The sequence below is a fragment of the Carya illinoinensis genome, chromosome 1 (genome assembly GCF_018687715.1).
Source record: "Carya illinoinensis cultivar Pawnee chromosome 1, C.illinoinensisPawnee_v1, whole genome shotgun sequence".
Taxonomy (NCBI): Eukaryota; Viridiplantae; Streptophyta; class Magnoliopsida; order Fagales; family Juglandaceae; genus Carya; species Carya illinoinensis.
Genome location: NC_056752.1, coordinates 10,486,133 through 10,558,221, shown reverse-complemented (window position 1 = coordinate 10,558,221; position 72,089 = coordinate 10,486,133). Strand labels below are relative to the sequence as shown.

Below are 72,089 nucleotides of genomic sequence, written 5' to 3'. Positions count from 1 at the left end.
GTGGTAGAATACCTCAGAATCCTAAGGGAGATAACAATCAAGATGATCAGAATTTCCCGATGAATGAAGGATTAGTTGAGGTGGTAAGTTTGCTGACCAACGTGTTTAGACATCCACAACTACGGCAAGTGCACATACTCATTAGAGTATATGCTGTCACTCAGAGAGACGTAGATGCTGGCGCCCCAGGAACTGCAGGAGCTGGTATCGTCACTGGTATTTTACTAGGACATATATGTGGTTAAACATAGTTAAGGTTGATCTGATTGCAATTGATGGTAGTATTGCATTATTGTTATTTTAGAGTAGATCAAGTCATTAGGGTTGGTAAATTGTACATTGTTTGATTCAAACGAGTCATTGTTTCTATTAATTGTGGTAGTGCTTGAGAATTCAGTTTGGAAACTAAATTGTTACCCTAGTGGTAAGAGTAACAATTTTCATTAGAAATATTATTGTTCATACTAATGTAGATATAGAATACCTTTTAGTAATATGAGAAAGGATATTTAGAATTGATGAATGGTATTCCACATATTTGGAGAATTGTTTTGATTCTGAGAATACGATAGAAATTGTGTTTGGAAGAATAATTTGATTAGGAGAAGCTTTAGCCTTAATAGGATTCATTTATGATAATAATATTACCACGCCGCCAGCAAATGATTTCTGGCAAAGCACTATCTTTATGGATACATAGATCGATCTTCTTTTGAAAACTATTATATGGGGAGTAAAATCTTGGTCTTGAGGATTTATATGAACATTAGGAACAAATCATTTAGAGTTAGAATAATTGATAACTCATGATGGATAGAAGAGTTATGACAATCATAAGAGAGAAAGTCTCAAGTTTAAGTTATTAACTGGTCAGTTTTCGAAGTACCACCTAGGAAGAGAACTCATTGTTACGATTATAAAGGAGTAAGTTAGTCCTAGACCAGTAGAACTCCTTGAGGTTTTTATTAATTTGAAGATTAACGAGAGTTTGGATATGCATGATTAAATGCATATTTATATGAGTCATTGGATCATGTCATATATATGAAGATCCCTGAAAGAAATAAAATGAAGCACATAAAATATCTACCAGAAGATAGAAACACAAATATGAAATATTTGTGAAGTATTATTTTATTATCACAAGGCAAAATTACAGAAATTTGAGGCTCTTTACCTCAATCTTTAAACGCTCTTGCTCTTCAATTGTTCTTCGAAAATCTGCATGTATTTCCTATCTAAAGGAGTAGCCACTCGAAAAGAAGAGTTAAGTAAAGATTTTAAATCTCTGTTCTCTCGCTTTAGTGCTTCTATCTTCATGTTGGATTCCATAAGAAGTCTCTGAAGGATAGAAATATTCTCGTGGAGTTTGTCAACCCCACCAGTCCTCGATTGCAGTCGCTGAGAATATGCGACAAGGGTTGATGAGTATCGGGTACCAAGACTCACAAGCTCGTAGATAATTTCATTATCTGACTTATTAGTCAGATCATTATTGGATTGCATTATAGCACTTACGGAAGAAGCAGAAACAACTAGTGAACGAGGTGCAGAATACGTCATATATTGGTAATGAGAAGATTGTTGAGCCATTGCAAAGTGAGAAAGCAGAAAGAGATTGCAGAGTAAGAATGCAGACTAATTTCAGAAAAGTGAAGAAGATGAAATGCGAAAGAAGATGAACTGAATAATTCTTTTATAGAGAAAATTATGACGAATCATCTCTCGTAAAGCATTTCTCTACAAGAGACAAGAGCAATGTAGTATCATAGCTGCAGCGCCTGATAACTACAGAAGAGCAAGTAGTGTCATAGCTATGCGGCGCCTGACAGCTACAGAAGACCTATAAAAATCATGCGGATTAGAGTTGTCTGGTCTAAAACAGGGGGCCACCGCTTTTGTTAAAGGCAAACGGCTTAATTTTTTATGAATTCTCTACTAACTATGGTATTTATAAGAACACTTAAAGAATACTGCCTATGTTTTTCTAAGGAAGAGTTTCGGAAGATTATTTACTTGAAGTTTAGGTTTGGAGAGTATGTCGATACAACTTGGCCAACCTTGTGGAAAGAATTATAATATAATTGTTGGTTAAAGTAAGATAGTTAAAAAAATGACATAATCTCAAAGGTAGATATATACAGAATAGACAACAAGTTGGTAAGCAATACCTATTCCTTAACTTGTTATTTCTTACTTACTTCGATTTCGAGGACGAAATCTTTTTTTTAGGAGGGGAGATTGTAACAGCCCGTTAGAAATTCAATTGTGAAATTTCTATTAGTTTTAGGAATCTCGTGAATACTCCATAAGTTTTCATGAATCCATTAATCGTATAGGTTTTAGTCTAACTACATAGTTAGTGTTATTATTTACTATGATATCAGAAGTGTGTTTTTGATTATTGAAGATAGTTAAAAGTGTCAAAATATATTATGGTTTGTGTCATTAGACTCGGAGGGTCATTTAAGGTCTTATGGCGCAATAACACTTTTTCATATTTTCGGACGAAACGTCGGTTCAAAATTGTGGATATTATTGGATAAAAATATCTCAAGTTAATTTTATGGATATTATTGGATAAAAATATCTTAAGCTAATTTCGTGGATATTATTGGGTAAAAAAAATATCTTGAAATGATTTTTGTAGATATTATCGGGTAAGAGAGTCATACACTTAACTCTCACTCTAAGTAAGAGAGACCTACACTTAACTCTCACACCAGGCTCATCTCTTCCATATCTCATCCATAAGTATCTCCAGTCACCCCCCACGAAATTATCTTCATTTACACTTTCCATTAAAAGAATACCAAACACTCTCTCTCAGACAGCTTTTAGGAGTTCTTTTGCACACCCATTTCGAAACTTTTATAAGTATTTTATCATAAAATATCATTCATATAAGTTGTTCCTTTTTAAGTCTAATTTACGTAGATATCTTATTTGTCTCATTTTAAGATCATTTGATCAGTCAAATATTATGTAAACTATAGAAAGGTCATTCTGGGAGATAAACTAGAGAATATGTTATAGTTTGGAGTTTTTGACCAAGCTAATGGATAGATATTGGTCCGAAATTTTTATGGAGTATTGTTAACATGTATATATAATTATTGGTTGAGGATTTTTGCATGATTAAAGATTTTGATGAAATATTTTCTTAGATTTAGAAACTTAGAAACTAGAAGAGGAAAAACAGTTTTTGTTTTGAGAAAGTTTAACTCTTTGGTGGTCTAAACCTATTCCAATGACTTTGATAATTTTATTGGAGGATCCTAAGCATCTTATATATATGTTATATTATTATTTTGAAGATATTTGATGTTAGTTTCAAAGATATGAAATTTTATGCAAAGAGATATTCAGATAAGCCAAAGTGTGGATGTTCTTGGCTAAATTTATGTTTTGGTTAATTTTTAACCATGTGATCTTGAATTAGAAGCTTATATATGTTTTAGGACATCTTTTTAAATCATGTGATGGTTTGATTTGAAGATCACATCTTTATAAGTTATAGATCAAAAGGTTAATCAAAACAAGTTAGAAACAAAAATCAATAGAAATAGCATATGAGAATTTTGGTCCTATGGAGTTTTAATAGTTGTAATTAGTTTTAAATGTTTCTAAATTGATATTTGAGTTGAGGATTAAATTTATATGAAGCATGTAAATTTTGGTGACTTTTGGAATTAGTATACAAAATCCTTAAGTTATGGGTTAAACGGTCATTTTCCTACATGCAGAGAGTAAAATGGAAATTTTACTCTTTAAGTTAGTATTTTTCCATATTTCAATTTATTAGTGATTTAGTGCTAACTTTTAGAATCACTAATTACAGTTTCTCGTGATCTCACTTAAGGTTTTATAGGAAACGCGGAGATCGAGGTAAGTTAGCTTTTAACTTACTAGCAGTCTACTGTGTATGTGTGCTAAGTAAAGGAACTACAGTGTATGTATGTGTGTTATCATATATGTCATGCCATGCCAAGTCATCACATAATTGTCTGTTATACAGAATTTATTCTATCATCAATTTTTATCTGTTACATAATATATTCTGTCATGTATTGCTGTATATTACAAGTACATCATGCTAAGTATGCCATCTATTACATGTATGTCAAGTCATGTAATATTTACTGTTGCAAGTATGTCATGTTAAATATGTTGTCTATTATATGTTATGTCATGTTACGAAATGTTTCTATCTCAAGTTGGTCATGTATTTCAAGTTATGTTCAAGTCACGTTATGTTACGTCAGGACTTCAGTCCTTTCGTATCCCAGTCACGTTTCATCTTGAGTTACATTCAGTTTCGTGGGGTCCACAACAACTGTGGCACACGAAGTATGGGGTCACAGCAATTGTAACGCATACACTACGTGAGATACAACAATTGTGACATGTAGAATACATGAGGCCACAACAACTGTGGAATATGTATTTAACTGCATTGTGGCATGTAGAATACATAGGGTTACAACAACTGTGGAGTATGTATTTACACGTAGAATACATGGGGCCACAACAACTGTGGAGTATGTATTTAACTGCATTGTGATGTGTAGAATACATGGGGCCATAACAACTGTGGAGTATGTATTTACACGTAGAATATATGGGGCCACAACAACTGTGGAGTATGTATTTTTCATGTTAAGTCAAGTTTCAGAACAAGCTTATGATAAGTCAAGTTCAGTTTATGTTTCAATTTAAGTTATGTCAATTATGCTATGTTGTACGTTAAGTTATGCTTTAATTACTTATGAATTTGATTATACATTCATACTTTTACTCTCATCCATGCATCATTAGCCTGTGTGGAAGTTGTTGTTAATTCACTGTGATAGTCCCAACTACCATTCCCCCCGAATGGTAGATCTTGTTACAGGACCTAAAGGAGAATCAGGAGCTAACCAACTAAACATAGTTGACTGAGCGACGATGCGACGTCAATATTAATATAATAGTTAACATAAATTACTACTTGTACGATGGAGTTTCATCTCCAGTACTTTTTGGATCATAAGCATTTTGGACTAGTGTTATGATCTTAATTGTTCAATGGGTCTTTATATATGAAGTATGTTTTAAGCATTTGGGATATTTTCAATTTAGTGCATAGTATTGCTAAAGAAAAATTTATCCGCTGCGAATATTGCATAATGTTATATGCATGTTAAGAACATTGCATCTTATATGTCATGAACGGGGACAGGTAACCTTGTATTGCATGTCTCGACGCTTTAAATGTCCGTCCAATCCCAAACGGAAATTTAGGGGCGTCACAGTATGTCTGTCTTTCAATATGACTTGTGCTATATCCACTGCTCCTAGCTCTCGTTGGGAGCTACCATTAGGCATAATTGGTCTTTTATTTTGTTTTTTTTTTATATGTATTCTTTAATACTTTTAAATATTTTTTAAAAATAAAAAAATCATAATATTATTAAAAAATACTTCTTAAATCACTAAATAAATAAAAATTTAAAAATGAAAATAAAAACTTCCAACGATAATACCGAGCAGTAAGAACTAGTGATGAGAGTACCATAGTGTGTTTTAGTTCGGTTTTGAAGGTTTGTTTTTTTAATGGATTTAATAGTTTTGCTTTTGCTTGAGGCATGATTTGGAGCCTATTGGTTTCTGGGCTTGTTCCGAGCTTAGTGGATTGAAATATAGTTTTATTACTAGGTGATGATTGATGCTGTTTTACAAAAATATCTTTGGTTATGATTGAAGCATATAGTTGAATCTTTCGTCCTGTCGGGTTGGGTCGGAGCACTCGATTCTTCCAAAACCATCTTTTAATCAGAATACACTAGGATTGGGTCAAGTCAAAATATGTATTTTCAAATCAAGTTGGGTGACTAGTCCTATATTTTACCACTCATTTTGCCTCTTTGACTTGATACCATAATGTGGTGCAACGTGACTTATTAAAAAAAAAATCAAAATAAAATGATACTCAAGAATATAAAAAAGAAGAAAATTAAAATTTTAGATTCCTTTCAAACCGAACCAATAGACTCTAGTCTTGTTCAATCGATCAGTTTGATTTTACGATTTTTTTTCATGCCATAGGCATGATTTCAACTCCTGATAAATCATTTAGGTGAATCTACCGATTGATGGAAAGAGTGGAATACATAAATAAGGAAAATACTCTTACTATAGAGAAATTATACAAAAATAATTTCATAAATTGACGTGACTTGATGTGATTAGTTAGATTATAAAATTTCTTTTATTATAAAGTAGATATAATGGATCAAATGAAATCATGTCAATTAATAAGATTATTTTTATATAATTCTTTTATAGACGTAAGTCTAGGGGTGATTATATGTTACACGATCTGTTAACCCAACACAAACACGACACGATAATAGCAGGTTAGGATTTAATTTTAATGGATTCGAGTCAAAACGGGTTGACCCATTAAGACACGATTGCTTAACGGATTGTTAACGGGTCAACCCGTTTTGACTTCTTATGACATGTTAAGAAAGTTAAAATTACAATTATATCATTTACCTAAAAGTAAAATTGTTAGAATTTTAATTTCGATATTTTTATTGTTTAGATTGTAATTTTGGACTTATAATTAGTTTTATAATTTTTTTAGATATTGTGATTTTAACATTTATAGAAAATTATGTTAAATTTAATCAAGTCAAACAGGTTAATTTCAACCCTATTCAATCTATTTATATAAACAGTTTGAAACTGAACATATTGTTTCGTGTCAACCTATTTAGTAATATTTATTAATAGGTCAAAATAGGTTGACACAACACGATACGATACGTTATGTTAATGAGTCGTGTTAGGGTTTGAGATTTTGACACGATAAGCTTAACGGGTTGGGTTAGGGTTTACCTATATAATATAATATATATATTTTGATACGATACGAACATGATTATACCTCTAAACATAACAATATTATATAAATAATAAATATGTTATGAAATTATTGAAAAGAGAAATGCATAACGTGTTATAAAACTTTTAAAATAAGAGAAAAGAGATAGAGCTCAGAGAGGTTATGAAAACTTATGAATTCCTTAAAGGATACGGCGATATATATAGGAGTACAAAAGAGACTATGCTTTTGACGACTAGCACTATGCATTTGACGACTAGTACTATGCATTTGACGACTAGCACTATGCACTAGCACTATGCATTAGCACTATGCATTTGACGACTAGCATTATGCATTTGACGGCTAGCTAAATGTGGTCATACAATTCAAGATAGTTTATAACACTTCCCCTTTGGATGGCCATATTTAAAGAATATGCCTCGTTAAAACCTTGCCAAGGAAAAACCCTGTGGGAAAAAACCAATGGCGAAGGAAAAAGAGTACAATATTCATGTGTATCGCCGAGTGCTTTAGGATTGCCTCATTAAAACCTTGCAAAGGAAAACCCAGTGGGATAAAACCTTAGCGAAAGAAAAAGAGTACAATCAGCACAAGTCTTCAAGACATTACTTCCCCTGAAAAGTGCATGATAACAGGTCTTCAAACCTTCGCATTCCAATGTTCTGCATAATCTTCTTAAATGTTGCAGTTGGTAATGCTTTAGTGAATAAATCTGCCAGATTTTTACTTGACCGTACGTTCTTAATATCAATTTCAACTTTCTTCTCATGAATTGCAATGATCTTCTTATGTGTATCTGAAAGATAACTCGCATCTGTACATTCAACTAACTGTGAACTTGATCCATGTTGATAAAATAATCACAACTGGATCTTTCTGCTCATCACTACTCTTCTGGAGTTGTACTCTTCTGGAGTTCTTGTAAATAACACAGTTAGTGAAAAATTCATCAACATTAAACCCTAACCTCATTTTTTAATAAAAACGGTGGCCAGCCTTTTAAGATCAGACAAGTACCGTGGATTTTCAACTCCTCTGTAGGTGTTAGGCGTGCTGTTAGGCGCCGCAGCTGTCAGGCGTGCTGTCAACTGCCGCAGAGCTATGAAGCTATATTTCGTCTCTTTTCTCTTGCTTCATGAGAGATGTTGTATCATAATTTTCTCTATAAAAGAGATATTCAGCTCATCTTCATTCGCATCTCATTTTCTTCACTTTTCTGTAATCATACTGCATTTTTACTCTGCAATCTCTTTCTGCATTCTTATCGTACAATGGCTCAGCGATCTTCTCATGGCCAATATATGAGGTACTCTGCACCTCGTTCATCAGTTGTTCCTGCTTCTACCACAGGTGCTTTCATGCAATATAATGATCTGACTCATAGGTCAGATAATGAAGCTATCTATGAGCTTGTGAATGTCGGTACCCGATACTCATCATCCATTGTTGCATTTTCTCAGCGACTGCAATCCAGAACTTGTGGAGTTGACAATCTCCACGAGAATATTGCTATACTTCAGCGACTTCTTCTGGAGTCCAACATGAAGATAGAATCAATAAAGTAAGAGAATAGGAATTTAAAATCCTTGCTTAAATCTTTTTTTCGATTGCCCACCCCTTTAGATAGGGATGCCATGCAGATTCTTGAAGAACAAGAGCGTTTGAAGAATGAGGCAAAGTGCCTCAAATTTATGTAATTCTTGCTTCACGATAATAAAATAATATTTCACAAATATTCATATTTGTGTTTCTATCTTTTGGTAGATGTTCTATGTGTTCCCTTTTATTTCTTCTTTAATAATGCACACTTCTTATCAAACCCATAATATGAATCTGAAATACTAATTGTATTAAAAGATGGTATTTCATAACTAATAACATTATCCATCTTCCCCTTGAAGCCGCAAGGGTTTCAGATTTATATTTCAAATATGTGCAGTTTTTATGAGCTCTTCTGGAACTTCAATGACATTTAAATCATATATATAAACTGCAATAATAGCTTGTTTCCATTTGCGTTTAGATTGCTTTAGATCATATAAGGATCTTTGAAACTTGATAGAATACATATTTCCAGATGTATTCATATTAGAAGTTTCAGACATTTTCTATCCTTCAGGGATTTTCATATATATATCATGATCCAATGATCCATATAAATATGCAGTTAATCATGCATATCCAAACTCTCGGTAACTTTCAAACTAATAAAAATCTCAATATGATTTCAACCACTTTAAAATCATATCAATATTGTTTTTTCGATAAACTAACTTGTGATTTCTATATCACATTTTCATATTAAAAGTTTCAGTCTTTTTATATCATGTATATAAATATCCACTGATATTTAACAAAAATCACCTCTTTAGGTGTTTGGATTTCAAGTCCATATTTATCACATTTTACTTAGTGATATCAATTCTGCAGGAATTGAGAAACTGACTCGTGATTTATATATCACATTTTTATTTCCTTTCCATAAATACCCACTGACATTCAACAAGCTTCACCTCTTTAGGTGTTTGGACTATAAGTCCCGATGCATCATATTTTACTAGTGAATCAATTCTGCAGGAATTGTTTCTTTCAAATTTGGCCAATATTTTACGTCGTATTTTTCTACGATTCTTGATTCACTTTCATCATTACTTCTGGTAATGTCAATTGCCATCTCATATGGAAATACGTTGTCGACAACGATTTTATTTCTATCCATAATTTCTCTATTATTCATGAAATGTAACGAGATCTCGTTATTTTCAGGTACCTGTCCCTCTTCAAGGGAAGACATTTTCATGAAAAACCTTTTCAGAAGGCACTCTTTAAGAGTTTATATAGGAGAATTTTATACAGAGAATTTGGATGGACTTTATTGCTTGTTTTGTGGGTATGGCCTCTTCAGGAATACCAAATTATTTGTGCCTTTCTCTTTTGAGATGCAGTACCTTTTGTATCAATAGGTCTCACATGCTTTTAGACTGCTGAATTTCTTAATTGTCCTACAGGGACTTCAATCCTCGCTTGGATTTTAGCAGCTATAATATGAGACATTTTTATCTTATTGCATCCAAAATTTAATTATCATCTGAACTTCTGGTTCACATATGATAATCAAGATAACGTCGAATAATTTCATCTTATTTGCTTCAAGCAAATTTTTCTTTCTACTTCTAGTGGTAAGACTTTATAGTAAAAGAATCTTCTGGTTCTTTTATGGACGTCCATATGAAAATGATTCGACTTATCGTAATTGATTTTGGATGATCAAGATAACCATGAAAAGATACAAATATTTTGAATCATATCACATTTTGATGCATCATAATATTTGATTCAATAATTTGTATAATATCATCTCAAAGAGAAAACTTACAGCTTTTCCAATACGAGCTTCTGGCCTGAAAAGATATTCATTATCACGTCCAATCTCTTAGTTTCTTTGAATGAAACGCATCATTCTTTTCAATTCAGGGAATAGAATGATATAAATTCATTATCATTCACTTCAGAGAATAGAATGATATAAATTCATTATCATTCACTTCAGGGAATGATATAGATCTAGTAAGACGTGACTAATGATTCTTATCAAAAGTTCATTATTTTGCTCAGTCACTGAAAGACCTGATACAAATTTAGAATACATTATGAACGTTTGTATTTCATATTGCTACTTCAGGAGCATACTCGATATTGCTACTTTAGGAGCACATTCAAGACGTTCATTCAAATATATATTCTTTCCACAATTTCAATTATGCAACTTCAGGTGCATAAATCATAATGAGCTTTTGGTACAAGTATCACTCATATGAGATACTCAATAAAATTATTGATTTAGGGCGATCATTCAGGGATGCTCCATTTCCATTTTCAGATAAATCATATCATCAATAATTTATAACAAGTATAAAAGAATAAATAAAATTTTCATTACTACAAAACATTGCAGAATATAAAAATATTTTATAATAAGATAAAGGAAATACATTAATTAAAAAGGAACACTTTCATGATCAACTCTACCACTAGAATCCTCAAAGAAATCAGAAATATCAAGGCTTGTAATATCTTCTCCATCTATAGAATCTAAAGCATATGATGGTTCAGCAAAATATGTTTCAAATTTCTTTGTTTTTTCTTTTATAGAAGATTGGTATAAGTCAACCAAGTACTTATCTGTACGACAGACACGAGCTCAATGTCCAGTCATACCACATCTATGGCATCCATCTTCATCTTTCTTTAAAAATTTGTTTTGAGAACCTTTGCCTTTCTCTGAGTTGAACCACTTCTGGTGGTACGGTGTATATCTATTATTGTCCCTTTTAGTGTGGTCACTTCTAGGACCTCCACTTCTACCACGTCCACGCCCTCGTTTTCTTTGAAAAGATGCACCATTCACTTCTGGGAATGATGTAAATCTAGTACCATTCATTTTAGGGAATGATATAGAACCAGTAGGACGTGACTAGTGATTTCTTAACAAAAATTCATTATTTTGCTCAACTAATAAAAGACAAGATATAAGTTCAGAATATTTTTTGAACTTTCGCTCTCGATACTGCTGCTGCAGGAGCACATTCGAAGCATGAAAAGTAGTATATGTCTTCTCTAACAAGTCATCATCAGTGACTTTTTCACCACATAATTTCAATAGCGAGCTAATTTTAAAGAGTGCAGAGTTATACTCACTAACACTTTTGAAGTCTTGCAACCTCATGTGCATCCAATCATGACGAGCTTTTGGGAGAATTACAGTTTTCTGGTGTTCATATCTTTCCCTTAAATCATTCCACAAAATAAGTGGATCTTTCACCGTTAGATACTCAGTTTTTAATTCTTCATGAAGATGGTGCCGAAAGAAAATCATTGCCTTAGCACGGTCCTGCAGGGACCCTTGATTTCCTTCTTTAATTGTATTTCCCAGGTTCATCGCATTCAGATAGATCTCAGCATCAAGGATCCAAGATAAATAATTTTTCCCAGAAATGTCAAGAGCAACGAATTCCAATTTTGTAAGATTTGACATTTTTTACATATATAAATCAGGAACATAAGTATAGAGTTTTCATTAAGTAATGCAACATTTCATATTCATTTTGAAATCTACAAAAATATATTGAAAAACTTACTTGAAGTAGAGGACTACTAGCTTCAAAATCGTTAGAACTTTCGTGCTGATAACGTGTTATGAAATCATTGAAAAGAGAGAGTCATAACGTGTTATAAAATTTTTAAAAGGAGAGAGAAAGAGATAGAGTTCAGAGAGGTTATGAAAACTTATGAATTCTTTAAAGGATACGGCGATATATATAGGAGTATAAAAGAGACTATACTTTTGACGACTAGCATTATGCATTTGACGACTAGTACTATGTATTTGACGGCTAGCACTATGCATTTGACGGCTAGCTAAATATGATCATACAATTTAAGATATTTTATAACAAAATATAGATATATATAGATATATATATACGTAAAATTATATTGATGGTTTATGATTGGATTTGATGTGGGACCATAAAATGGAGAGAACTCTTGTGCGGGACCGTTTAGCTTCCCACAACAAGAGTAAATAGTGCAATTACCCATGCTCTTAACTCAACCCCCTAGTTAATAATCAACCATGGTCACAAGGCCATGCCTCTATAAATAAGACTATAAGAGGATGTTGTCCCTATAATTCTTTAACAAAACCCTAGTAGAAGGCCTTCTCTTTTGTTGGTAATTTTGACAAGCATCCTGAAGGCAATAAAAACAAAAGAAACAAAATGGAACGAATAAGAAGGCATCTTGTCCACTGAATTGGAAACCCCACACCACAGCCCCAAAGGCCAAAGCTTTACAGAGAAATGTACTGGTACGTTTTTTTATCCTTTGGGTCCTCTCTTTTACTCCAATGACGATATTTTTTTAGGGATTTTGAACACGAGGGTCTATATCTGTGCAAAACTTGAATTTTAGCCCCCCCTCCCTCTCTCTCTCTCTCTGTCGCACGCATGCACGCACGAATATCTGCAATTAAGGGAAAGAAAGCGTGGGGACATGAGTTGGGTTCCGAACTAGCTCGCAGCTTTCAAAGCGCTAGCTAGTGTCGATATTTTCCCGCCAAAAACCGGGATTCCAAGCATGACCCGGGTGGATGATCGGTACTTTTTTGTCTTTCTTTCTTCATGGGTTACACGTTCTAGTCTTTAACATCGGTTCTTATTTTTATTTTTTTATTTTAATTTGATGCATATTTTTTTAGTTGGCTGTGTTATGTTTGCGTCCCTTTTACTTGCGTGATTTTATTTTTCAAGACTGCAACAGATTAAGAAGAGAGTGACTTGGGTTTTTAGGGTCTGAACTCGGAATAAATGGCAGGGTGGTGGATGCTAGCTCATGATGGGTCTGCTTTAGATTGCGCCAAATCCCCAAGAAAGAAGCTCAAGCAGAACTTCTTCTGGGTCGATCTCGAACAGGCTCTGGACGGGTCTGATAAGGCCTCGAGAACCTGTGTTGAAGGCGAACGAGAACCTGATAAGCTCCGATGCGAGCTCGAATGCTTTCTTCGAGGTATCCGCAAGGAGATCTGCGCCGAAGAACCTTTTCCGCCTCTACCTCCTCCGATGCTTGAAGATGGGCGACGCGTGAATTTGCTTAAGCTTTTCTGGGTTTTGAGAGGGTGTGCGCGATTCTGGTGGCCAAAGAGTCCAGGTTGTTGGGTTCGGATCTTTCCGCGCCGGTGAAACTAGTTTACGTCAAGTATCTGGATATTTTAGAGAGATGGTTGAAGCGGGCTGTTGAAAATAAGGGCTTCGAATGCGGTTTGAGTGAAGACGTTTTGGTGGGTATTTCATGGACTGTCTGCCTGGGCTTACAGCTATTACAGCAAAAGTTCCGGATAAGAAGAACGATGGCGAGTACCCGCATCTAGAGTCAGCGTCTGATGAGGTGGAGTCGAATGGAAGCGAAAAATGTTTTGGTGATGAGGGATTGTCAGGTTTGGATTTGGTGGGAAGGATTGATGATAGTGACAGTTTTTGCAATGAAGGAGGAGAGGTGATAGTGTTGAATGGGGACGGGAATGATGTTATAGATGAGAAAAAGACGTGTTTGGATTCGAGTGAGAGTGTTGTGAATGAACGGGGTGGTGGAAATTTGTGTTTCAATATTGAGGTAAATAGTTTGGTAGCTGAGTTGGATGCAGGGAAGGGATGCGACGTTGATGACGATGGTGTGGTGGTTTTGGACCCAGAGAGTTTTTGTGGTAAGAGGAAGCGGGAGTCTCTGTGTGGAATGCTCAACTGGGTTATGGGGGTGGCAAAGAATCCTTGTGATCCTGCCGTTGGTTCATTACCGGAACGGTCCAAGTGGAAGTCTCATGGTAAGGAAATGATGTGGAAGCAGGTTTTGTTGGCTCGGGAGGCCATCTTTCTGAAAATGCGAGTTGATTCGAATGCTGACCAATGGCAGGTACATGCTGGAGCAACTTGTGTGCTATCAATAGAAATTTTTATCGTATGCATATTCTACACTTGCAATGTGTTGATATCTTTCTATTCCTTATTCTTGTTAAAGCTTTATACTTGTGTTTCTGTTTATTTCAATGTTTGTGAGAGGTAAGTCTCTGTTTGTTTCAATGTTCCTCTAGTTCAATGTGTATATGCACATATGCGAGGCAGGTATATGTGATTTATCTTAGCATGTCATTTTTTTGGTAATTATACTGAATTTTACCCGTAAAAAAGTAATTGTACTGAATTCATGATACCTCTATTATGCATATCAGACATGGTTTGTCATTGTATTCACTAATATAGCCAGGGCTGCATCATTTACCTTATTGGATTATGTGCATCATATACGATTCCCTTGGCCTCCTAAATTTACGTCCCAAATCATTAGATGTGTTTGAATTTTCTTATTTATTCACTCTGTTGCTTTTAAACACTTGCTGCTATTTTTGTAAAGATGTGTTACACCAGTCACATCATTCCATTCTCTGTAGGAGCATGCACTGGTGGAACCATACATTTTTTTTTTTTTGGGGGGGGGGGGGGGGGGGAATTCTCACACGTGATTTTTTTTTTTTTTTTGTAAAAAAAGAGATAAATATTAAGCTTAATTCCACGGTAAATTGTAAAATGATAACTATATAAAAAAGTTACATCTTCGTAAAATCATCTTTGAACGGAACTTTCATTTCGAAGAAAAAATTTATAATTTACCATATACATGTAGAATAAAAAAACACAACTTAGCATCTTCTTTAAAGTTCATGTGATAGTATTTCATGGAATAATATTCATCCACTATCACTTTTGTTATGATATTTTTAGAAATTTTGTTCTCAATAAAAACTAACAGGTGATTTTTCAAAGGCTTATTTTTCATTATGTTACGTAAGCTAGTTTTATAAAAGTTTTACATAAAATCTGGATATTTTGTTATCACATTAAGTATATAATGCTACAATTGAGACTTCAAATAAATTCTTCTTGCTTGATGAAATCTAAATGATAAAAGTTCTCAACTATTTTTTGATACAAAATGTCAGCTTTAAATTATTCTTCTAGTGTATATTTCACTTTGGATTCCATATTAAGAAGATTAACATCGTATAATCTCGAAGGTGCCACATCATAAAAAGTACATGATATATAGAAAATTTTGGGCCACAAGGAAAAAAAATTGGAGAGGGGCATTCCAATGTATATACAGATTTTAGAAAGTTTTGGAAAGCGCATGAGGGTTGTAGTTTTTTTTTTTTTTTTTTTTTTGTTTCTTTGCCTGCCCCCCGCCGGGGGGGGGGGGGGGGGGGGATGCGGCGCCACTGGGAGCATGCCATTGTATTTGGATTATTGGTTGAATAACTATTTCTTCTTGCTAATATCTAATCATTGATAATTGCTGATTTTGTTGATTTCTATTGTTGCTTGTTTATCAAACTCTTGTACTGTTTGGTTTAGCATTTTTATTCTTGTTATGAAAGATTAGGATTTTGGCTAGCTCGAGTAGAGTAGAAAAAAAAAGAAAAGAAAAGATAAACCAATCACATAAGATATTTTACATATTTTGATACAAAGATCTGTGTCCACATACGGAGGCCATGGAGGGGAAATCCATTAGCAAAAGATGGATTACAAATATGACAACAAATACTCCAGACTTAATCCTTGATACACTGAAGTATTAGTTCCTCACAGCCCAACAAGGAGAATTTCTTTTTATTCTAATTCTCCCAGTGTGGACACTCCTTTATAGGGGAGAAAATTTGAAATATATTGATTTGACATTGGTTTGGTTAACTTAGATATGACGCCCCCAACTCCCACGTACAGACACGTGGAAATCGAGGCGTCGGGATGATAACAATACGGGTCACATATCCTATCGTCAAGTGCTAAGTGTGTGTACATGCAACAAGTGTACAATAAAATCATGCAGCGGATAATAAAAGTCTTATAACTAAGTACCAGAATTTTTGTTTAATACAAACTCGTTTAAATTACACATAATAAAATATTACAAGTCTCAAATATGGTTTCAAAATCAAATTACAAGACATAAAAACTAGTTGAGATAATTTTTAACATAAAGGACTCCAAGTCAAAACTCTGGCGAAGCCGCCTCCTCGGGCTCAACCTCCTCGTCCTCAACCTCTGCATCAAAATCTACGGTACCGTAGGTAAGTAATAAACCAAACAAACCTCAAGATAAAAATATATTCATACCACAACAATATACATGAAAATGATACCATATGCATATATCCTAAAAATCCACATTTTCCATGCACGCCAAAAATTTCATTTTGGCCTAAAACATTTCCTTTAATCATAACCTTGCCATTATCCCAGATAATAATCCAAAAACCAAACCATCAGAGTACTGTAGGCGGGAATCGCAGGCGGGCCTCTACCACCATCCCTATGCGTGCACCGTAGGTGGGAATCACAGGTGGGATTCTACCACCGTCCCTGTTTACCACCATCCCTACGCCGCGTGCACCGTAGGCGGGAATCACAGGCGGGACTCTACTACCATCCCTGCTCACCACCATCCTTACACATGCCTTTGACTCAAACCAGTCAATCCAATCATTCACATATACCAAAAAAAATATTTTTTACTTAAAAGCCCATTTTTTATTTTACAAACACATGTACATGCATGCAATTACACGAAAATCCAGTTTTTCCTTTTTAAACATGAACATGCATGCACTATGCAATGCAAACATCAAGGCACAAAATCTCCAACAAATATCAACATCAACCAAACATAATTAACTCCATCCTCAAATCCATCTGACTCCCGACTCCTCGGACTCAGTCCAGAATAACTAACCAGTCACAATTTATTGTTAAAGGAAAGATATATTTTTAATCTAAAAGAAAGTTTGGAAAATACTTACAGCGCTATAAAATAATTTTTGAAAGATCAACAAGATGTAAAAGGAGGAAGAAAAGCAACGTAACAGTGTAAAAGCACTGTAATCATGGGTTATAAAATATCCACTTTTGAATGAGGACGATCCAAGGCTTGGGATTGATATAAAATAGCTTAAAGGTGTTTATGAAGCTAGTGGAAGTGAGGGTTGGCCGTGAAAACGGCGGTGGAATGAGGACGATCCGGAATAACTAACCAGTCACAATTTATTGTTAAAGCAAAGATATATTTTTAATCTAAAAGAAAGTTTGGAAAATACTTACAGCGCTATAAAATAATTTTCGGAGGATCAACAAGCTGCAAAAGGCAGAAGAAAAGCAACGTAACAGTGCAAAAGCACTGTAGCCGTGGATTGTAAAATACCCACTTCTGAATGAGGACGATCCAAGGCTTGGGATTGATAGGGAATAGCTTAAAGGTGTTTATGAAGTTAGTGGAAGTGAGCGTTGGTCGTGGGTGGTGGCGAACACGGCTGTGGAATGCCAAAAAATCCAAAATGGAAAGTGGGTTAGTTGAGCTTCACCGATGACGGATTGGAGCTGGGGTTGGGTGGATTAGGTAGCTGGGATGCCGATGATGATGTGGTGAAGAAGTGGTGGCCAACGGTGGAGGTACGGCGGTCCGGGGAGCACAAAACCGTGCGGCTTGGGTGGTGTTCGTGGTAGTTAACGGCGGCGTTTGGGGGGGCTGAAAATGGAGGGGTGAGGTCGCCGGTGGGTGAGGAAGAAAAAGGAAGCAACGGCGATGGCAAAAGGTGGTGCACGGCGGAGTTGGAAGAAAAAGGTGCTGCGGCTTCCAGCCGTGTGTGGCTGCTAACGGCTGCACGGGTTAGCCTGAAAATTGAGGGAAGTGATCACCGGCCGGTGGGGGTGGTGCACTACACAGCGGGTTGACGGCGGTGATCTAGGCGGGACGAAAAACAGACGGAGAGGGATGGGGAGGGGGCTGGGTCGCACGAGAGAGAAACAGGAAAAAAGAAAGAAAAGGAAAAAAGAAAAAGAGAAAAGAAAAAGAAAAGAAAAAGGAAAAGGGAAAAATAAAAAGGAAAGGAAAGAAGTGAGATGCAGTCCTCACATCTAGGGTTCAGAAACTGATCTAACGAAAGCAACTTTAAAAGCTATAAATTGAATAAAATAATTTAAACATAATATCTAGCTAAAATATAATAAATAACTAGTAAATACTAATCAACAAAATTTTAAATCTAAAAGCAAATTAAAATAAATTAAACAACAATTAAAACTCAAAACGATAATTAATATTAAGAAAGTTCTACAAAATAAATTTTACAAGTAAATAAATACAATTAAAGTTCGATAATTTAAAATAAAAGAACTAATATTTTAATTAAATTAAAATACTCATTCAGTGAAAATCTACGTAAAAACGGGGTATTACATTAGATACCAAAACAGAGAACACACAATGTCAGCTAAGAAGGGTTAAAATGAAGCAAGTCTACATAAACAACTCCCAACAATGTCAGCTGCCAAAAAAAAAAAAAGACTTGTGGCAGCTTCTTCAAGTGGTGGAAATGATATCATTGAATGATTATTCTCTTATAATCCTAGTAATTAGAGTAAAGAAGACCACCTTTTTAATAAAATTCTTATTTACTGATGGAAAAAAAGGAGTAAAAAGGGCATTGAATGTGTGGGGGAGTTTGACTCAGAATATTGCATGCACATTGGAACCTGCTTGCATTGTTATAGTTCAAGTGGATTGGTAAATTTTTTAATAATTAGTTGGCTGTCTATCTGGGGACACAAGATGTACTTGTTTAATTTCTGCCCATTTTATGGGTGGTAAGAGTAATCAAGTGAATATGGATTAACAATGCTGCTAAAAGAGATCATCGTGTTTCTTGATTTAGTTCACTGCAAGAATCATTGCTGTGATGGAATAGTTTCTACGTATCCACACATCATTAGAGCCTTTTGACCATCAGAATGTAGTGGTAGTTCTTTTCATATACCATCTGAAAATTCTTCCTTTTAAGCAACTTGTGCACATTTCTTTGGTTAGCCTGGTTGTGCTTTGTTCTGTGATTTCTGTTGTCATATTTCAGCAGATCTCTCTCAATGCTGCTTATGTCTTTTTAGCTGATGTCTCCTTTTCCCCTGCAAATGAGAAACATAAAATGTAAGGTTTTCACATGTGAGTGGTGTTTAATAATCTTGCTTAATGTGTACCCAACATGCCAAGATATTTTTGCATTATGAAAAATGATGTTAGTAGCATTTCTCATGAAAGAATAAGGAAGATCATTTCCTTTGATCTTTTGAAAATGATTTAAAAGCCTTGTAATGCGTTATCTTCCTTTATCTACTTATAAAAAAAATGTATTATCTTCCTTTATTTCTCCCCTGAATGTGGTGGTAATGTGTGACTTGTCTATGTAGGTTATATCTATTATTGCAACAATGAGCTTGTAATAGAAAAGCGATATGTAATGCCCATGCCTGCATGAATTGGCTGGCATCATTGATTTCATAACTTTTTGGGATGATAGCTACCTATGTTTACTTTTGCTTTTTGCATGAGGTCAAGCTTTCTTTCTAAGCTTTATCTCGATACAGCAATACTTTCAATTTTTCAAACCAACAAAAAACTGTAACCATCTCATATTTTTATGAGTTATTTTGTTTTTGCATCTGTAGAGAACTCAGAAGATGCATCCATGCATGTATGACGATCAAATTGGCTCAAATTACAATTTTAGAGAGAGATCAAGACGTTGCAATTCTGAGAAAATGATGTTTCAGATAGAAGCTTGTTCTGAGTCACCCTCAGCCACTCAAAGTGACTTGGACAAAACTTCTTGTGCAGTAGGGGTGGAAAACGGAATCAACAATCAATTGCTTGGAACCTCTGATTTGTTTACAGAAGATTCAGGACTTGATAAATATGTCCCAAAACGCATATCTTGGAGGCCTTGTTTTAAAGCTGAAGTGCAGGAGTGGACTGGTGTGACTTCTGAAAGTGACCTTAAGTGGTTGGGCACCCGAGTTTGGCCATTAGAAAAAGTGGATCAGAGATATATCATTGAAAGGGATCCAATTGGTAAGGGAAGGCAAGATTCATGCGGCTGTGAAGTGCCTGCTTCTATTGAATGTGTCAGGTTTCATGTTGCTGAGAAAAGGCTGAGAGTGAAGCGGGAATTGGGCTCAGCTTACTATCAATGGGAATTCCAAAAAATGGGCGAGGAAGTTAAACTTTTGTGGACAGAGGAAGAACAACAGAAATTTAAGGCCATACTGGATTCGAATCATCCAACTCTTCAGAGGTGTTTCTGGGATCAAAATTTCCGGAGTTTTCCTACCAGGAGCAGGGCAGATTTGGTAAGCTACTACTTCAATGTCTTTCTTCTGGAGCGCAGAGGATACCAGAACAGATTTACCCCGAATATCATTGACAGTGATGATGAGGAATTAGAATCTGGATTGTTGACTAATGGTATTGGACATGAAGCAGAAAAGTTACAAACCTCCATCTTTTATTCCCCAAAAAAGCCACATACAAACTTTAGATAGTCTGAGAAGTAGCCAACACGAAATACTGAACAGTCCACGGCGGCCAATATGGATTGGAACCAAGTGCTTCAGTGAGAATGTATAGTCTAGCAATTTTGGATATACCGTGGAGATTATCAATGTAGACGACCTTTTTCTGGTATGCCAATGCAGAATTATCATTACCTTTGAGAAGTGAATACGAATGATTTTGAAGAGTAACATTAAGGACCATTTTTGAAGAAAAAGTTAACAAGATATAGGTGGTCGAAGTTGCTCACGGTAGAGGCCCCAGACAGGTTTTGTTCCGTTAAAAGTGCTTTTTGGTTCATCTGATTTTGTGTATGAGGTATGTTTTTTGTCTATTCACCATGATTGACGATAAAAAAAAATTGGGTATAGCACACTTCTGTCTTTTTTCACTATTGTTTTTTGACTACGGAGTTGACTTAAAAACAGAAGCCTTAGGGATATAGAGAAACGGACCAGGAAATGGTTTGCTAGAATCTGAATTGTAGACCCTCATGTATTAGAGTAAATGCACTTGCTAGTTATATGATTTTTTTCCAAAAAAAAAGGAAGACAGAAAGAAAAGAAAATGGTTTAGTAATTAGTTTTTTCTCTGCAACTTCATTTCATTCTCGTTTCTCAATGTCAAATAATCACATTCTTGTGTACTTGCATTCACTTTGTTTTTTCTTTTCATTTAGGCACTTACATATACATTCATAAATTCTAGTGTCTTAATACAAATAGATGACAATTTACCTACCTTTCTTACACTTACATGGCTTAATGCAATTTGCAGGCAATATGTCTCGCCAATTAATTACCTTCAGATTATTTCAGGAGAGGAATCCAAACCTGGGGAATGAAAATAATTTCAAATGTTTATAAAATTGAACAAATGTAGAGACATTTTTAAGTAAATAGGTCAGGAGAAATTCTGTTTGCGGTCCCCTTTATGGGAACTGCACGCGCACGCCCATTTAATGAAACGATTTTTTTCATTAAACGAAAAAAGGCAAGTAAAGCAAACTGTCTTTTTGCTCCATTCAGAATCGAAATGCTCCGGATTCCCTACCTATACTGACATGGTCACCTTGGTCTCTTATGCCTATTCATCCCTTCTTCAACCCTCTCTTGTTGCTACAATTTGAAGTTTTTGTCTACTATTGTTCAAAATCTTAAACCAAACACCCTGCTCACTGTCAAAATAGTTTCCTATTTATACACTGTTAGTTTTTTGGACACCTTCAACATTTGGGTTTCACTTCTGGTCCTCAAAATTTGAATTTTGAAGGTTTCGTGTTATGGTCTGGAAGTTGGTTTCGTATTAGCGAGATAAGGTTTGTCTCTTCATTTTTCACTTACACATTTGGTGGTCGTTTTGTTTTCTCTGTTTGGATGCTGGGAAACCATGGGAAAGGAAAGTGGATTAACCCAAGAGTGCAACAGCTGTCGAAGGGGAGAGTTGAATCCCTGGAGAGAGAAAAAATAGACTTAGGGGCATTTTTTACGTTTGATCAAAATTGTTGGTGAAATGACAGAAAGACTCATTTCGTGCACACGCAGGCCCCCAAGGGGACTGTACGTAGAACGACTCATGGATATATGACTTTTAGTGGATTGACCACATTGAGACTAAGGGTTGTCTCAATCCTTGATTGCTCCAATAGCAAAAGGCCCTTTATGTGTCCACTTCTACTTCATTTGCTGTTTGCAATGTCAAGCAAAGGCCATCACCACTTCAACTTGTTTGCTTTTTGGTTGTCTTTTGAAGGAAACTTCCACTAATAAGATCAAAGATACGAAAATACAAAAAATGGGTGAGACCTTTACATACCTTATTAAAGCAATTATAAATGTATATGAGAAAGATAGAACAAAACGACAAATGGTGCAAAAAAAGAGTCAAATAACACATTTCCATTTCGAAGGGATGTGATCATTGGCAAAAACTGGTTTATCAGTTCCATTGATTCAAATTTAAGAAAATACAATATATATATATATAGAGAGAGAGAGAGAGAGAGTGAGAGAGAGAGAGAGGCTTAGGAAAATTGAAGGGGAAAAAACAGTTTCTCAATTATCAAACTTGCCCTATTACATTAGGCCGTTCATTAAGATTGTGTTTGATTGTTGAGTTGAGTTGAGTTGAGTTCAATTCTTTAGGAATAGTAGTGAATTGAGATGGTAGTGTTAGTTCTGTTGGATATGATGTTAAGATGAGTTTAGTACTTTTTTTGAGAAGTTGAAAAATGTTGTAGGTTTCACATGTAAAGAGGTGGTGAGTTGAAAAAAGTTGTGAATCTCATCTGTAAAGAGGTTTTGAATTGAGATGAGTTTAGTAATTTGATAATTGTGTTTAATGTTAGACTTAGTTTAAAATTAGACTGAACTAAGTGCAGTCCAACAACTAGCTCAATGTTCTATTACTGGTTATAAGCAAAGATTTCATTAAAATAAGAAAGATTTCATTAAAATAAGAAAGAAAGAGGAGAAAGTAAAAGACCTTAACAAAATAGAAGATGAGGTGTAGAAAGAAAAATGAATTGGGTGAAGAATTTTCTGGTTTTTTTTTCCTTAGCCGATGTTCCTTGTCCAAACCAAGGAAGAGATTGCTAAAGAAGTGATTTTATGATTCAACTGGAAGACTTTTGGAATGTGAATTTTTGCAATATCTGAAAAAGGGTCACTGTAATCGATGGAGATTTTTCACATCTTTTTCGTCTGGACCCTCTGTAAGACAAAGTTGAAATATAAATGGATAGTCAGGATCGTAATGCTCATTAAGGTCACACTTAGAGGCCAAAATATGTTGCCAAAATTATGCACGGCTTGGGTGATACGTAAGCTTCATGCACTATTCTTTTGGTGGCAATCCCCACATGGATTTCAAAGATAAAAGGAGCTGTTTAGGGAGAATGACTCCTGGTTATTAGGAACCTTCATTTCTGTTCAATTATTACTGGTTCATTGGGTCCCCCTGTTCTCATATTTGTTTGCATATGGCCGCTTGCCGTCTAGATGCATGCCATGAGAACCATCTATCACAAACAGATAAAGGTTATGCTTCAAACTCCATTGTCTAGGCTTCAAAGCTTGAGTGGTAACATAACATGTTGCCCCCCACATCAGAAACTGCCATTAGAAATTGGTCCTAGCAATAATTTACACACTTATTCAACATGTAGCTTTCTTCTTTTGCCAATTGGCCCCACAATAAGGACATGTTCCGTTTGATTATTAGTATATCTGCATCATCCTACCCATCTTATTTTATTTACCTTTAATGCCCAATAATTAATGTTGGATAAAACGTAATTGAAGCGAGGGAGGGGTAGGATTCGTAAGAGAAGGGTGATCGGAAGAGGATGAAGATGGAAACTGATCGGACACATGATTAGACCCGACGTGAAGAGTGTAATAAATGACAAGGAAATGAATTTTTTACAATTTATCGACTATAAATATCCCGTGGAAGGCGTAAAACTTTATACTTACTTTCAAAAAGTAAAAATAAAATTTTATAAACTCTTTGAAGAATACATTTTTATAACAGTACTGATTTAAAGATTGGAAGCATCCTCCACTAGAATTGTCATTTTCCTTATATATATAGGCGGAGGATGTGGCGGTTTTGACTTGTTGAAAATTGTCTCAACAATTGACATTGAACCACCGCTTTTACCTTCCTATTTTGCCACCAATATCAAACAATCTTTTAAATGTATTTCATGTTTTATTGTTTCCTTAAAATAATTACTATACAACTCACTGAATCTTCCATTTTCATCAACATCCCAACAAAACTAAAACTGATCTTGCCATCAAAATTTCAGTGGTCGGCGGAGTGGCGTGGCAAAGTCTTTTGAGGAGAGGAGATGGTTTTGGGGGAGAGGGGTTGGGGCTTGATATGTGAGTTGTTAGCTCAAAAGAAGATAAGTTTTTAAATGAAACTTCTTTTAATAAGTGGTTAGGGTAGATATAGATTGACTTGTTATGTCAGCCATGTGATTAAAGATTTAAAAAAAAAAAAAAAAAAATAGATACCATCAACTAGTCTAACTTGTTACTAAACCAAACAAAAGGGTGCCACAAGTGCAAGGGAATATGAGTTTTAATAATAATAATAATAATAATAATAATATGCTCAAATTGGATTAAGAAGGATGCATAGATGGGATTAAAAAGAAAGCATTTTTCACTCTCAAACTATGGAGTGCTTTACATTTTGTATCATAGCTTGTCATGACTCATAACTAACACATTTCCCTCTTCAAATAACTTAGTTTTTCAATTTCGATTGTTAAGATGAATAAATAATGCGACACAATCTTGACGGTCAGATCTTAATAGAGTATACATATTATTACCTTTATATATAAATATATACATATATATATATATATATATATATATATATAATTAGAGAATGCAATATGCCAATTTTGTTTGTTTAAGGTGCAAAATATAAAACACGTGGTAGTTTGTTTTTGTTTTTGTTTTTGGAAATAAACATCCTTTCATTGCATTGCATTAACATCAGTCATCAATTACATAATGTTACTTTTCAATAAAACACGTGGTAGTTGAATGGTACAAAGTATATTTTTCTAAAAACACAAAGAAATGAACTTTTGTGAAAGTTAAAGGATTTTCCAATATTTTGAGATTGACTTGACAGTTAACATAAAGTTTTGTGAGTGAAACTCCAAGAAAACAAAAATGCAAAAAGATAATTCGTACCTTCAATCACCTTTATTCAAATATTCCTAGAAAATTACGAATAAAAAAAGTCATCATCTGTAAAAAGATAATTATATTTAAAAGTTTTTATTTGGATATCATTCGTGTGATATAATTTAATTTAAAAGATAAATTTTTAAAATTTAAATCTTACAAATCAAATTATATAACGCGGATAGTGTGTGGTGTGAAGGCTTTCAAATAGTATTTCTCTTCTATAAAAAATATTCAAGCCTATTGATCCTCATTAGCTCTCATATATGAAGTGTATAGGGGCTTGTGAAATATGTTAAGCTAGGAACTCTTCAATCCTATATATAATAGTGTTGACACCATTCCATCAATAAATGTAATATTTGGTACACATACCAATGGTTACAACTCTTATAATATACGCGGGACACAATAACTTTATTAAAATAATAGAAATTACTCATAAAAATTGCCGAGACTAAATTGTTGGTGATAAAAAATAAAAATAAAACTTTAAAATTCAAAATTTGAGATAAATAAAGAAAATGAAGAAAACTCTGATTAGTTGGATCGACGGCTTATGGAAGAGTGGAAGACTAATTGCATGGTCATTTGTGTTAAAGCCAAAAATGGCGGAATAGACCGAAAGGGGAGAAGGATCCATCTCCGGCCCTGTTGAGGTTGTGTCTAGATCGGTGCTATGTGGATCCCCGACAATGGTCTGGTGAGGCTGTGCAATATGCGTGCGTACATTTATGGCAATGAACAGTTGATAAATACAAGGAAAATAAAGAGAGATAGACAAACAAATTAATATGATTTAGCATTGGGCCTACGTCCACGGGTGTTTGGGGAGAGAGAAAACCCACTATAATAAACTTGTTTTACTATTTCTAATGGTCTCTCATCCTCACTATACAATAAAGTTTGTAAGTCTCTCTTCCAGGTTCAGACTCCATTGTTGGAACCCATGTCTTAAGATTGAAGAAGTTTCTTCTAGAAGTTTAGCCAAAAATCCCCTTGAAGTCGTAAGTCTCTTCCCCTTTATCTCTTACCCTCTCTTGCTTTATGTTACATCACCTCTCCTTTATGTCCTATCCCTTCTTTTCCTCTTGACAACTAATACCATACCTTGCCTTACCTTCTTTTTGGTCCATTTTCCCTTTCTCTTCTTTTGTTCTATAGTGATTGCCATTTGATAGACTAGGCCTTGAAAACCATTTTAGGTCTTGTAATATTTTACCCCCTAACAATTTGTATCCCTTTTGTTGTCAATTATCATAGTATAATGATAATAGTTAATGTTAAAATATATTTTTAGTCCTTAAAATTCTACAAAACTCTAATTTAATTTTTGAATGATTATTTTAAAAAGTAACACTTGATGCATGATTGATAGATGGAGTGGTGTGTATTTATCTATAAATTATTCAGATAGATTTGGAATCTTTTACAATTTTGACAGTGAGATCAAATCTAAGCTAAATTTTAAAGATCATAAATATTTTAATCTAATAACTATAAGATGATTAAAGTCTGTCCCTTGGGACCCCATTGGGGAATTTGGTACCATTAAATTATATGTAGCCATATAAAGCGTCTATGCTTCACGCGCTTGTAGTCAGTGTTTTGTATTGGGTGACTATTATTGTGTATCTACCCTTATATTCTAATTTATGTAATTTGAATCTTATTCACTTATAAACCACTAAAAATTTGTTGTATGGATAAAAAAATTTTTAAACAATATTAGATGCTCGATAAATACCATAAAACTTGCTATATATATATGTATATATATATATATATATATATATGTCGATCTCATCCCACTTAAGACCCAAGCTCATATAAGAATCTGAGTGATCTTGATCTAACATAGAGATTGAGGGGAATTCACCCAACATTTTTATTTTGATAAGATAAAAAGCAAGAAGTAATTGTGGAGAAATAAGTTTGTATCTTTGTATGTAAAATTATATGGCAAGAACTATTTATAGTTGAAGGGAAAGAGAAATAATAGAAATAAAATAATTATAAATAAAAAAAATGGTAATTGATTTACACTAAAGTAAGAGTAGCTGGATATGATGGGGAATAAGGAATATCATCAATGATATGCTAAAATATTACTAAAATATTCTGAAAAATATGATAATATTCTAACACGTTTTATTTTTGTGTGAAATTATATTATAGGACCATGGAAGCAATCCCTAACCATGTTTTTTTTATCCCTAAACTTGAGTATTCACACGTTTTTTTCCACTAAAACTAACTTGAATCTTCTTCCCCAAAATACAAGAAACAATGGCATGAGTACCATTCACATTTGCATGTAATAGAAAGTCAAAACAATTCACCATTCATGTCACATGAGATGGCAAAAGAACACATTTTTCATAGTATTAATGTGATAGGATTCAATTTATATTTTAAATTTATTTTACAAATCAAGTCTTACCATGTCAATAACGTGAAATATGTATCTTCTACATTGACTTGCAGGTAAAAATATCATTTGTTTTTTTTTTCCATTCTATGCTCCATTGGTATCTAAAGATAAAAGACTAGGCTCTATTTGAATGCTAATAGTATCTAAGATCATCTATAAATAATAGTGAAATTGTAATAAATAGTAGCGAACTATCTGAGAAAGTTTAGCTGACAATAGCCCATAGATTATCCAAGAAACCAATGGGAAATAGAGTGGAGCCTTGTGCATAGCATTAGGGAATGATAAAACGTACACATACAATGAATGATAGGGTATGAAGTTATTGGTGGACTCCTTGGTCAAAAGAATCTGCTATATTCTTTGCTTGAATGGCTGGATTCCCCTTAGGGTAAAATTTAAATCAAATAATTCAATTACCCCAATCCAAATCAATCTATCACCTTTATAAATTTTTGTTTCAAACCCACACTCTCTTTTTGAAAAAAAGGCAGCCAATCTTCTTGGTCTCCCTACCAACTTTGACACAATATATATAGAGCCATCTTTTTTTTTTCTTTTTTATAATAATATTTTAAAATATTTAAAAAAAAATCTTAATATTATTAAAAAATACTTTTTTAATCATTAAATAAATAAAAAAACCACTATCGGGAGTAGTGTTTTTAATTTCATATCGTACCGGCCATACTTGTTTTGTACCGGTCTAGATACCAATCATACCGGCCGATATTTTGGCCCGTACCGGCCGGCATTTTGGCATTCACTTTTTTTTTTCATTTTTTCAAGCTGCAAGGTTATTTTTTGACTCCCAATTTAGACTAATTTATTTATAATATATATGTATTTATGCATAATTTATTCATATATCAATTATCTCAAAATGATATTGGTATCGAAATATTTCGTGCCAGTATCTTGACCGATACGATATTTAATACGGTATTCAAAATATTGATCGGGAGCCCCATATGTGAGTTTAGCATTTCTCTAATACATATTCATCCCCCAATATTTATTATTTTCGTTGCGAGTTTGATGAGATTTCTTTTATTGTTATCATTGTAAGAAGAAGAAATTTGTATAAATAATTAAACGATTAGCGTGCAAATAAATCCTAAATGCCTAAATTATCTTTCATCTATGCATCAATTTAATCTTGAACATACTCATTTATCAGTTGATAATTCCAACAATTTATATTAAAAATAAAAATTATTTGAGTGATTTTAGAAAATAGAGTTCAAAGAAGGGGTTAATTTAGGATTGCTTTGAAATTTGGCCGAGCAAAACTTCTTTTTTCCGACAACATGTGACCCTTTTACTAACTCCAAAATATGGTTCTATCGCCAATATATATATATATATATATATAAATGTTATTTGAAAAAAAAATTATATAAGAAAAAAGTGTAAAAACATATTACGATATATCAATTAATATGACTAGAAGACTAAAAAAACATAATATAAAGAATAATATTTTTCACAAAAAATATTTACAAATTTACAAATCAAATTGGTTTAACTTAAGCCGTCGGATTGTAAAGATATTTTTATTATAAAATAAATTTATTATATTATAATAAGTCACGTCTTTATATAATTTTTTTTATATAAAATCTGTGTAAGTTAGTAATTTTTTATTATAAAAAAAATTCTATTATCGTGTTAGTATGTAAAGCATATTTAATAAAATATTTATATATTTATAAAATAAATTTTAAAATTCAAATATTACTATAACGTAGATAATATATTTTATCCATCAGTTTAATAATAGAATAAATTATTATTATTATTATTATTAAAAATGCAGTTGGCCCGCATATGAAGTTCCAATGAACCATTGCTTTCGGCCAACCCTTTAAAAAAAGGGTAGCTGTCAAATACCAAGTTGCACAAAAACGTGGGCCGGCCAATACAATGTCAAAAGGTACAAAACAGTGACTCGGGATTCCTAAACCGTCATTTATTTATTTATGTATGGGTTGTAATCTTTGACGTGATTACAATTGTTTAAGTATCGTGCAATCATCGTAAAAGAAAAGTGATGTCTATTATTAAAAAATTAATTTTTTTATATGATTCTGTATTAGTTTATTTTTTTTAAAATAATTATGTAATATTTACGCACTTTACAATTATATATATCATTTCTCATTTTAAAATAGTAATATAACTTTTCCCATTTTTCATGTAATAATATTGGCAACTCCACTGGTAACCACTCCTAATTTTCCTTTCTTGTATTTTATTTTTATACCATTTTCACCTTCAAGGATTTTTATTTTAAATTGAGAAGCTTACACATTTTAATTCACTAAAATACTATTAAAAGATGGTAGTATTTGTGCACCAAAAAATTTCATTATTGTATTGGAAAATCATTTTTATTATGTTTAAAGCTTCAAAACCACCAATCTAATTCTCTTTGTTGTTGTTGTTGTTGAAATCCCATTTTAATTCCAAATTTAACTAAATGAACCATTTTATAGGTAGCATTAAATGTTCCCAACTGCATAAAGGAAAAACAACACCACAAATTGACCGTCAATTTAAGGCCAATCCTATAGTAGTTTGCAAATCTTGGTTTGTTGTCACTTTAAAAAGTTGACTAGTCATGGTATTAAAAAGGGGTTAGTTCCTAAATTAGGGTTTGTTTTGTACTTGGCCATGAGAGGGTGGAGGTGGAATCTTTCCTCTAAGGTGGTGGTTGTAATCTATCTATCAAGGTGAAAAGCTCCTCCACATCTTTGGTGGACCTTCACCTTTTATTTGATGGATTGAGGTGTTACTGAATGAATCGGATTGTGGGAAAGGGATTCCTCTAAGGCAGAGGACCTCTCTCGTCTCCCCATCTTACTTCTTACTTCTCACATGTATGGAGCGATGCTACTCATCATCTCAATTATCGTTATTCTCTCATCATCACATAATGTAGCATTATATAATAATTTTTAATCATCTAATAGCACATCATAGAATGATGAGAAAAAAAATGATAAATAGATTTTTTTTTTTTATCATAAACTTGAGGTATTTTGATCATTTCAAAAAGTAAAATTCTAGACAGCAACCCACACTTTTTCACACTATTGAAAAATGTGATTTTACTCTTTTATCTTATTTCATTTTACACTTTAAAAATATTAGTGTGTTGGGTGTGAGGCTGCTGTGTAGCATGCCTCTTTCAAAAAACGCATATGGGCAAATGGACAAAAATGAATTTGATAAAATTAAAAAAATGTAGAGAATATTAAATATTAGTGATGTATTTTAAAATCTAGAGAGTTTTTTCTTAGGTTTTCTTTTTTAAATGGATCAAATCTTATGGATTAATTTAGCAATTAATCTAATGTTATGGATAAATTTGGTAAATAACAGAGAATAGTAAAATTATTTTTCATTCTAGATTTGCTTATTGATATGAAACATTTTAAATAATTTTGGTATATTAATTGTTTAAATAAACAGTTAGTTAAGATTTACAATCTTAATTCTTATAAATAAAGATAATGAAATTAAAATAAGAATTAATTAATTTAATAAATTAGATTAGCCGTCGGATAGAAACCAAGGGAGCTGCAAGGCATGCAATTTGATAATATAGAAGTATTTGGGGTCCTAGCTGGAAAATTCACCTCTCCTCCATCATCATCATCATCATCAGTCATCACCATCATCATTTTCAATATCTCCTTTTAAGTTTCATGCATTAATGTCTGACTCAGTTGTACAAGAAACTCATCTCTCTCTCCCTCCCCCCAAAGACCTCTGGAAAGAGAAAAGGAGCCGAAATTGTAAAGAAAAATCATGTCTTCCCCAAGCAAACGCCGAGAGATGGACTTGATGAAACTGTTACTCCTCTAACTGTTTTTTGGGTCATATTGAATCTTTTCTCGATTCATTTTTTTATAGTCAATTTTTATATTTGTGTTTTTTTTTTAGGATGATGGGCGACTACAAGGTAGAGATGATCAATGATGGCATGCAAGAGTTCTATGTTGATTTCCATGGACCCAGTGAGAGTAAATCTTCAATACTCATATCTTGTTTTTAATTCTTATTTCTGGTGCTGCTGCATGAGTTTTTGAGCTATACGAGATAGTTTCAACTTTCTTATTTCATAAGTTGTAGATTAAAACTCCCGTAATGGTAGAAAGATACATGTTATGAACTTTCCCAACTTAGATTTTGGAATTGCTTTTAAGTTCTCGGATTCCCTTCCTTTATGCAATTTTGGGGTTTGAAGTACCCAGTATGCTTTTTTGGTCTTAGAAAACGGATTAGTGAGTAATATTTTGATTTCTATTTTGTGTATACTGTGGCCTTTTGGTTGAAATGTAGAACCGTTTTGGCCCTGTAAAGATTACCCATAGAATTCTTTATAACATCGGTAGATTTGTCGTTTGCTTGTTGTTCTCAACGGCTTCAGAAGTTTTAATGCTAGACTGGAAATGGAGCTTTACAGTTTTGAGCACAGGAGTTTTTCCTCCATTCATGTGATGGATTCTGGCAGGTCCTTATCATGGAGGTGTGTGGAGGATAAGAGTTGAGTTACCAGATGCTTATCCATATAAATCTCCCTCCATAGGTTTCGTTAATAAGATCTACCACCCAAATGTTGATGAGATGTGAGTATAAATGTTAAAACTTGTATTTTTTTTCTTTATCGGTAGTTTATCACATTCGTTAATTTTATGAGGAATTTTGTACAAGTCTGACCATCTTGTCTGATATTAATTTCAGGTCGGGTTCAGTTTGTTTAGATGTTATTAATCAAACCTGGAGCCCCATGTTTGGTAATAAAATAAGTTGGGCCTTTTCATTAAAATCAAAGTATCTCTCGCTCTCACTAGTTCAGGAGGTTGTGGCTAATGGTCTTTGGCATCCATGTTTTGCAGATCTTGTAAATGTGTTTGAAGTATTCCTACCACAACTTCTGCTGTACCCCAATCCATCAGACCCTTTGAATGGAGAGGCTGCAGCTTTGATGATGCGTGACAGAGCTGCTTATGAACAAAGAGTTAAAGGTGTAGATCTTTTTTACTAGTATTTGACGTCATGTCTATAATAATGCTAGAGCTGCAGTAGTTTGAGGCACGGCTTTGCATTTTCAATCATTATTTTATTTCAAGAGCATAGGACATATGTTGGTTGCGGATTATAACTGGTCTTAGTCCTTGACATTACTGTCAAGTATTTTGGGAACTTCACATTGTCCGATACCTGAGAAGGCGGCTTATGTCTTACAACATTAATGATCTTATTAACTTGCATAACAAAATGTCACAGTTCTCTTTTAGATATGAGAAGATGTGGTCTCCTACCGATAAACCTCGATTATCGGGTCATACCTTCATAAAAAATATATATATCTGTATTGTAAAAGCAAAAGAGTTTCTTTTCTCCCTTTGCCAATGGAGTTCTGGACATGAGTAAAATGGGAAGGTATTGTTTTGTTTGTGATTTGTCCACTTGTTCAGCCTTAGAATGGGTGTTCTGACATTGGAAAAAGAACATATGTTCATGTACCTTATATGTTTCCCTTGCCATGAAAAGAACATCGATTTTTGTTAGTTATTCATTTCTAATGGTTCTTCATCATGCAAAGCAACACTCACAAATAGATAATGACAGGGTATTGTAAAATGTGATCATTACATCTACTCATCAAAAGCAAAAGAAAAGAGAAATAAAAGGATATATATATATATATATATATGAACAAGTATTTTTAACCCTGGTTGTTTGGGTAATACCATCATCACCAGCATTGGCACTTCTACAAAAATCAATCAGTGCTTCTTTGGTGCTGCCTATTTTGCCATTTTTGTCACAATTGCCAATGTGTTGCCTTGCATCATAGACGTCATCCACTGTATGTACCACTTCCACCACTGTGGTTGTGTGGAGTGCCACTACCTCATATTCGTTACAACCATGTTGGAGCCATCCTTTCCTTACCATTTTTGTTGCCATTCCACTCTGTTTCCACAAGCTCTGCAACCACTACCATGAATGCCACCCCCACTGTGCTATCCTTGCTTTGTCCCCTCAATAAAAGTATTATCTCCGTGTAAGTATTTATCAACATGCTTTTACTCTTGCTTGAGGTAAGCAATACAGAGGAAATTCTTTTCCCGCCTGGCAAAAACAATTCTAAGATAAAAGTAAAAGGCATGTTTGGTACCATGAAAGCAAATGCCTTTCCTAAACTATGAAAGAAAAAATCATTTTGGGTATTATACAAATGCCTTTCCTAAACTATTAAAGCATGAATCAAAGGTGGGATTGATGTTGTGGAAAAGATGGTGCTGGTGGCAACAGTAGTTGTTGTGGTGTTGGTGGTGCTGGTGGTATGCGGCTGCTTTCAGTGTTGATGATGGTTGAGGCAGTGATATAAGTGACTGTTGATCTGGTGGAAGCGGTGATGTCCTCGGCAATAAAAAAGTGATGTGATAGTAATGGTATGTTAGAAGTACATAATCATTGCCTTCCAAAGCAGTATACTTGTTCAAAACTTTACTGGAAGTCCAAAATGCAGTTTGTGCTTAAATATTTATTAAGTTACTTGATATATTGAGAATGCATGACTAAACCTGTCTTTATTGCATTCGTCATATTATATTACTTTCTGAAGCAAGAATAGTATATTCAAGGTTTAATGCATGAAATGCATCAGTGGCAGAGTTGTACATCTCAATTCAGGTGCAGTGTAAATGGATTGTTCCAAGCAATCCAACTCCAACCCAACTGTGAGTGAGTTGGATTTCAATTAGGCTTGTGGTACCCAATTCCAGTGCACCTTTCTAAACATGAATTGATAGGTGTGTTTTGGATTGTGCCACCTTGTTGATTCGGTTCAGTTCTGATTTTAACTAATTAAGGGCTTTGACTCTATGTATTGCCAGATTTAATTAAGGGCTCTTTGTATACATTGTTTGTTTTCAAATTTTTGAAAGAGTTGAGATTGACGAAGGAATTAGGTGGCTGACTTTAGCTATGCAAACAAAAGAAAGCCTAAATTTTTAGATGGCTCCCAGAAGTTGAACGGATTCAAATTCTCGAGCTGGCTGGCCCTGCAGCTTCTCTTACTTGTAGCTTATGGATCATGCCAGGTCTCTCTTGCAAGCCTATATCTGGCGACTCCTAGTGAGAGTTATTCACAGTAATTATTCACAGTAATTCATAGCTGCTCTTCTTGAATTTTGAAATTGCCCCACCATTGAGAGAGAGAGAGAGAAAGAGAGAGAGCATTTTTCATCTGTGCTGAAAATTTTAAGGCGGCAACTAGTTAATGGAAGATTTCCTTTGCATTTCAATACCATATCTTTATGCAGATATAACTTCATGTTGCTTGTATTCTCTCACCATTCAGAATACCGTGAGAAGTATGCGAAGCCAGAAGACATTGGAGCTGCCCCAGAAGAAAACTCTAGTGATGAGGAGCTGAGTGAAGATGAATCTGATTCCAGTGATGAGCAAGTGGCAGGAAAAGCAGATCCATAGGTGTTGGTGGGCTGTCCTTTAAACTTTCTTTCTAGTTGTTGTACATGTTTTAGCTTTGTTAATTCAACCGCAACTCCAAAGAATGGACTTGTTTATTGATTACAGCCTCTATTGTTTATAGCCGTTCTTTCCTTTGGCAGAACAGATTGATCCCTATGCTTTCGTTTGAATATATCATTCCTAAACTTTTGAAAGCGGCATTATTTGTTCTTCGTTTGATGTCATTTACTTCACGCTTGTACAAATTAAAGAATAAATAACATGTTTTGTCTCTAAGAAAATAACAAAAGCTTAACTTTTCTCATAATAAAAAACTACGAACTTTTTCTTTTATAAGGGAAGGAGTGAAGGCCGATTTCAACTTCAACTCGAGTTGTATAAACTCGACTCGAATAAATATTTAGGCTCATTCAATATTCGAGTCAAACGATGAAAACAATCACAAGTACTTGGCAGGGGCAGATACTAAAAACTACTTGGTTTTTGTCTCCATTTCATGATGTTCGAGGAATAATTATTGCACACATGCTGAACTCATAATTACAGAGATTTTTGTGGGGAAGACACTGAAAATTGCATATTAAAATATTTATTAAAAAGAAATGAAATTTTATTCTCATTTTAAGATGTCAGCAGCTTTGATTTAAGTGGGATCTCATTATATAAACTCTTTTTGCACTTATTTAGCACATTGGTGAGCTTCAGACACCTTGACGGCATGCATTTCCACCTTTGTACCCTCAGCCAAAACGTGTAATCACTTGCAACCACTGTCAGGATGTCAAATCCAGTGCTTCGCTTACTTTTTTGGTCCATATCCAATACAGCTAGTCTCGAAGCTGGTTTCCACTCCCTAAAAGCAGCTAAATCACCTCAAAAACATTTAAAAAAAAAAAGGTTTGCCCGTTCAACTCTTCTCCAACGGCTGTAGAGCAAATAGAAGCGAGGCAAGAGCTCAGATGAAATATGCATGATGACCATGAAAATTAGTATGAAGCAAGTCTATACTTTACAAGGATTTCAGCCATAATGCCTGGAAGGACGGGGCAGATACAAAAAGAACCATTTGATTCTGAACCAGGGTAACAGCCTGTAAAGATACAATGGTGGAACAAAGACTACACTATTATTAACAGTATGGCCAATTGCTTAAGTACAGGCAGAGAAGGGCCTCTACTAACTCAGCACCTTAACTATCTAGGAATAAATTTCTCCACTACCTCATACACTAGAGTCATGTATGGCTTGGCCTTCTTTTCCCAGAATCTGTCCTCAACCTCTTCACAGGATTTGCCCAACCAACAGACCCACCATCACCATTTGCCGGTTGAGCAGGACCAGGTTGGTTGGCCCATCCTTGCGAATGCGTAGTTTGTTGGGTCTGTCTTGTGTCCTTGGGTACTGACCCTGGACCTGGACTTCTTATACCACGACCTATGCTAGGGGGTGAAACCGGGCCTACTGATCCAGTCCTAGGCTTCACCACTGATTTCTCCCTGTCTTTTCTCTTCTTCTTGCAGATAACCAGCTCTCCTGGATGAGTTAGAAGTGGAGGATCATCCTGCTGGCATTGCTCCCGACTAGCACCAATACCACTCCCAAGCCTTGATTCCTTCTGGGGGATATGACCTCTGATTCTTGCATCTTCCCCACTGGAAATGAGTCCACGTTGCAGTAGCTTCTGTGGAGGGCCTGGGTCAGGTTCCACCTCATTTATCAACTTGTGTCTCTTGCTTGGACCAACAGCTGCTTGTCTTGGGGAAGGAGCAGAAGTGGTAGAAAATGAGCCCGAAAAAGAGAGTGCATTTCTGGCCTCTCGAAAATCTGTGTCTGGAAATACATTCTTCAAGATATCGAAAAAGAGATCATGCACTTTCCTTGCTTCAGATCTCACCTGGGCAACATGGTTACACATTGAGATTACAAATTCTCTTATTTCTTTTTTTTTTTTTTTTTTTTAAGCAAAAAGATCATGAATTCATTCATCAAATTGGGTGATTAGAATTCTCCCTATTCCTAAAAAAGACGTAACAAAAATCAAATCAATGCAAGGGGAAGTTTTTAGAATTCCAGAAGCAGTAGCATTTTCTTAAACATAGGCATGGCATCAGAAAATCAGGAAAAACTCCTATGGATGTTTGGCCGCAACTTCCAGAAACCTCTGCTTGGAACCTTCCTAAGTGAACTTTTTATGTAGCTAATAATCCACATTAAATTATCATACTTCAGATATTCAATTTATTTATTTACTTTTTTCTCTTGATAAGAAAATTTGTCCTTTTCTTGACCTGAAAGTGAAAGAACCAAGATTACAGGAGAAGGATCGTATACACAAGACTCCTAATTTATTTTTGTTTCCTCAAAAATTGTTGGCAAGCAAACAGCAGGTAATGATATTTCATCTAAAGATGTTGGCGTCCACAAAATCAGTACTCCACTCACATACCAAAATTTCCTGAAACTTGCTAATAAATCCAAATCATGAATCAGGGAAGAAAAGAAGTACCTCTGCCGTTAACATGATTTGGGGGTCACTGGATATGGCAGTAACTTATTGCTATCAAATACAGTCACTCTTAATCCAGTGAAGTGCAGAGTCAAAAACCAAGTATTGAACTCAAAAACAACGACAGTATATATGTGACCTTCTGTGAATTTTCTGAAACAAACACACATTCCAGATTTGCAGCTTAACAGACGTGAACACACCAAGGCTGGCATTCTTTCACCCTCATCAATAGTCGTTTTGTTTTCTTTTTTTGTTTTTTTAATGAAAAACTACAGGGTTCACCCTCCCTGCTCTTTCAAGAAAATGGTTTGTTGAAGGGCAATCAACTATGCGACCACATTGCTTAGCACCTCTCTCTTTTCTTTTTCCTTACAATAAAATGTTTTGATATGAATTTAATGAGTTTGGACTTGACTAAGACCTCACATATCATGCATGGTTCTTGCGAGTAACATAAGAATCAAAGCATTTGTTCACATATATAGCTTTTTTATTTCCTTCAACACACACATAAATTAAACAATATAGACTCTAGTAGACACTTAAAAGAGCTTAAAAACTACTGAACCAGGCTTCCATATAGTCACTTTCAATTACTTTAAAAAAAAAACAGTCATTTGAGTAAGCATTTCCTATCCATACTAACAAGGAGGATGTGATGCAATGCACTATGCATCTATTCTAGATGAGCAATCATACCTCATATGAGAACCCATAAAAATGCATTGCACTTTTCAACATGAACTGGACATCAAACACAAGCTCCATCACTCCATTGTACTCTAATCTGTCAATACGCTGATCAATCTTTCGTAAATCCAAATTATTATTTCCTGGTCCACTTATGTACCCAGAGTTTTCAATCCTCTTCCACAAATCTGTAAGCAGAGGTATAATTTGAGGACCTTCCTTACCAATTTTCCTTTGGAGCTTGCTAATTACACTCTTGCACTGCACAGAAAAATTTTAGTTGAGTTCATTTTATTACTTAGCCAGAATTATACAATGAAAGAGAAAATAAAATAAGTAGTTCAACACAGAGCATTGTTAAAGGGAAATTAGACTAAATGGATTTCCAACTTATACGCTAACTCTCATCATATTTATATGAGAATTGATGCTTCCAAAAGTATCATATGGTAAAATACAAAATCCCAAGTAATTATCCAAAACCAAATCCTGAGAGAAGAATATGTTGACCAAGCCATTTTTCTAAGAATGATGCCAGTCAAAACAAGCATGATATAGTCAGAAGCTCAGAAGATCAAATTGTCAATGCATATCATTCTATATGCACATATTCTGGGTATTTTACCTTAATGGCAAGACATACTGCTACCAATATTACAAAACAGCCCAGAGAGAGATGCTGGTGGCATGAATCTAACATTAGCCTGGGTCATAACAGTTGCTCTTACAGATTCAAATCTTCGATTTTCCTCCTCCATGGTTTGGATTAAACCAACTTCTATACTTATTTCTCCATGGGCTGATGGCAAGATTCGAACATTAACAATGATTGTGACAGTTTATTCTTAACATGTTAGCGTCTTTGATTATATTTGTCCATGGTTCGTCTAAACCAACATCTACAAGTAGTTTTCAATGTGTCTTGAGTTTATGTTTCGGATAGAGAGAGAGAAAGGAGCAGATACAGAGGAAAAAATAACATATAAAGGCAATCACGTAGAGCCAAAAAAACAATAGAAAAAAAAAAACAACTTGGATATAGAATGGCTGCTAGAAGAAACCTACTATGCAGATAAAAAGGAACAAAACTAAAGACAACAGGAAAATTAATAGTTAAAAGAAACAAGGGATGCCGAGTTCTAAATGATCATATGTGATTTCCAATTCCCAGTAATTCATAAATAACATAAACACACAACTTACCCAGAGTAGAGGGAAAAAACAAGTACTAATAGACATTATTCATAACATCAAGCTTTAAAAACATCACAGATGTAAGATCAATTAAACAGTCATACCCTTCTCTGGATGTTTTCAGGCATCTTAGAGACAAAGGTTGTTGTCCCACTTGAATTCATAGCTTTAGCATCCCAACTTTCTCTCGACTGTTCGGCATTATCTTCTAGAGAAGCAGACATGCAATTTAATCTGCTAGATTTTGGTGAAGCACGCAATTTTGATGTATTAGCTATTCTCCTTGGTGCCAAGTGTCGCCTGTTTTTGGAGGACGAATCATTTTGATCATGCTTAGAAGCATTGGACTCTCCATAAGGTTTTGTTTCAGGGTCAGTTCTTAACAGAGCCTGATACTTAATATCCACTTGGAATGGCAAAAGAGATGAATCTCCACGCTGGAAAGATTGTGCTTCATTTCCAGACTTCTCCTCTGGCCTTTCGACTGGATGGCGGGGACGAACTCGAAGACTGCGTTTTCGTTTTATTTTGGGTTGCAAAACCTGTTCTTCTTCGCCATCATCACGGTCATGAATCCAACTTCCCGATTGTTGGTGTTCCATGTGAGAATCTCCAGATACTGCAATTTCCCCTTCCTCTAGTTCATCTGGCTGGAAAATATTTAAGAAAATAGAGATGAGTAGATAGAAAAATAATAATCATCATGAAAATAATGTATCAACACACAAGAAAATACACGTACCAGCCTTCTGGAGAGAGAACCTGGCCTAGCATCTAAAGCCGACAGGGAACCGAACTTCTGAGAAGAAACAGAAGGCGATACCATTTGTGTCAATCTTCGAGTATCAGAGGATGATCCAGAGGAACCTGCTTCTTCCAGCAAATGATTATTTTTTGTGCTTTCTGAAGCCCGAGGATACTCAAACTCACCACCACAAACTGGACCCTCCTCTTCCAATTGGTCTTTATTGACTGGCGGTGCCCCAACAGCACCACTAAATTCATCCTCTTCAAACTCTCCAATTTCTCCCTCTTCTTCATGTATAGAGGATCCATTTCTCTCTTCAGAACTTGCTTCAGAGTATTCCCCATTTTCATCATCTAATTCTTTGTAATTAGGATGCTTTCTTCCTTTGGGCCGTCCCCTTTTCCTTTCAGCTTTTGGAGATGAATCAGAACCTATTTCACTAGATTCCATGATAATATTACCAGCCAATATAGTGTTCTTTGATGGTCTTTTTGAAAGAGTTGCAACAGTGGCATTTACTTCTCTAGTATTCGCTCGAAGCCACTTGGGTACCTGATCATACCGCGTCATCTCTTCAGCCCAATCCAGTTCCTCATCCATTTGATCAAACAACTCAACTTCCTCTTTGCTCCTAGCAATCATGCGATTGACCTCCTGCAGGGAGGGTACATCATGGACAGTTTCTTGATACCTCTCCTCATCATGCAATAATGTCTCTAAAGTCAGGCGTCTCTCTTCGTGTGTTGTTCTCTGGTCAAAACGCCCAGCGTTGATAACCTCATCAGCCATATCAATTTTATATTGTTGAATGTTGTTCCTTATCAAGCCCTCAATAGAAGCCATATATCGATCCTTACCAGCAAGGTCATCATCCATATCAACCGTACCTCCACTTCTTAGCTCGTCTTCTTTCTGATGGCTAGAGATTTTATCAACAACAGCTTCCATATAAATGACTTTGACTTCTCTAGTCTGTCCAATACGATGGGCCCTAGCAACTGCCTGTTCCTCATTCTTAGGGTTTGGATCAGGATCATATATTATAACTGTATCAGCAGATTGAAGGTTAAGACCTCTACCTGCAGCACGAATACTAAGCAAGAAAATGAAGCAGTCTGAATCATGGCTATTAAAGTCCACAATAGCCGATTCACGATCTTCTAAACTAGTTGTTCCGTCAATTCGCCTGTATAGAAGCCGCCGCCATTGCAAGTATTCCTCCAATATATCAAGGAGTTTTGTCATGGTACTAAAGAGCAGTACTCGATGCCCAGTTCTCTGAAGTTTAATAAGAATCCTGTCCATGATCCATAATTTCCCACATGATCTTACAAGAAAATCCTTCGACAAGTCATTGAAATATGGATAATTCAACAAAGGATGATTGCAGGCTTTCCGAAGTTCCATACATCTGTTATTTAGAGTTCTATACACTTTAGCCTGGTAAATTGGATTTTTTTGAACCCTCCGCTTTTCATCTTCAGGATCAACACGAAGAGTACCAGTGGATTTGATCCAATCATAAATGGCACTCTGAATAGCTGACATCCTACATCTTAAAACTATGGACACCTGCAATCCAGAAGTGTTGTCAGAAATCAGGAAAAAATATATATTTATATATATGGCCAACTAGGACCAACACAATCATACCTTGGGTGGAAGTGAGCCTTCCACATCTTCAACACGACGCCTGAGCATAAAGGGCTCTAGAATTTGATGAAGCCGGTGGATGATGATGACCTTTTTTTCAGTCTCTAGCCAGTCATCCTCGGCATTTGGTGTAGGAGCTTCCTTTTGAAAGGGTTTTGAGAACCAGTCATGAAATGCTTTCCGATTATCAAAAACTTCCGGAAGAAGTAGATTTAGAAGTGACCACAGTTCCTTCAAATCATTCTGCAAAAGAAAGACCATCCTACATGATTAAAGAAAGACTATGAGGTTTCACTTATCCACATGACGATAGGAAAGTAAGCCGGATTTAACTTTAATATCGTACATGATTAAATAATTTTTGAAGCAGAACAGTGTTCAATATAATTTTTTTCCCAATAGTACACTGGACTTTCTTCCTCCATGCTTACAAGTTTCAAAAAGCAACAGCTAAATAATAATAGCATTAATAATATAGAAATAATTTCACGACTACCCAAGAACTAAGATTCAGTTTAAATGTACTCAGGAAACCTTTGTTAAGGATTCAGCTTCAGTTGAGCAAGCCAAATCCATTCAGCCCACAGCAGATTGCCACCCACAAATGAGTAGGAGTTGAGTAATGAATGTGCATGCACATTAGATAGCATGATATTTTTTTTTTGATAAGTAAAAATATTATATATATATATATATATATTAATAGGAGTAACCAAGTACATTGGATGTATACAATAAAACACCTATCCCATACTAGAGAACTCCTAATGACCCAAAAAGCCCATGAAACACTACCCAAAATACACCAAGCCTGATTGAAATGGAATACACCTCCCCAACCTCAGCCCCTTGTTTCCCTACAACTAATTCAAATCCTTCTACAAGATCGTCTTCACAAATGCCCTCCCTTTATTCTTCCCTTGACTTGAGCTACCTCCCTTAGCAACGTAGTTGATTGCCCATGAAAGACGATTTAACTCTCTACTTTTCTTGAAACTTGATTTGGTTTTAAGCGTGTGGCTTGCCTCAATCGCAGTGAGTAGAGCTTTAAATTGATCTTCATATCCTTTAGAAATCCCCAGGATTTTCTGAAGCCCGTTAGCTTTATTAAGAACCCATTCCAATGTTGAGCCCTCTATATCATTTAACGGAAGAAGAGAAACCAGGGGAGCAAAATTATCCCCAGGCACAATATCCAACTGCACTCCCGACTCTAAGCCCCTTCCTGCACACTAGGCACCAACGACAAACCCATAATTTCCTTCCCTCCATATTCTGCATTCAAATCCTGAATCTCCTCAACAGCTAAATGGTTGTTGTCCATTGTTTCTGTCACCATTAAAGATTCCTCCCCTCGATCAATCATGACATTATCAGACCCTACTGCTCCCTCAAGAAAAGAACACTTAGGGGAAACACTACCTTTTGTTACCCCATTTGCATCTTTTAAAAGAGCCTCGACGGTTTCTTCCAAAGTACTCGAGACCTTGGAGGGACCTCCATCTTCAACTGAAAGTGAACCCTGGACAAAAGTAGCAACCCCATTTGCATTTGGTGACTGAGGGCCTACTGCTCCCTCAGAAGGCATAGATGACAAGTTGTCGATGTCCTGAGTGACACCAGCATGGGCAGAGATGCTAGCGTCCAACGACCCAATCTATGACGGTGTTGAAACACCCTTTACCAACTCACTTGAGGCCTTTGAACCCATAGGATCTACCCCCGCCCTCCCTTGTCCTTTTTTGACCCACTACTATGTCCAGCCCCTTATCAACTTTGATCATCAAATCTCTCATACTCCATAACTCCCATCAATTGAGCTTTGACATCCCACAAAACACCCTGAACTTCTCTCAATGTCACCTGACGGCCTTTGTCTCCAACAAGTGCCTGACCCTTTCCTTCTGCCACGGAGCTAATCTTGATCGGACTACCCGCCTGTGACCTCAACACCGTAGTGTACAAAGCACCTTTGACTAAGTAAGGCCTTCCCACTGTCTTTCCATCAACAAACTCCCCATTGTTGTTTGCAGGCTTCAGAAAAATGGCTTTATACCCAGTAACACTTCAAATGGACTGCAAAAATCCTTTCCATCCAATGCCATTAGTGCCTTCCGAAATCACCAATAACCCTTTCCTCCTACCATTTGGAAATCTAATAGTTGCATAAAGCTGCCCCTTGCATTAAACTGATGTTGAATAATGAGAACTCCATTACCCATCCTTAGCTCTCTGAAGAATCCTTCATGACATTTAAGTTCTAAACAATCCTCTATCCCCTTAGCAACCCATGAAGTTGCCGTCTCACCTAGACACATGAACTTAGCCATCATTTTGCTATGTTCATAGATACGAAATCTATTTCCTCCCTCTTTCGTAAAAACGAAAGTTTTTTATTCCACCTTCAACCACCTCTCACCTTCCACTTGAGACGAATCCCCATCTCGTGCCATCATCATCAATCCCAAATCCCAAATCTCAAATCCCCTCTTAACTTAATACAGATTCTACTCCAATTCCTTCCTTAAAGGTAGCACCATCATCTAAGGACCCCTAAAAGTTCGGTCAAAAGGGTCAAACGTGCCTATGTGTTCCAAATATCAGACGCAGTAGAGTGGAACCAAGATTTCCGGCCTGAGTTCCAAATATGTCTGAGTGACCGTTGGAACTTTCTGAGGTTGTCGATAGGTGTTCCGACCTCTCTTGTATTGGTTGACATTGTGCTACGACTTCTTCTGTGGTGGAAGAGACGATGTCCGTCTGTTTAGAACTTCGCGGAGGCCCAAAAAAACTTGCCGCCGGATGAAGCCCAGTAGACTCGCCAGAGGGCAACTCTTTCTGTGGACTACATGGCCAACAGCACACTCTGACAGTTGACCGAGAGAGGCCCTTACAAACTTTCAGGCCACCAGAGGGAGGACCTTCATCGAACGGCCCTCAGCAGAGTAACTGGGGCCTGTCAACCTTAGCTGTGACGACGGTGCGATGTCACTCACCGGTCGAGGGAAGACAGCTGGTGTTTGCCTCTCTCTCTCTCTCTCCTCTAAGCCTTATTAGATAGCATGATATTATAGGGAAAAAGAACAACATATACTAAAAATCAAAACCTGATCAAGGTTGCAAAACCCAAACACTATTAGGGTCAATCAACATCATATAAGAGTGCATATAGACTACTTTTTCTTTTTCTTTGATAAACTACGGTTGCAGTTTTATTTGGGAAGTCCCATAGCTATGAGGCTTAACGAACAAAGAAAATGGTGGCTACTTCCACTAGTTGAGTAGAAGGTGACAACCCTAATGAATCGACTATGAAAGTGGCTATTAGCTACATTAGTGCCCAAATTCCTTCATTGTTATTGCCCTGACTTCAATAAGACAACACGGCAATGGTTGTCCAAGTATGTATAGGATTCATGAGGGCAGATACCTGGGGTGAGATGACATTGAGTTGATCCACCTGTTTCCTAAATTCATACTTAGGACGTGCAAGGAATCGAGACAGGGAGCAGTGACCCCTATCAGCTTGAGCCCCCTTCACAGTTACACCTATACTCGATGCTGGCTCCATACGGTATAAATAGGTTTGGAAAAAATCTTGAAACTTTTTTGTGTGAGCACATTTTGCTTTTCACATTATTTTTCACTGATCTCCTTACCTATACTGGAGGTGAAGTAGAGAGGCAGGACAGCCCTCGTAGTACGAGTGGGGGTTCTATAGGAACACCAATACACTACTATAACGAGTTCCCTCTAATACCTTCAATCAACAGCTAATATAAACAACACCAACATTGTTTGATTCCAAATTCAACGCAATGCCTATTGTACCCTCTTCAAATTCTACTAATTCACCTTTTTTGTGTAACAAATACACACCTAGATTTAAGCACATCAAATGTCTGTCATCATTAATTAAAAAGCTATAGTAAGTTTGTAACACACCTGTAGTGGCGTCCCAGTCAGTAGCAAGCGCCTCTGGCAGCGATATCTATCAAGATCACGTGCTAAAACTGATTCCCTATCCTTCATCCGTTGTGCTTCATCAATTACAATATACTTCCAATCAATTTTTGAAAGTTTCGAACGATCATACATGATGAACTCATAAGTCGTCACCAGGACATTAAATTTCAAAGCAGCAACCTCCTATGAAAAAAGCAACAAAACAGAAAGTTCAGCAATTTGTGAGAAATTCCAAGACAAAGTAAATAAGCAAATGCAAGTTTCTTACTTGAGAAAATAATTTTGACCGTTGATCCTTCCCACCAACATAAAAAATGCATGACACAGATGGGAGCCAATTATGTAACTCACTCTGCAAGTGAACTCAGTTAGCATAGTTAGATATCAACAAAAAGGGTGTGTCATTAACATGGAACATAACACAAACTAACCTTCCAATTTACCAGAACAGCATTTGGAACTATTATAAGATGTGGGCCATAGTTTCCTTTGAACTCCATCAAGTAAGCTATCAATGCCATTACCTAGACATAGAAGAATATGATTAAAATTGGACGGTGGCATATTTAAATCATCTATGGTATAAAATACAGGCCCCTCCCCTAATTATGAACCTGTGGAGTTGCTCGCAACTAGAAACTTTATTTCATTTTATTTTATTTTTTTGATCGGTAAACTAAAAACTTTATTAATGCTCTTTTTATTTGGGGGAGTAAGACTTAAGCTTTAAACTTAATAAAAATACACCTGTACAGTCTTCCCAAGACCCATCTCATCTGCCAAGATTCCATTTAATTTATTGTTATACAGCGATAGCATCCATTGCAACCCAACCTGCAGAATCATGCACAGAATAGCTTAAAAAATCTGACTTGCTACATCACAAGAGTACCAAAGAAAACCACAAACTTTTTTTTACAAGTAAAAGGCCCTAAAACATGGCAACTTACAAGTTGATAGTCTCTCAAGGTTCCAGCCCGTAACATTGAGGGTTGCCTTCCAACCCTTTCATTCACAGCATGTGCAAGATTATAATACCTGGTTACAATCATGAGGACCAATTAAATACAGGAGCCTCGTTAATCTAAAGAATGCACTAATAATATAACAAGTTTTCTATTGTCAAACTAAGAAATATGAGGAACAAAAAACTGCATAGTTACAATCTAGATGGACAGACAGCACAAAATTTCTCTCCAATGGAGTCAACCATCCCATCAGAACTTTAGACTATGAAGCATAACATTAAACAAAAAAGATATACTAACTTGCTGACAGATGAACTATCCTTCGGTGCATTCATTTCCATAAACCGATTTCTTATCATTACTTCCTCCCCTGCACAAGTTGCCGCTGCCCTAACTTCCTCTTCAGAGAGACCCTTTTGTCAGGAAAAAGACAAGTAACCAAGTCAGAAAATGGAAACCACTCAACATGCAGAGCCAATGACTCAAAAAGAAATATTTCTTGTTCACGAACAAGTGAGAAAATTCTAAAAGAAGTTAAGTAGAAAAACCATAAATATATCAATAAAAAGAATGACTAGGATAAGAGAGACAGAGGAAGAAGAAGAAGAAGAAGAACAACAACAACAACAACAAAGCATGCCTGTATTCGCGCAGCAACTGCAGCGGCATTTGCTGCCTCCTCCACTTCCTGTTGATTTTTGGCAGCAGTTATTTTACTTCCCAGTTTATGTAGATATTCTTCTGTCTGAGTCAAGAACGATGAGAGAACAGCATATCTCTCTGCGGCCTCACCTGGGATGCTTGTCTGCTGCTCCAGCAACATCTCCCTATACCTTTCGACATCATTATTTTTCAGTGCCTCCATCCTCTTATTTCTATCATCGTCCTTTCTTTTTGAAAACTCCCTTAACATCCTCTCATGATATTTGGCAACCCCCCTATTCCGTGCAGTTCGTGCATCACGGATGGCCCAATGAGTCTCAAGAAGCTTCTTACGCCACTGGAATATGGATTTCAGTTGCTTCTCTCTCATAGCTTTCTGGGAGGCCTGTACTTGTCTGGTCAGCTCCATACGCTGGCGCTCACACAGTCTAACAAACTTCCTATATGGCCTGTCAGGCATTGCCATTATCTCCTGTTGCTGTTGATCAATTTCATCTCTTAACCGGGCCTGTAGATCTAACAGTCGAAGCTTTTTCTCTTCAATTTGCAACCTCAAGACAAGATCTGGCCTAATCCTTTTCCTCTCTAAGTTCACTGCCAGTAAACCACCAATCTTTCTTAAATTTTCAGACCTTTTCTTTGTAAGCACTTCCATGCCTTCATCACAAAGAAGATCTTTGACGTCATATGCTAATGTTAGATGATTATTGCTGTTAACCATCATTGCCGACCCAAATAAGTCATGTTTCCTAGTGAAAAAGGGGAAATCAAATAGGGGCCCATGATACTTTCTGTTGGAACTAATGTCTTTCTGCTGAGGGGCAGTGCTTGCTTGTGCAGGTTTGTTAGCTTGCTCTGCATCTACAGCTCCCTGGGGTGCAACAGACTTTCCCCTATCCGCTGGAAAATCACTTCTAATAGGGGGCCTATGAGTACCTCGTTCAACATCCGGGTCTGACTTTACAGAAAATACAGTGGATTGCTGCTGCTCATCTTTCCCAGCAGATGCCACTGGTGAAGGATCCTTCATTAAAACCGGCACACCTTGCATATGAGCTGTGGTGATGGTTGCTTTATCATCTGCCCCAAAGGCTTCCTCTGTTGGGAAACTTTGCCCATTAATTGATGTGACAGCATGTTTATCCTTCTCATTGGACTCTATATGCCTCGGATGGTCAGCGACAATATTCCTGGCAGATTTTTCCTCAATATTTCCTCCCGCAGGAGGAAATTGCTGTTGCAGCTGCAGCTCGAGGGGTGGTGGAGCAATAGCCCGGAGAAGTTCTTGAGGGAGACCAGGGTCTCCTTTCTGTAAAGCAACAGGAAAGAGGTAACACCATCCACTCAGCAATAGTAATGGACATCAAAGAGCACTCGAGAAAAGAGATTCAGCAAGAGAAACATAAACACAAGCAAAGAGAAAGAGAGAGATGCCAGACCTTCAGACGCCTAAATGCTAGTATTTGTGCTTTAAGAACATGCAATTGATGTTTGGTGAATCCAGAACGCTGTTGAGGCATCTGACTACTTGATCCACCAAGTGGAAGGATGTTGCTGCCAGAGCCCCCATCATTAGTAGGAACTGCAGCTTGTGGAGAAGATCGACTTGACTGCCTGAGATACTGCATCTGCTGAGTTTCTGGGCCATTCATTGGATTTTTTGCACTCAGAGAATGATCAACACCCTGGCTCATGTTGGGGGATGACTGTGGAGGATGCATGGAAGGCATTCCCTTACCAATCACAGCAGGCTGTCTTGAAGGCAACTGATTCTCTCTGCCATGAGTGGAGAACTGCTGCAATGAAGCATTGTTAGAGTGGTTAACTATGCCAGCATTTGAAGTTGAACCAAAAGGGCTGGGAGAAACAGTCTGCCTTGCTTTTGCAGGGCCTGACTGTCCGGACATATCACTTGATGAATTAGTATGGGGAGAACTCTCATTAGCAACCGGCGGAGAGGTAACTTGCTGCTTTGACGCTGGAACAGATGATGACTGTGCATCCATATTACTTTCATTTGCTTTTTGCTGTGGAACAATCCTAGACTGCATTAATGGAATGAGTTGCGCCATCAAGTTAGCATTTGCAGGCAGGGAGAGATCAATATTGCGCTCAAGTGCCCATGAATGCATTGCCTGCAACTGGGCAGACATTGTGAGCTGGTTGTTTGCAGAGTTTTGGGCATTCTGCTGAGCTTGTGGTGCTTGTGAAGGCCTTCCCATATTTCCAGGTATTAATTGTCCAATGCCTGTCGCCTGGGTTGGAGGCTTTGGCTCAGTCCTCTGCTCAGAGGCTGATTGCTGTCCTTGATCCATCTGCTTTTCACCACGACCAAAATGGTCAGATGAGTTTTTCAATGATGATGCCTGAGCCTGAGTAGGCACCTGCATGGAAATGAGATCCTGCATTTTAATATTTCCCATTCGCATTTCCTGATCCTTCCCAGATGGAGGGCTCAACATTCCCATTTTAGCATGCTGCTGCGATTGCGACTTTTGTTGAGCAGCCTGCAAAGCATATTGAATATAAGCTTGATGGACTGGATTTAGCGCTTGTTGCTCAACAGCTTGACTCCTATGCAGGCCCTCATGGGAGGAACCATGTTGTTGAGCCAATTCAATGAATTTCCTGGACTGTTGAGGCAATTGCATAGAGCCAGGAGATGAACTGAAATTGTTCCCTCCCATAACTCCTTGGAGACTAGATTGATATGCTAGAAGGGCTTCATTCCCTTCAGGTTTTCTATGAAACTGTTGTTGTAATAACTGCATGAACAATAAATGGACAGTCAATATGGTTATAATTACGTATGAATCCTTCGTTTATTAAGGAATGAGCTCAAACTAAATAAGCGGAAAACTATCTCTAGCCTTCATTTGCATAGTATTGATTATAAACCAATACTATGTAACAATATAGAAGATGCAAATATTGGCAACTTGAAAATCAACCCATTCCAAAGCACCATAAGCTAATCATGGTTCAACATAATCAAGAAAGATGAACCAGAGAAAAGCACAAAATGGATACAAAATTTTATTAGCAAATGTACCGTTATGGAAGTTGTGCAACATACATTTTAATGTGGAAGCAAGTAATTCAAATAACTACCACTGTCCATGAATAAAAATAATCTCCACCCGCAAATAATATTGCATAATCACCAGAACTTAAGCAGCAACTATATGGATTCCGGTAATCCACAGGCAATTAGCAGAAAGAAATTGAGAGACACCTTAGATGTTTGCTAATTATGTAAAGAAATATAACAAGGAAAATTAAGAAATTTTTTCCGAAAAACTGTAACAAATGACTAGAACCATGAGATCATATTGATCCTGATATTAAAACATCGTAGGTAAGCCAGCAGTCTGACTAGAAATCATTGTATGGAAAGTGTAATATTGCATCTCATTGCATCATATTAAATTTTCTTTCCTAAGATCATTATTAGCAAGCTAAGATATTTAACCAATGGGACCATCTTTTCTGGCCCTTATCAAGTTCTAAACTCAATGGACATAATCCCCTCTAATAAAAACACTAAGGTCCAAGGCTGTGAGCGACATATGTCAAAAACAAAATTCAAAACCAGACCCCTTGACAGGGGCCTGCTTACCCCCGGAATTAGTAGGGACTTTGTTCTCAAACACCCGTTGAAAAAAAAATAACCCCACATTGTTATTATTTGGCCCTCTTGGGCGAGTTGATGAAGTACATGCCCAGTGACAGTTAAACAGCTCACAGTTCAATGCAACCATCAGTTCCGATTTTCTTGCACATTATGACATGCCTACTTTGTCCCCTTGAATACCTAAGACTTGATTAATAAAAAATTCAAGTTAGCAACAAACCAATAAGCCATGTGTTCTATGGTAACTACACACATTACAAGGTGTATTAATTACAAAATTTCTTCCCATGCATTCACCAAAACACTTCCAAAACCCACGTTATAACTTATAACGTAACAATCGAACACTTACTGACACAATCATTCCCACCCATTTGCCAAAAAACTCCAAATTCCAAAAACCGCATCCCAATTCGAACAATGTTCCACAAATTCAACTCCTACCCATTTGCAAGAACACACCAAAATCCAAGGCCCACATCCCAATTTTATCCGTTTGCAATCATAATCCCATTCCCAATCACGCATACAATTCAACCAAATTTTGAGGAAAAAAAAAAAATTGCACCCAAAAACTCTCACCTGCCTAGACCCTATTTGCTGCTGCTGCTGCTGCTGCATGGAATCGAACCCCAAGTGCGGCGTGGGCGCGGCTGAAGATGAAGAGGATGGCGACGCAGCTGAAGTTGATGCCGCCCGCCCTGCCGGACCCACCCGGCTGGGCCCAGCGCCACCTCCTCCACTGGATTGCATGCAAAAATCAACCCAAATGCACACGCACTCACAACCCCAAATGCACCAAAAATAGAACTTTCTTTTATTAAAAATAAAAACTGAAAAAAAAAAAAATACCCGCAAAACCCCAAATCCCTCCAAATTTTTAACAAAAACCCATTTAAGTCCTCCAATCCCAAGGTTCAAAAAACCACCTCCCCCCTCTCTTACTTTCTCTCTGTAAAATTCACTGCACCAATTCTCTCACTCACTCACTGTCTCTCTGTAAAAATTCCGGATTTTTTAGAGGCTGTGGAAGATGGATCTCCGTGACGGAGAGGACCGCGAACCCAACGGAATCGCTAATTCCAAAGGGTTTTTGCAGGCGATCCTGGATTTTTTTTCCCAGTCAAACCCTAATGGATTTTTTTATTTTTTTGTCTTTATTTTGTTTGTGGGGGTTAAAATTTTCCTTTTCCTCTATGCGTCGGGTTGGTAATGCACTGCACTGCATTGCATTGAAGTGCAGGAAGAGACTATATCATGTCTCTACGGTTGGTAATTTACAGTAAAGGGGTAGTGCATGAAATTCTCCCTTGGAATTCTGAAAATTTCGAGCCTGCCACTCAGCTTGAAATTTCTGCATCAATGTACAATCTCTTCCTTACCCATTTTAAGGAAGCATTTGATCGATTGAGATGTTTGATCAAATTATATAAAAAAAAACTTATTTTATAAATTTGACATATTTAGGTCGAATTGTATATTTTTTTTTTCTAATATAGAAAATCCTATAAATCATATTAAGCAATGTTATTTTATATTTTTGTAACTCTCACTTAAATATTTCCTTATATAAACGGTATTGCGTCATTTTTTTTTTCTTTTAATTTGTAGGAAAATTAGGAAAAGAAAGGGACATGCATTTTCCATAGTTTTTCAAATTCATTAAGATCTATTGGGAATAATGTGCAACAAAATTTAGAAAAATGATATTTACAGTTATAAAATTTGCAAACACCGCATATTATTTTTTTTAAAAAAAGTGAGTAAATTAAGATTTATATGAAAAACTTAGTTTTTTACTTATAGACCTTACTCTTTTTCAAAATAAATACATAACGCTTGCACAACTTATAATTATATCTAAGATTATTAAGTCAAAAAACACTCATTCTAATAACCTAAATTTGGTGGATAAAGTGGTCGAATGTAGCAAACGATTGAGCAACCATCTTATGAGATCTCGTCATCCCACCATGATGCACACAATCTAAAGCAATCAAGACAATTCGCACAATTAAGGGTCTTGTTTGGTTGATAGAGTGCATTGACATTAACTCAATTTAATCTAATTTTAAATTGAGTCTAACATCAAAACACACAATTGTTAAATCGTTAAATTCATCTCAATTTAAAAATTTTTTACACGTGAGACCTATAATTTTTTTCAACTTAACACATATTTACATGCAGGACCCATAACATTTAATTTCTCATAAATAAATCTAAACTCATATTAATATCTAAATACATCTAAATTCATCTTAAGTAGACCCTATAAAAATCATTTCACCATCTTAACTCATTATTATTTATATAAAAATTTTAATTCAACTCACCGTTCAAATACAACATCACATTGCACCTAGACAGGCGCTTGCACATCACCTACCCCATGTGCCAATCACCTTGTTGGGCAAAGTACCTATTATCTTATCTAGATCCTGAGCTCACCACCATGCCTGGAGCATTTGTTCATGGTATGGGAAGGGTTGGGCTATTGTGCCTCTTTGTTCTTACGGCTTTGTTAGATATAGTTGGCGTGCAATTGGCTGTACAGAATGAATAAAAAAAATTATAAATTTTTTTTTTTATATTCAGGGGGACCCACGTGAATAAAAAAAAGTTAAAAAAATAATTTTTTTTTCATGTAAGCCCCGTATTAATTCACTTTTTTCTCCACGACTGCATGTCGACTGCATTTGCTGACTGCAAAAAGTATTTCTCTAGTTCTTATTATTGGGTGTGCTACTCAGTCTAATTTTTTTCATATTTTTTAATATATTTAAATATTTTAAAAAATAAAAAATACATCAATATATTTAAAATCACTTTCTTAATTATTAAAAAAAAAATTATCAAACGATACATTTAAACGACACTGCACACGCGGCATACAAGCTTTATGCAGTATGGGAAAAAGAGAGAATTCTTTTTTTCTTTTTTATTTTTTTTAGAAAAAAAAAAAGCGACAAGTGACCTTACAGGTCATATAATGAACAAGACATATAGCATGAGAGCATTAAATGAAGTAAGGGCGTCCCAACTCCTAAAGATGGACGACCAAATGACGGTTACCGAGTCTCTAAGATAGAAGATCATGTAATGCAACGCTCTCACCATCCTCCAAAGTTAAAAGAGAGACTTTTCTAGTTATTGTCTTCAAGGGGCTTTGGCTTAACCTTTAGAGTGTTGTTTCAAGCCGACTCAAGCCGGCTGAGTGCAGAGTTTGTGTTGCAAGGTCTAAAAGGGAAAAAGAAATACACTTAAATGTACCAATAACAACCATTATCAAAGTTAATTACTCTAATTTATCACTAATGATATGGTAAAGGAGCGCGGTTACAAATACTAAAATATTAAATAAAAATAAAACTATAAATTGATGTAATTTCACGTGATTCGTTAGATCTATTTTATATTAAAAGTAATTATAATCTGACGTTCTGTATTAAGTCACATCAATTTATAAATTTATTTTTATGTAATTTTTTTGTATTTTTATTATATTTATTTTACATTAAAAATAATATTACAATATAACATACTGTATCAAGTTATATTAATTTATAAATTTATTTTTATGTAATCGTTTTATGTTTAAAATAATTCTCTATTATAAATCATATACATTTTTAGAATTAGAGGACATATTAGGAAATTTCAAAGTTTTGCTTAGCCACTGAAATTTTTCAGATGAAAATTTTGAATTTTAAAATTAAATATTATATTTTAATATTATTATTATATTGAGATTTAAAAAGGTTAAAAAAATTAAATTATTTATTATATTTTATATAAAAATTTTAAAAAAATTATAATAATAAGATAAAAATTTTATATTTAAGATGAGAATTTAATATGAGCAAATATTACCTTAAGACTCTTCGCAAGGTTCATACACGGAAGGTGAATCTCTCTCTCTCATATTTAAGATTTATATTCGTTTTATCTTTTTCTGCACACAAGTCAAACTCAAATTTATTCATAGAATTATATTTTATGTTCCCGAGTAACTCATTTATTGCCTTTAAAAAAAAGAGTAACTTGCTTATTTTTTCAACGAATTCAAACTTGTTCATAAACTGTTTAATGTTGATAAAATAGATTATTTATATCATATTTTAAAACTTTATCTACCCATTCTATAAATATCTATATAAAAATTATGTATAATGCTACTCATCATCATAATTTTTATAATCTAATATTATATCATGGGATGATGAGAAGATGATAAAAAAATTAATAATAAATAAATTTTTTCTTTCTATATATTAATTATTATATCCATAAGAATTCGTACAACGTGTATGGTATTATGAAATTGATTCCTTATTACGTATTTAAATACTCAAGAAATTCTCATTATAAAGCTAAAAAAGAATACAAAATTATTTGAGTATATGCAAACTTATACAAATTGGACCAAATTGAACTCAAGTTTGGCCAAATTGATCTCGAACTATCAAGTAATCTTATTAATTTATGGAATAATCTTATTCTTCATCCTTACATTACACATAAGTTTTTATCTTTTTTTTTTTTTTCTTTAGTAGATATGTGATGTATAGATGATGAATAGAAAAATTCAATTAGTTTAATAGAAATAAAATAAAAAAAATTAAAATTAAAATATTTACAGCTCCACTAGCTCACTCACACACACACTCTCTCTCTCTCTTGGAGTATTTGAGTTTATCCTTGTTCTAATTATTCCATTTATAGACAATTTTTAGCTTTAATATTAAATTAGATCATCTAGACATCATTATGATATTCAATCATTCCACGTATTGATTTCCCTCTATAATTATATCTTCATTGCTGTTGTCGTCATCGTCACTATCCAACTCTACTTTACATTGAGATGTCTAGATGATCTAATTACATATATACATATATAGATACATACATATATATATATTTTATGACATGAAAGGTCAAGATAAGATATGTTATCATATCCTAATGGCATCTGAAAGAGCAAAATGCTTTTCTGCAGCTTGTAAGGAAGGTTCTGCTCGGGGGGGAATAAAGGAGATGTAGAGAAGTTTTTCCTTATAGCTTGGGAAATGTGTACCTAAGAATGAAAAGATGTATAATGATAACATTTTAAAACCTGAGCAAGCAATAGAGTATGCTTTGCCCTTATCTATGGAATACAAGGAAGCTCAAGACTATCACAAGCAGAATAAGCTGTCCAGATGCAGCTAGCTACCCCTTCCTACTGGAGCTTTGAAATTAAATGTTAATGGGGCTATTTTTGCTAATCAATGTAGAGCAGGTGTGTGGGAATCATTTTAAGAAATGATAAGGGTGGGGTCATCCTATTTGCTAATAAAAAAGAAAATGAGGTGAATGATCAAAGGAGGTTGAAATGCTAGCTATTTTAAGAGGTTTACAAGTTTGTATTCCCTTGGGCATACATGAAGTACTCCTCATTAAAAGTGATTCTCTTCTTATGGTTAATGAGATTCTTGCTAAAGGAGAGTCTATTGTCTTTATTGGGCAACTTGGTTTATGAGATAAAGAATTTGATTAAGCTAATCCCGAATTGCATTATCCAACATACTGGACGTATGGCTAATGAAGCAGCTCACAGTTTAGTAAAATATGCCTGGCATCTTGAAGACTTGATAATTTGGTGGGATTCCTATTCTGAGTGTATTTCATAAATTATTTGGTATGATTCTTTGATGTAAGTGTGGTTGTTCTTAAATAAAATGCTATCTTGATATATATAAAAAAAAAAAAAAAACAAAAAAAACAAAAAAAAAAAGATAAGATATGTTATAGAGTAATGCTAGATATAGTTTTAGAATCTGCAAGTCTGGTACATTTAAAAAAAAAAAAAAAAAGAAAAAAAAGTGGGTTCCACCATAAAAAATAATTTTTTCATGTGAATCTCATATTTACTCACTTTTTTCAAAGAAATGCACTGAATTTAAGACTACTCATCATTTTTCTATATCTTTCAAGCTCCCAATTCGACCATTGTTTTCTTTGTCTTGGGGATGTATTCGGTCTTTCTTTTTTTCCGAAAAGAAAACTGATTTCATTTAAAAAAAGAGCTTACAACATCTCTCGGTTTACAATTGATTGAATGCAGAAAGGACATTCTTCAATATCATATAAATCTTCTGAGAAATTTAGAGCAGACTTGGTTAGATGATGAGCAGCCATATTCGGTCTTAGGGATTATAGAGGTAACGTTGCAATGGAAATGCTGTTGGGATTATTTAAGAACTGAAAATATTAAGGTGTAATGGAGTAGAGCATTTGATTACATACGATGTAGAATGTTCATATAATTTTCAATTAGATTTCAGGGATGCTGAGACAGACAATATTTGCATACCGTGTTAAGAAGAATAGCCGCTGACTGCTCAGAAAACGTAAGGAAAGGATATCAAGGTCCTGATCATATATTTCTGATATTATCAACCACAAAAACACCCAATACTGAATTCCTGTTTTTTTTCGTTGTCTTCATTTTTTTTTTCTTTTCACTTTCTCATTGACCAAACACAGTACAAGATTTACCTAGTATAAGAGATGCAGCCAATATTGAAAAGCGCAGTTTCATCACATAACATTAAAAGATGAAAGGTGGGGTTTCTCAAATTATACAACTTAATTATTAATTGCTTGTTAAATTTCTCACATGTTACATAGCCAATAACAACATCTATCTTGATACAACACAAACTACTAGCAAGTATGTTGAAGAGATAAGGAGCTGTTCAAGGTGCTCAGAAAGCTAAACACCTCATCAAGCAAGCAAACAAAAAATAAACAGAAAATAGACATTTCTGCATGTAATTCCACTGCTGTTTATTTGAGCAAAACCCTTTAGTCAACTGCAACGGGTTGCATGTTTTCAGCCTCTTTCCTCAGTTCTTGAAACAGGACAGATGACAAGTATCGCTCTCCGAAACTTGGATGAACAGTCTGAAATTCAAGCAAATAACTATTTCTGAGCAACAATAAGAATCAAATTCCTTAAACAGAAGCATAAGCACTGTAGATACTCATAATTAACAATACCATCATTCAATTAGAAGCTTGTTCACACTAGAAACTTGTATTGTTTAGACTAATGAATCATGGCACAAAATTACTTCTGAAACTGTAGTATGCAAAACAAATTGGAACCAATGGAAGTGGTTGAGGGTATGCATAACTTGATTCATTCCAAAGAGAATTAGAGGTAAGTTCTTATTACCACAATAAGTTTGCCTTCGTTCTCTGGCATTCTAGCAAGTCTGATTGCTGCAACTGTATTGGCTCCTGATGATATTCCTACCTGCATTTACCAATAACCAGGATGGTCCAAGTAAGAAAGATATGTTTAAGGATTCCTCATGTCTTCATATTGTGTCCAGCTGAGAGTGCTAAGGAAATGATGGGGCAATCTACTTAAATGATGTTAATTGGAGCATAGAACAAGTTTCAATTGATAGAATTTGAGCGAACCACAAAAGCGTCAAGATAATATGTCAGATAGAGTCAAGTACAAGTAATTACCATAAGTCCCTCCTTGAGAGCTAATTCTCTGGCCATGTTAACTGCATCCTCGCTACTAACCTGGCAGATATTTCAACACGACAGTTAAGTGAAATCAAAATTATATAAGCAACCATACTACAGTCTTCTTTAATAATTTTATTTTTCTTGGGGAAATCCGTAGTCATCAAACAACCCATCAGTGACACTTACCTCAAGAACTTTTTCCATTACATCCATGTCCAAAATATCTGGTTTGAATCCAACTCCATTGCCAGTAATTTGATGAGGACCTGATTCATATTCTCAATTCACATTATTGGAGTGCAACTTATGTAAACAAGGAGAGTGGATCTACCAAAGGCATACATAACCTTCAAAAGTTATGAAGCCTTACTCCCCATAATAAAATCAGTGGAAGGAACTAAATATAACTTTAGAATTTTCCTAACTCTATTCTCCTCAACTTTCAGTTATTGGGTGTGTGTGTGTGTGTGAGAGAGAGAGAGAGAGAGAGAGAGAGAGAGAGAGAGAGAGAGAGAGAGAGAGAGAGTGTGTGTGTGTGTGTAATAGCAGCAACCTTACCTGGTTTACCACCATTCAATACGTTACTTTCAGAAGGCTCCACTCCATATATCTAACACAAAGGAACAACCAAAACATCAAGAAATAAATGAAACAGTATCATAGATGTCAATGTGAGCAAAGGATGAATTACCACCTTAACATTAGGATTTTGGGATTTAAGGTACTGTCCGACTCCAGAGACAGTGCCTCCACTACCAATTCCCATGACAAAAATGTCAACTTGTCCACTTGTATCCTCCCATATCTCAGGACCTGTAGTTTCAAAATGCACCTGTTTTCCATTTTGAGTCCATTACGAAAGGGATGATGAATAACAAATCTCATTTTGACATGATTATAAACAATACAAAATTTAAATCAAGTTGCATGAGAAAATTTTATGCTACATGCTCCATAAAGACTTCTTAAGTTCTGTGGGAAAAAGGGAGATATGGATTTCGGTACCTGGGTGTTGGCAGGATTTGAAAATTGTTGGAGCATGAAAGCATTTGGTGTAGAGTCTAAAAGGTCGTATGCCTTCTTAACCGTTCCCCCCATTCCCTTGGTGGGATCAGTGAGAATTAAATCAGCTCCAAATGCTCTCATTGTCACCCTCCTCTCCAAGCTTGTGTAAGAGGGCATGGTTAGAACCATTTTGTATCCTTTCATGGCTGCCATAAATGCCATACTGATTCCCATATTTCCTGATGTGGGCTCTATCAAAGTTGTCTGACATAACATTATACAGAAATTAGCAACCCAAAGCTATAGTTCTACTAGGGATAAAATAAATAGTTTAACAAGCCAAATATTCAGCTGACCTTCCCAGGAGTAATTAGGTTTTTCTTTTCTGCATCTGCGAACATGGCAAATGCTGGCCTGGTGACAGAAACAAACAATCATAATACAATTTTATATTGGAACTGTGGTAAATATATGTATTACATTACGATAACAGGACAAAGGTACGTGGGGGAAATAAGATACCTGTCTTTGACGCTAGCAGTGGGTTGCATCATTTCTTGCTTGGCAGCAATATAAGCTCCACATCCTTCAGTGACTTTGTTAAGATATACAAGAGGAGTTCTCCCAATGAGCTGAAGTTCATAGAAAAGATTACATAAAAAAGTTTCATTCTATTGATTAAGGCATCCATAACTTACCGGCCAGGAATCAAGATTGAAACTGTAACAATTATTTTTTTTTCTAATCAAGTTTTCTCAAATCCATCCCTATACTTGCAGCTACATATTTTTTATAACTTTTGTTTCGAATAAACACCAATTTGCTGATTCTGTTTACAAAAGGGACAATCAATATCCAAACCAGTAGGCTGAATAACAAATAATTTTTTTATAAAAAAAAATGGAATTCAGTGAGAGAAAATGAGTTAATCAATAGAAAAACAATATCACTCAACTAAAATTTGTGAGCATGCTAAAAAAAATAAAAAATAAAAAAAATCGTGGGCATGTTTCTCGCATAAGTACGTTTATACTTGAGCGTGTGCATCAAAACTGAATTTTCGTTCTTAGGGAAAATAAAAATAAGTGAAAAATGATAGTTACTTTTCCATATTGGTTCTGAACCAAATTCAAAATACCTATATTTAGAACCTGGTTCAGAACTTTAAGCATAAGTTTGATATGCCATTTCTCTGAGATGTTAGTGAGTTTTGCACTGCTTTATTTTCTCTTTTTTCACTTTCAACTTTTCTTCTTATTGTGTGGGGGGTGGTGTAATAAACTTGATACCACTTAAATTAGAAAACCTCTTGAATTACAGAAATTTTCAGTTATTTTCTTCAGCTAATGATATTGGAAAAACTTAACTTAGAAAGATGTTTACTAGTATTGAATAGAATGAAGTCTAAAAGCTACTAGCATTGGAAAATGATAATCAAGATTGCTAGAGCAACATGTTTAGCCTTCGCTGAGTTCTGGACATCAAAAGCTACACATTCCATCTCTAGCCTAGCCTCTTTAATGGACTTCTGACTTCTGCACTTTACATGTTGAGATGAACCATTCAAGGCTTCAACTCAGCCTTAAAAAACATGTAAGTTGCAGAACTCATGGATGAAATGCTGGATAGAAATGTTGTAGTGCAGTAAAATTATAAAAAAGATATAAGACTAAGAAAATAATAATAAAAATATTATTAAGATGTCTATTTCATTGGACCACTCTTATAGCATCGCTATATTGTCTAAATTCAAGACCTTGCTGCTTTCCTTCACCATATCTTTTTTTGGGTGAAGACAACTTCAAATATGGTAATGGAAACCACTTGATGTGAACGATAATTCCAGCCTTTCAATGACTCGAGGAGCCCAAAACTTCCCACCAAAATTTTCTTCTAACTTTCATGATGATAAAGTGCATTTAAATTATCATCAAACAATCTCTCTCTCTTTTTTTTTTTTTTTTGAGAAGAGAATTTTCTTGGACCTCATAGTAATTTATCAGACTTGAAGAGATTCTATTGCTATTGAATCTTTCGTGCAAGTTTTTCAATCCTAGTTTCCGTGGCCACACAGGGCTAGTTTGGTGACTGGAAGTTCATATCATCCAAGTCTTTGTCGCCAGCAGAGGGTATCAACCTCTTATCACTCTCCAGAACACATGTTTGGTTTCACTTTTCTTTTCAAAATTTAAGAGAATTTTCAACTCCTTTTTAAACTTGTTAATCTAATAATTTCTTATGATTTCATTAAAAAAAATGTAAAAAAATAATAATAAATACTTTCACAAAACCGTTATTCACCCAACTTTTCAAATATACCAGTCCTGCAAACTTTCAGAAAATCCAATAAAAAGCTCTATCTCAATTTTTAATAAAATATATTCTGAAAATCAAATCTTTCAGCAACCAAGCATGCCCATTTCCGTGGCAGATATTCCGGCCATTTTTGTTAGAGAACGTTGTTTGTGATAACGTTATATGTCCTGTTACGAAAACATAAAAAACGCAAGACACAAATATTTGTGCAAGCCAATTTACTCAAAAGATTAAGTCCTGTCTAAATAAAATTTCCAGAAAGTGAGTAAGTAGCAGTCAACCCTCGTTTGAAACCAGAACCAGAAAAGAAAAAACTCACTCCCCTAAGGTAACAATAGAAAATCACATTACGGGAGACTCAAGACTCTGACTATATTAAGAAGAGGGAAAAGAAAGAGAAAAAAAAAAAAAAGAATATTCAGTTCAAGAACTTAAACCAAAACTAAACTAAGCTCACTTCTACAACTACAGGCAGGCTACATACCATAGATATCATTTAAAGACAAAATCATATATATATATATACAGAGAGAGAGAGAGAGAGAAAGAGAGAGAGAGGGGGATTACTTGAGAAACTTCTCTTTTGATATTGGTGCCAGGAAGATCTTTGGGCAGATCTCTGATTCTTTGAGCAAAAGAAGAATCAAAGACGGTTTGGGTCGAGAACTTCCTGTTAATAACAGCGTAATTGCATTCAATAAGGGATCTTTTCTTGAAGAAGCTTCTTAAAGCAGCCATTAATGGATGAAAGAGAGGCTTTTCAGAGGCACGGTTGGAAGAGAAAAGCCGCCTTTTAAGGAGATGGACAAAGTAGTATATGAGTGAAGGGTACGGGAAATCGGATAGCCACTTTATAAAGATCACTGGTTTACTGTTGGGAGGACCAAATGCACGAATCTGGAGGAGGACAGAGTCGGTGAGAGTACTCATGCATGTGGTCCACCTGTATATAGTATATACATCTTTGATGCCAAATTTGCTGCTCTTTTCCAAGACTTGCACTAAAAAATTTGCTGAAAAATATAAGATTTTATATTATGGAACAGTTACAAAATTGACTTAAAAAAAAAACTAAAATAACTGCTCTTTTGTAGTCTAAATACCTTATATTGGGTTACAATTTTTTTCAAGTTTTAGTAAGTGTTCATTTTCATCTTTGATTTTTTTTTTTTTAGGAAAACTTCATTAAAACTTAGGATTACATCGAGTTCTTATCCACCCAAACAGCTTGGAAAATAGGTATAGGAACAACTGCCTTCCACGTGACAACATCATCCACATGCCAAGCAAGCATATGATCATTTTAAATTGGGTAAAAATGATATTTTTTCTTTATTTATAGTGTGCAATCTCATATGCCTCTCACATCAACGCCAAATGAGTAAAATAATCAACTTATAATCTTTTAAAACTAAGAATAATGATGTAGAATTAAAATCTATTTTTAATGTATTAGCATAATTTGTTAGTAAAATGGTGACTTGTCACCAATAATTACTTAGTTTTATGATTAAAAGTTACCAAAAATTTAAAAAATAAGAAAAAGAGAATAGAGTATCCAACAAGGATGGACACAACAAGCAAGGAGTCGGAGACTCGGAGCTTTGCGATGAAGTAGTTCACACCCTCAAAATTATGATCCAACTCTTAACTAGATAGAAGCATCACCCCCATAAAGGTTGATATGAGTTTCATTTGAATTTAGAATTAATATCAACTTATTTAATCATTATAATATTTTTAAATTTTTACATAAAATAAAATAAATAATTTAATTTTTTAAAATTTTAAAATAATAATTTTTTAATTCTTATTTCAATTTATCTCACTATCTAAACGTGATATTATCTTGGTAATGACCTCGACGTGAGGAGGAGGCTGCCCTCAGCCCCACGTTGATTTTAATGTTTTTAAGCAAGTGGCCGTGCATTGCATGTAGTCATCGGCGGCGACTATGATAAGAGCCACAAGGTACTTATTTTTATTATTATTTTTTTATATTAAATTCCACTTGCATAGTGCTTTTGTCTCGAAAGGGATGACATTTGATTTACCACTCGTAGAGTATGAATATGAGAATGGGCAAACCAATTAAGACCATGATGACACGTGGCGTAACCTCAATAGATGTATTTTGTTTCAACTTTGACTGTTTGAAGTTTTAGTAGTAATATGTTGACCACCAATAAGGAAATTAGAAAACATAAAAGGCAGCCTAAGGTACTGAATGGGAGTAGTAGTAAAATGCCCTTTCGTTTAATCATTGACTATATATATATATATATATGGATAGTAGTAAAATTAGGGAGTAGTAGTAAAATGCTCTTTTGTTTAATCATTGACTATATATAAAAATATGGATAGTAGTAAAATTAGCCAAATAGTAATTACTAAAAATAAAAAGAGAAATAATACTAACAGTCGTGAGGATACAAACATCGTGCAATCATTTAAAAAAAATTAAATAAATACAAGACCGATATGAAAAGAAAATTAATTTTTTTAATAATAGACCATATTCTTTTTCAAAATAACTATACAGTATTTACACACTTCACAATTATATATAACATTACTTAAATAAAAAATACTTTCATTGTAGATTTGTTATTCTCAATATATCGATTGATATAATTTATCTATATACACCACACAAATTGAATATAAAAAAATATTAAATACGGTTATAGATTGTGTAAGTGAAAAAAATAAATAAATAAAAAATTCATGTAAAAATGATTTTTTAATAATTGACCCCACTTTTTTATAAATAAAATGTGTAACGCTTACCCACTATATGATTATATATTATTTAATATAAGTATTGATATAATTGAGAACTAATAATTATATGGTGAACAATAGTAATTGTCGGTGCCTTTTTCAATTTGATGGCTAGTAGTCAGTTGGATGAATAAACAACGGTTGCATAGATAGAAGGATATACATCGACGACTTGATATATATAATAAGATAAATATTACAATTCCATTTATGTATTAATATGTACATTAATTTATTGTGATTGATCAAAAAATAAATTTTATTAAAAATAGTGTTAATTTAATTTTTAAATATAAAAGAATCAGTATTGGTATGTAAATTAATATGCGACTTTACTTATGTGTAGCAAAACTCTTTAGTTATATTGCTCACTTTACGTCATTGACGTGGTGCCACATAACTTATTAAAAAAATTAAAAATATAAACTTAAAATGAATATAAGGAACTTAGGGTTTTAATTTTTGTCTTGTAACTTAAACGTTATTTTGTTTTGAATATAATTTTTTTAAAGCCACGTCACAAAGTGAGTGATATAAATAAGATGAAATATAGCAATACTCATAAAATAAATAAATCTTATAAAATAGAAAAAAAAACACAAAGATTTGGCATTGGAGTCTACATTCACATGAATTAAAAGATAAACCCAATAGAAAATGATTTAATATACAAAGTCTCAGCTGTCAATGACCTTCTGGACGATGGCACTACTGATCCGGATCATGGGATCCATTGTTGGGATCTCAAAATTCCCAACTACTTCCTAGATGGGGAAGAACGAAGTGGAAACCAAATTCATTTTGGTTTCTAAAATTTATTTATTTTTATTTTTATTTTATTAATGTAATTGATTAAAATAATTATTTTATATTAAAAAAATAATACAACTAATTATATTAATAAAATACGTAAAAAATATTATGACAGCACAAAAATATTTGATAGGATATATGAATAAATCACACGTACAATTGTTAAGGTGGCCCTTTGGTGACAAGAATGACCGAAAGGAATGGCTCCAGCCACGGTCTAGGACAGTGAAGTACTTGCCATTGGCACCCGGACAGCAGAGAAGATAGAAGATAGGACAAGCTCAGTCTCTCTCCTGTGAAAGCCACAGAAACTGAAACAAAATAATGTTCTCGTCTGAACAATTTTAATACGTTACGTATAGTTATTTTTATATATTTTATTAATCATAATAAATCAGACATATTTTTTTAAGCGGAGGAGTCAATGTTTTTAAGTACATGCATGTAACATTTACGTAAAATAAAAGAAAATAAATTTTAAGGTTAATTTCACGATTAATTATAAAATCATAGTTATTTATAAAATTCAAGTGTTGGTAAAATCATCTTTAAGAAAGAGCTTTCATTTAAAATATATATATATATATATATATAATTTGCTATATATACGTAAAAATAGAATTCTAAATAATACAACTTAGCATTTTCTTTAGGCCCCGTTTGATAGTATAGTCTAATTTTAAATTGAATTTAATAACTAAATATCAAACTCTCAAATTACTTAATTCATCTCAATTCAAAACTTTCTTATATACACGTGGGATTTACAATATTTTTCATCTCAACACATTTTTATAGATAGGAGTCACAATCTTTTTCAATTTTTTATAAATAGTATTAAATTCATCTTAACATATAAATACATTTAAACTCATTTTCGATGAGTCCTACATAACTTACTCTACCAATTCAACTCACTACTATTAATAAAAAAAGTTTAACTCAATTCGACTCAACATCCAAACGTAGCCTAAATCCCTTACGAGAGTCTTTTGTGAAATAATATTGATCATTCATTAATATCATTTTGTCATAATATTTTTAAAAATCTTGTTCACAACAAAAACTATTTCCATCCACTTATGCATTAGAAACAAGTGACGATTTCACAACACGTACTGCATATAAGTATTGACGTATAAAACTTTAATATTTGTAGGGTACTGTTTTATAAAGTAGATCAATCATCATCACTCTAAAAATTAAGTTTTACCCCCTCAAAAATATTCTTTTATAGTTTTTCCCCCAAACTAGCAGGTATTTAGCTAGGACGTTCAGCTCCATGCAGTAGTCATGATTTCGAATATCGCGCGGCACATTATTCAGGAAATATATGATTTTGTAGAGCCAAACTCTTTAAATCCTTACATTATAACAGTATGAGTGATCTAGATATTGGAAAATCGAGGGCATCTTCCCTAATATTATAAATTGGAATTATGACGTACGTTGTAATTATAAAAGACTCTATATATATGTTTGTATTTTAAGAAATATGCATGCCTCCAAAACTAATTATTACCGGATGTTAGCACAATCCACTTTGTAATTAAATAACGTTATCTACACAAGTTGCCATGTTCTTGATAATTATCTCTCTCTATAATAATAAGCGCTTATCCCACTTTTACAGAAATAAACAGTAAATTCACATATTTCTTTTTTGTTTTCCCATATTTATTACATAGTTACTCTTTTAACTTTTTGTTTTCTTCCTTTGTGTCCGTTTATATAAGGATGTTTTGGTCTTTAGTGAGATTGTGCCAGTGATATTTTTTCAGAAGAATTTCAGACCACACAAATCTTTCATTCTCAACTTCGTATTCCTCCCAAGTTCTCTCTCTAAACTCAGACCCATCCTCTATTCTCTCTCTATCTCGCAACTCTCGATTTCTCTTCATCTTGCTGAAACCCAAAGTACCAAAACTGTGAAATTTTAAAATTTTTGAGATTTGCTTGGTTAGCTGCTAATGGGAGGGGTAGAGATAGGCTTCTGGAGAGATTTCAGAGGTTCGTGGTCTATATATTATATGAGATTTGGTGCGCAAGCCTTCTAATAAACATAGACCCAGGTCTCCGATGTCGTTTCTCAGCACTTTTTATTATTATTTGCAGTCCAGATCTGTAATAGAATCCTTAAGTTAGTAAAGGAAATTTTTACCCATTATGCACAAATCTATGATAGAATCCTCAGCATCAACGAGCTCTGCAAACCTCTACCTCCACCCTTTTTGAAGCACCAAATTTCACAATAGAATCTCAAGACCCGAGTGGGAATCAATGCAAGCGAAAGTTGAGGAAAATTGACATTAGAAGAAGAATCAAAAGATGACCCAAAGTTCTGCTTTTTCTCCTACCCACAAAAAAACATAGATCTGAGACCCACGAAGACGACCCCTCTACTAATTTCATTTTGGTGTTGGTTTCTATCTTCTTCACCTCCTTTGATTTTTTTTTCTTCCATTCACGTCCTCTGATTTATTTGCTTTTGAGTCCCACGGGGTGACAAAGCGCGGTGCACGATGGCGTCGTGACAAGGGGCGACTGAAGCAAGTGAGGGAGGTCGGCAGCCACAAAGACTGTAATACGAAACAGGGAGCTGAGAGAGAGACTGAGGGAAAGCGAGACACGGGAGGAGCGAGAAAAGAAACCGACCGGCCAGGAACAACGATGGCTGCAGCTTGTTGCATACAACGGAAACAGAAATTGCAGAAGAGAGAGAGGCGTGGAGCTGCTAGTTTGTTTGCCATAATGACTCAATGTCTTTTTATTCAAGTTAAAACCACAAGCATGAGGCAAGGGATGAGTAAAAGTTTTTGGTTAGCTATCTAACCCCTTTGACTATCAGGCAGCTTGGGCCTGAGATTTTGAAGAGGATATCATTATTTTTTTTGTTGAATTAAATAAAAAAATTAGATTCTTTTGATAATTTGACTTTTTACATGAGATTTGGATTTCAGAGTGAATATTAAATAATCTAGCATAAATGTACATGATTCAACTCATGGTTATTTTGAGTAACAAGAATTTTAATTAGATATGTTTGATGTAAATAGGTGCGGTGTTTATTGTTTGCTTTGTCATCACATGCAGGTGAGTATTAATGCTTTTAGGCTATGCTTTAGATAATAGCTTTCTTTTCTCCTCGTCAGTGATGTTCTATTCTTTCTAAAATAATTGAGAGATCCTGTTTCTTGTTCTTGGCTTATCATTTGTAGTTTTTGGAGTTCAGCAATTATTTTTCTCGTGTTAGCAATGATTCTTGTAGATCTCATCGTAATTTTCTTCCTTTATACTTGGTTTTTAACTTTGAAATGGTGATGTTAATTATTGCTTAATTAATTTGTTGTTTTCCTTTTACTTCGCTTACAAGATTACACGGTTTCTTATTACGATGGATTTGAGGTGGAAAATCCCTCTCTTACCTGCTGTTGAGGGATGCATAGCGGTATTGCTAATTGCTGAACATGTCGGTAGTGCCGGCATCGCAGACGATAGACTTACAAATGCTGTACAATGTGCAGGGATGGGACCCGTACGCCTACTCATTCGAGGCAGATAAGGAAGAGGTGAGTTTGATTTTTAGGAATCTAGGCATGGAGGAATGAGGATGAGCCCACTTGTGGGCCCATCATTGACGATATTGCCATAAAAAAGCTTTTCACTTTCGATAAATCCAAAGATATCCCTTTCTTTGCCTCTCTCTCATCTTTGGCAGGACAAAAGTCAAAAATCTAAATTTAAAAGCTAAAGCTGGATAGTGGTTGGAATAATTTTCGGATCTCATTTTTATCTAAATATATTTTTTAAATTTATTAGTTTTTCTTCATATTTTTTTCTCCTTGCTTGACTCGCTCTTTATTTTTAATAGTTGGTGGATCCAACAGAGAATCGTTATAGAGACAGCAGCAATAATATATATATTAATCTAATATAATTGGTCAAAAAATAAATTTTATTAAAAATAATATTAATTTAAATTTTAAATATAAATAAATTAATATTAATATATTAATATGACTATCCTTAAAAATAGTAAAAGTCTTAAATTTTCATTTCAGGTAGTGTTAGTTGTGGGAGCTGGAAAAGATGATACCAAAGACAATGGATTTATATTCTAAATCATCATCTAATAAATTTGACTATAAACAGTACTTTAATTTTCTTGATGGTGGGCCAAATACAAAGAAAATGACGAGCAACTTCCTATCTCAATTGCTTTAAAGTGAATTGCAGTTCATGCATAATAATATATCAGTTGCTTTCAAGCGAGTTGTTGTTACAAACAGCCTCTGCGTAATTAGTTAAAGAAGGCGGCCACAAAATTCTTCAGCAATAATTTATAAATTATAGGATTTCTTTTATAAACTTGACAATAAAAAAAAAAAAAATCATAATGTGGACCACTTCTTGAGATAAGTCAATCAATCATTCAATTATTATTACTATTATTATTATTATTATTATTATTATTATCCAAAGACAATGGATTTGATGTGTCTACGATTAATGGCGGCAGTCCTATTTCTTGTCCTCTTTATAATTATTTAGTTCCCTTAGAACCAATTTGTCAAAAGTTAAATCGTCTATGTCAATGGTCTGATTATTAGGAAAAGTAGTTGAAATTAACAGTGCCGAATTAATTTCAGTTTCACTCGAAAACAGAACTTAAAATATAGGAAATCAGTCGGCAAGAGCAGAAAACGACAAATTAGAGAAAAAGTAGACATGATTAAGAATAAAAAATTAAAAAAAAATCGCCTAACCACTATAATGAGTTGCTACCTTGGTTGTCGTTAATGTTGATTCAACTCATAGTTATTTTGAGTAACAAGAATTTTAAATAGATATGTTTGATGTAAATAGGTGCGGTGTTTATTGTTTGCTTTGTCATCACATGCAGGTGAGTATTAATGCTTTTAGGCTATGCTTTAGATAATAGCTTTCTTTTCTCCTCGTCAGTGATGTTCTATTCTTTCTAAAATAATTGAGAGATCCTGTTTCTTGTTCTTGGCTTATCATTTGTAGTTTTTGGAGTTTAGCAATTATTTTTCTCGTGTTAGCAATGATTCTTGTAGATCTTATCGTAATTTTCTTCCTTTATACTTGGTTTTTAACTTCGAAATGATGATGTTAATTATTGTTTAATTAATTTGTTGTTTTCATTTTACTTCGCTTACAAGATTACACGGTTTCTTATTACGATGGATTTGAGGTGGAAAATCTCTCTCTTACCTGCTGTTGAGCGGTGCATAGCGGTGTTACTGATTGCTGAACGTGTCGGTAGTGCCAGCATCGCAGACGATCGACTTACAAACGCTGTACAACGTGCAGGGATGGGACCCGTACGCCTACGCATTCGATGCGGATGAGGAAGAGGTGAGTTTGGTTTTTAGGAATCTAGGCATGGAGGATGACCCCGCTTGTGGGCCCATCATTGACGATATTGCCATAAAAAAACTTTTCACTTTCGATAGACCCAAAGATATCCCTTTCTTTGCCTCTCTCTCATCTTTGGCAAGACAAAAGTCAAAAATCTAAACTTAAAAGCTAAAGCTGGACAAAAGTCAAAAATCTAAACTTAAAAGCTAAAGCTGGACAAAAGTCAAAAATCTAAACTTAAAAGCTAAAGCTGGATGATGGTTGGAATAATTTTCAGATCTCATTTTTATCTAAATATATTTTTTAAATTTATTAGTTTGTCTTCACATTTTCTTCTCCTTGCTTGACTCGCTCTTTATTTTTAATAGATAGTGGATCCTTAAAAATAATAATTTAAAAATAATATTAATTTAAATTTTAAATATAAATAAATTAATATTAATATATTAATATGACTATCCTTAAAAATAGTAAAACTCTTAAATTTTCTTTTCAAGTAGTGTTAGTTGTGGGAGCTGGAAAAGATGATACCAAAGACAATGGATTTATATTCTAAATCATCACCTAATAAATTTGACTATAAACAGTACTTTAATTTTCTTGATGGTGGGCCAAATACAAAGAAAATAACGAGCAACTTCCTATCTCAATTGCTTTAAAGTGAATTGCAGTTCATGCATAAT

The 72,089-nt window shown here is 34.8% G+C and overlaps 4 protein-coding genes across 9 annotated transcripts; 2 read left to right on the top strand and 2 right to left on the bottom strand.

Annotated features, from left to right (window-relative positions):
* Window positions 1–12,604: 12,604 nt before the first annotated feature.
* LOC122305729 (AT-rich interactive domain-containing protein 1-like) lies at window positions 12,605–21,466 on the top strand. Its single transcript, XM_043118317.1, has 4 exons — window positions 12,605–13,053; window positions 13,207–13,631; window positions 13,726–14,362; window positions 20,002–21,466. The coding sequence occupies exons 2-4, from the start codon at window positions 13,264–13,266 to the stop codon at window positions 20,872–20,874; spliced, it is 1,878 nt and encodes a 625-aa protein (XP_042974251.1). The 5' UTR covers window positions 12,605–13,053; window positions 13,207–13,263; the 3' UTR covers window positions 20,875–21,466.
* A 10,206-nt stretch (window positions 21,467–31,672) lies between these two features.
* LOC122310220 (ubiquitin-conjugating enzyme E2-23 kDa-like) lies at window positions 31,673–35,748 on the top strand. Of its 2 annotated transcripts, none has more exons than XM_043124108.1 (6): window positions 31,673–31,893; window positions 31,985–32,064; window positions 32,556–32,670; window positions 32,786–32,838; window positions 32,941–33,069; window positions 35,380–35,748. In XM_043124108.1, exons 1-6 carry the CDS (start codon window positions 31,850–31,852, stop codon window positions 35,490–35,492), a joined length of 534 nt encoding a protein of 177 aa, XP_042980042.1. In that variant the 5' UTR covers window positions 31,673–31,849; the 3' UTR covers window positions 35,493–35,748. The 2 variants fall into 2 exon arrangements, with proteins under 2 accessions (XP_042980042.1, XP_042980039.1); XM_043124105.1 differs by having other exon boundaries at window positions 31,681–31,893; window positions 35,418–35,748.
* Window positions 35,749–36,503: 755 nt separating this feature from the next.
* Window positions 36,504–52,797, bottom strand: LOC122310204 (ATP-dependent helicase BRM). 4 transcript variants are annotated; one of them, XM_043124087.1, is made up of 15 exons: window positions 52,156–52,275; window positions 51,617–51,759; window positions 49,379–50,704; window positions 47,917–49,248; window positions 47,577–47,689; window positions 47,259–47,346; window positions 47,056–47,142; window positions 46,740–46,832; window positions 46,577–46,660; window positions 46,288–46,491; window positions 42,343–42,585; window positions 40,684–42,261; window positions 40,046–40,591; window positions 38,757–39,008; window positions 36,504–37,442 (listed from the first exon to the last, which is right to left on the bottom strand). In XM_043124087.1, the coding sequence occupies exons 2-15, from the start codon at window positions 51,698–51,700 to the stop codon at window positions 36,783–36,785; spliced, it is 6,690 nt and encodes a 2,229-aa protein (XP_042980021.1). In that variant the 5' UTR covers window positions 51,701–51,759; window positions 52,156–52,275; the 3' UTR covers window positions 36,504–36,782. The 4 variants fall into 4 exon arrangements, with proteins under 4 accessions (XP_042980021.1, XP_042980016.1, XP_042980032.1 ...); XM_043124082.1 differs by lacking the exon at window positions 51,617–51,759 and having other exon boundaries at window positions 52,156–52,797; XM_043124098.1 differs by lacking the exon at window positions 52,156–52,275 and having other exon boundaries at window positions 51,685–51,745.
* A 5,391-nt stretch (window positions 52,798–58,188) lies between these two features.
* On the bottom strand, window positions 58,189–63,372 carry LOC122310197 (bifunctional L-3-cyanoalanine synthase/cysteine synthase 1, mitochondrial). 2 transcript variants are annotated; one of them, XM_043124075.1, is made up of 10 exons: window positions 62,995–63,372; window positions 60,634–60,743; window positions 60,468–60,525; window positions 60,112–60,375; window positions 59,801–59,938; window positions 59,665–59,716; window positions 59,293–59,372; window positions 59,101–59,160; window positions 58,799–58,879; window positions 58,189–58,524 (listed from the first exon to the last, which is right to left on the bottom strand). In XM_043124075.1, the coding sequence occupies exons 1-10, from the start codon at window positions 63,355–63,357 to the stop codon at window positions 58,426–58,428; spliced, it is 1,305 nt and encodes a 434-aa protein (XP_042980009.1). In that variant the 5' UTR covers window positions 63,358–63,372; the 3' UTR covers window positions 58,189–58,425. The 2 variants fall into 2 exon arrangements, with proteins under 2 accessions (XP_042980009.1, XP_042980013.1); XM_043124079.1 differs by lacking the exons at window positions 58,189–58,524; window positions 58,799–58,879; window positions 59,101–59,160 and having other exon boundaries at window positions 59,308–59,604; window positions 59,639–59,716; window positions 62,995–63,339.
* Between the last annotated feature and the right edge of the window lie 8,717 nt (window positions 63,373–72,089).

Excerpts from the sequence above, each read along its gene's own strand:
- LOC122305729 (XM_043118317.1), top strand. The coding sequence starts at position 13,264 with ATGGCAGGGTGGTGGATGCTAGCTCATGATGGGTCTGCTTTAGATTGC. Across the intron at positions 13,632-13,725 it reads GTTCGGATCTTTCCGCGCCG|ACGTTTTGGTGGGTATTTCA; the intron begins GTGAAACTAGTT and ends GTTTGAGTGAAG. Across the intron at positions 14,363-20,001 it reads CGAATGCTGACCAATGGCAG|AGAACTCAGAAGATGCATCC; the intron begins GTACATGCTGGA and ends TTGCATCTGTAG.
- LOC122310220 (XM_043124105.1), top strand. The coding sequence starts at position 31,850 with ATGTCTTCCCCAAGCAAACGCCGAGAGATGGACTTGATGAAACT. Across the intron at positions 32,839-32,940 it reads AACCTGGAGCCCCATGTTTG|ATCTTGTAAATGTGTTTGAA; the intron begins GTAATAAAATAA and ends CATGTTTTGCAG. Across the intron at positions 33,070-35,417 it reads TTATGAACAAAGAGTTAAAG|AATACCGTGAGAAGTATGCG; the intron begins GTGTAGATCTTT and ends CTCACCATTCAG.
- LOC122310204 (XM_043124082.1), bottom strand. The coding sequence starts at position 52,326 with ATGCAATCCAGTGGAGGAGGTGGCGCTGGGCCCAGCCGGGTGGGTCCG. Across the intron at positions 46,492-46,576 it reads GGTCAAAATTATTTTCTCAA|GAGGTTGCTGCTTTGAAATT; the intron begins GTAAGAAACTTG and ends CTTTTTTCATAG. Across the intron at positions 42,586-46,287 it reads TGACTGGGACGCCACTACAG|AATGATTTGAAGGAACTGTG; the intron begins GTGTGTTACAAA and ends TTTCTTTTGCAG.
- LOC122310197 (XM_043124075.1), bottom strand. The coding sequence starts at position 63,357 with ATGAGTACTCTCACCGACTCTGTCCTCCTCCAGATTCGTGCATTTGGT. Across the intron at positions 60,744-62,994 it reads TCAAAAGAGAAGTTTCTCAA|CTCATTGGGAGAACTCCTCT; the intron begins GTAATCCCCCTC and ends TATGAACTTCAG. Across the intron at positions 59,939-60,111 it reads CAAATCCTGCCAACACCCAG|GTGCATTTTGAAACTACAGG; the intron begins GTACCGAAATCC and ends AATGGAAAACAG.